General features: G+C 41.0%; 3 protein-coding genes and 2 long non-coding RNA genes across 5 annotated transcripts in view; 2 read left to right on the top strand and 3 right to left on the bottom strand.

Annotated features, from left to right (window-relative positions):
- Positions 1-19283: 19283 nt before the first annotated feature.
- On the top strand, positions 19284-34626 carry LOC132965985 (uncharacterized). Its single transcript, XR_009670160.1, has 2 exons — positions 19284-19655; positions 31574-34626. It is a non-coding gene; the product is annotated as an uncharacterized LOC132965985 (long non-coding RNA).
- A 16530-nt stretch (positions 34627-51156) lies between these two features.
- ankle1 (ankyrin repeat and LEM domain containing 1) lies at positions 51157-59608 on the bottom strand. Its single transcript, XM_061033811.1, has 9 exons — positions 59165-59608; positions 58210-58362; positions 57933-58038; positions 57597-57720; positions 54594-57065; positions 54017-54185; positions 53172-53334; positions 52944-53076; positions 51157-52718 (listed from the first exon to the last, which is right to left on the bottom strand). The coding sequence occupies exons 1-9, from the start codon at positions 59227-59229 to the stop codon at positions 52552-52554; spliced, it is 3552 nt and encodes a 1183-aa protein (XP_060889794.1). The 5' UTR covers positions 59230-59608; the 3' UTR covers positions 51157-52551.
- Positions 59609-60786: 1178 nt separating this feature from the next.
- alpi.2 (alkaline phosphatase, intestinal, tandem duplicate 2) lies at positions 60787-69245 on the bottom strand. The gene is made up of 11 exons (XM_061033812.1): positions 69080-69245; positions 68406-68522; positions 66048-66163; positions 65656-65830; positions 65356-65528; positions 64172-64297; positions 64001-64070; positions 62879-63013; positions 62373-62564; positions 62138-62254; positions 60787-61434 (listed from the first exon to the last, which is right to left on the bottom strand). Exons 1-11 carry the CDS (start codon positions 69207-69209, stop codon positions 61163-61165), a joined length of 1623 nt encoding a protein of 540 aa, XP_060889795.1. The 5' UTR covers positions 69210-69245; the 3' UTR covers positions 60787-61162.
- On the top strand, positions 66924-67194 carry LOC132965973 (uncharacterized). Its single transcript, XR_009670158.1, has 2 exons — positions 66924-66992; positions 67038-67194. It is a non-coding gene; the product is annotated as an uncharacterized LOC132965973 (long non-coding RNA).
- Positions 69246-71109: 1864 nt separating the features above from the next.
- Positions 71110-72089, bottom strand: part of alpi.1 (alkaline phosphatase, intestinal, tandem duplicate 1) — a 10056-nt gene continuing 9076 nt past the window's right edge. The window contains exon 11 of the mRNA XM_061033810.1: positions 71110-72089. This exon is cut by the window's right edge and continues 240 nt beyond it. Coding sequence (XP_060889793.1) covers positions 72055-72089 — 35 coding nt within the window. The 3' untranslated portion in view covers positions 71110-72054.

The raw sequence follows: 72089 nt of genomic DNA, 5'->3' as shown, positions 1-72089 counted from the left end.
ACAGAAGTTTTGTGTAAACTACACACGGGCTTACATCTTAGATGCCAAAAACTCTGACAGAAAGGAATTCAATTCCCTTTCAAAAAGTGAGGAAAATATCTCAAATTGAATCTTTGAATTAATGTACACAATGTAAGGAGAAATTCAGTTTTTACATTAACTTTAAACAAGAGTATACACATGCACGATGGCTGGTTCAGGAACAAAGCTCAGGAAAGTTCACCTCTACACTTGGAAGAATAAAACACATCATGTCTAATATAAGAATAACGTGGGATGTGACGTGCTTGAAAGATCAAAGACAAAAACTTTTTAACGAGTTTGGCTTACCAAGAGTGTATAGGGGCAGGTAGAAGTACAGTCATTGATGCAGAGCCCGCAGTGGAGACACTCAAATTGAACTGAGTCGGGTTACATTTGATTCATTCTGTTGCTAGGTGACGTTAGCTATCGCATCTATTGATGGATTACTGACAAGCCAATCCCGTGTCCTCGTCAGAAATCCATTGCGAGATTAGATGGGAAATTTGAATATGAACAAGGATATCTAGGCTAATTATAACCTCTTATCCCACCGCATCGTCAGCACTAAGCAATGTTCAATGGGACCAAAAAAGAAAAAACTCCAGGATGAGGAGAAGAAGAGGAGGGGGAGGAGGAAGAGGAAGAGGAAGAAATAAGTAAGGAGGGAGGAGTCAAAAGATCAATCCCTAGTTTGGGATTACGTGTGCTCAGATAACATCCTGCACCTCACCCACTGCTTTCTCTCAGGGGAAGTGTTTCAAGGCTGCTCCCAGTGATTTCCTAACACATCTTCACACACACACACACACACAACCCCACACACACACACCTACACTAAAGCACCTTCACTCATACCTCGCAACCCCCATCCACATAATGCCGTTGGCCAAGTTTACACCTACCTCTGCCTCCACGCTCTCCAAATGCGATTAGTGTTATCTGAAAGAAGACCAAACTACCTTCATCATCGTGGTTCATCATCATCACATCCATATTCATGCTGTTTAAATCCCCTCTGGAGTAAAACTAAAGGGATTGAAGCACCTGAGAACAGGAGCGCTAAGCAGTGGAGGGAGGATTGCAGATTTCTCTATTGAGGTCACTGCACCGTATAAAAGAGGCACTTGAAGAGTTTTGTACGACAAAGAGAAATCTAACACGGCAAGAAAGTGACAACTCTCATTTAAAAAGTGATTTATTGCACATAATGACAGCTAACTAAGGAACTTTAAAATGCAATGGAATGATGTAAGACTTTTCTTTAACAAAAAAAATAACAATTTGACAGAAAGCTGCGTCCATACTTTTGAAATACATGATACAAGTTGGGGAAGTTAAGTACTATCTGAAAGATAACGGTTGTTTTTTCTTCTCTTATAGCGATAGTGTTTATTATTCCTTTGCTGCAGTAGAAATGGAGATCAGCGCTGGTTGTTCAAGCTGCAGGTGAACCACAATGGCAAAAGCCTCACACGGAATCTGTAAAGATGTTCTGTTTAAATACTTTGGGATTATCTTCCAGCTAACATGTGCACTGAGGCACTGCTTGTCAACAGGCAAGCTTGGTAGGCAACTGCTTGGGGCTCCAGGCCAGTAGGGGGCCCCCCAGGGTCGAAAACTTTAAACCACAACTGTGGCTCAAAATTTGCTAAATTTGCAACGACAGTCGGAAAAGGGGGCCCCATCTGACGGCACTCAATCATGGAATAGTAAATGACTGAATGTTGCTTGTCCAACCCTTAATATGGGGGATGACACACGTGAGAAACATAACATCGGCCATCGTGCATTCAGCACCTTTATTTTCTTAATTCAATTTGATGAAACCCATTTCCTGTCGCATGAGCGGTAGGCCTGATTGATAAGATATGATAAAAAAAAACGTGATGTGATTACATTGTTCACTATTGTGTTGACAGTATGAAGTGGGATGAATAAACAGAATGTAAAGAGTGAATATTTGCGTCTACGTCCAGGTATCTTACTTTATCTGTATCTGTCTTACTGCTTTTCTTTTTTTTTACACAATACCTGTGATAGTCACATGTCCCTCCTGAATCCAAAATGAAACACACGCACTAAAGTGACACTTAAATAATCTGAGGGTAGCAAATAGTTAACTTCAGCTTCATCTGGCTGGAAGGAAAAGGTGTGAAAACATGGCCATTATACCCAGCTAAATGTACACATGCTGAGTGACAAAGCGTAGTTTATATACTTAAAATAGTTTTTCTTATTTATCGTAATAAATTTAGAATATAGTTATGTGTTTATTGCAGTTGCTCATATTGCAATAATGATGACACTAAATTCAAACAGTATTGACACTGTTTGTAGAGGCAGCTTGTAGGCCATGTTTTATACCAATATATTGTCAAACTTCTCTCGATATAAAAATATGTTTAACATATAGCTAGGGTGTTGATGGCTCAGGTTAATAAGTGTTAACATTTAGAATATGTTCAATTTAAACAATTAAAGGGGACGTATTATGAAAAATCCACCTTTACAGTGTTTTTGAACCTATATTTGGGTAATCTGAGTGTCTACTGACCCACAAAATGTGAAGTAAACCCACCCAGTCCTTCGTTTCTCATTCTTACAACACAGAGAAAAATGCTCCGTTTCAAATTTGAAAAAAGTGAACATTTATCTCTGTTGTTGTTGATCAAAAGGCCAAAGTAAAACACATGGTAAAAGTAAAGCATCTTATTTCTCTGTTTTACTCTTTCATGGTATATCTACAAGAAAGGCCTCCTTGAGTCTCAATTATTCTGTCTTCCTCTGCCTGGGCTGTAGTTAATCTCCCCTACTGTAACGAATGTTTCCCATCATCTGCCACATAGGCCTTCCTTCAAAACCACGGCCTCAACGGTTCCTCACCACTTCCACCTCCTTCTTCACTATGTGTGTTTGCGCAAATGTATGTGAGGGGGCTTTATGTATCACACAGCTGCCAAATCGTCAGTAGAAGCCCTGATAGCATCATGACACAGGAAAGAAGCTCATGAGGTAGACACTAGCTGGTGCTGCGAAACGTGGACTTGTGGAGGAAAAAGAAGAAGTGAAGTAAGGTGTTAATCTGTCTCTTTGTGGATAAAACAGATGTTCAGAGAGCATGGAAACACTTCAAACTTTGAATTCTTTAGGGAGGTCAGCATTTCTTCTTATCTATTTTGTTACCACTCATTCGGATGCACAGCCTGTGTAACCGAATGTTCACACAATGGCTGCCAACGTTTAAGACATTAACTCAAACCCATGACAAAGTTTAAAATAGCCTGTAGTTCTTAAGAACGGTTTTTGTTTGGAGGTGTATCATTTCATGTAGCTATATCATCACTGTATATTCTGTTAGTGGAGTACATACCCAGTGTAAATAAGAATTACGAGAGCAAGGGTTTATTTCTCGAGTCAGCATACTGCGTCAGTGTCAAAAGTCATACTGTGGACAGTGACACACAACTGCTGCATACTGAAAACGGTTTGTGAAGCCTCTCTTTTGGGAAATGTAGGCTACATATTCAGTTGGTGTAGCAGCAGATGAGTCAAGTTTGTCATAGCGGGCTGTTATGTTTTTAAATGTTGTGTAAGTGTAAAACACGAGTGAAAAGAAAGCAAGAAACTTGCTGATGGGATGCACAACATTCTCCTGATATAATGGTCCTGCGGTCCTGCAGAGGGGATTATGATGATGAGCTTTTTATGGCATCACTTAGGTCTTCTGCTTCAGAAAATGAAATACAAATGAGCAAGCAGGTGACAAATAACTTCACCTGTTTGTTGAAATGCAGAAAAGGTCAGGGCATTTTAACTGACACTATAATGAAAATACCTGATCTCATTTGCTTGCCGATTTGCTTAACTTGCTGTCAGTAATTGGGGTTAAATGTTACAACACCATGTACACAGCTCATACATGTAAGAACCAAACAATCCGTTGAAGTATTAAAACTTATTCATTTATCATTTATTTAAGAACATGATCAGTTAACTGACTTTTCAATCATTAAGGGCCTGTGTCTATAACGACTTTACTTGTGCTGGCAGCACTCATAACCTCAATTTCTAAGAGTTTACCATCAACGCTTACTGTTGCTAGGTTACCAAGTCCATTCAATGCACTTCCGCTTCCCTCGGTAGTAACCGTATGGTCTGCTTTAATTTGCTCCATGTGCCTAATGTTCGCTTTAATTGAAGGGATCTCCACCAAAAACAGATACAATCTAACGTGAAGGAATCGTGTCCTGATATAGGCAGCAGCTCTACACCTCAGTCAAGTCGTATTAGTTTAATCTCTGCAATTGTAGTTGATATCAGTCCCACCGCTTCTTGATTTTGATGTGTAGGTGAGGGAGAAGTGACATTGACGACCATGGTGGTGTTCAAAAAGTCAAGCAAGTACGCTGTTTGGGCAGCGACCAGCTGATGCCAAGAGTGTTTTTGCACGAAGGACGCTGAGCGCTAAAAACACTGAACTGCATAGGTTATGGTTAGAAAATGGGCATTTATATGTAAACTCTTCTGATGCTTGAAGGCAAGACGCATACACTGAAACTAATTGTTACATAGTATTTACATTATGCAAATGTATGCAAAGTTGTATACACACTATTCCTTTTATTTGTGCTGCTCCCTTAAATGACTCCATAATGAAAATCTCCCTTCTGAACCGAAGTCAGCCTGACTTCTAACAAGTTCTAATAATTGTTCCCAAGGCAATAGATTCATATCCAACCACAATCTAGTTTACCAATCAGCTTATCTAAAATGCTGCAAGTGAATGCAAGTGAACTTTGTTCACAGCCCCCATGTGCTCCCCCTGTCCCGAACACCACCACCATACGCCATACCCCCCCCCCCCTCCTTTTCCCTACTCCACTCCTTTCATCACTCCACATCCACAGGGGAGATGTAAAGCTTTTGGAGTAAATCAAGGCTTTCTCCTTCATAAACGCCTGTGCAATTAACTTAGCTCCTTCTCACACTGATTTACAGCGGCCATGTTGGAGACAGCAGTCAGCCGGGCCCTCTGGGTTTTCAAAAGAGAGGGCTAGTTGGCAAACTTCCCTCCCTCTCCCTCTCTTTGTCTCTCTCTCTCTCTCTCCATCTCAATCTCTCTCTCCATTGACACACACACACTAACACACTTTAAACCTTCACATGCAGACTCATTCACAGCTGCCTCTCTGAAAGGAAAATGATGGCTGAAAGGGAGGAGAGGAAAAGAGCGGTGAGCGAAACGATGAGGCGTAATGGCAGAATGATTGGACGCAGTAGTGCAAATGGATGTGACAGCCTTCTTACAAAGGTGCGTTCAGCGTCATAGCACATGCAGCAAAGACCTTAAGAGTTTATATTCATACCTTTATACCTTTAATTCAATGTTTCGAAATAATTTCATGCATCTCCTGGTGACAATTGCCCTTACTGGAGTGATGGAACATGCAATTTGGAAAAAACAACCACATCATTTCTCAGAGTGCTTGGTACAAGTTGGAAAATCAGGGTTTATTGGTTCGCTCAGAATTTTCCCACACACAGTCTCTCCCCCTCCCTTTGAGGAAACAACGGCCTTTAGCAGACCCTGTGTGTCTTTATTTCAGTCAAATATTTCCTCTTTTTTGCATTGAAATGTAAAAAACTGATGATGATTAAAGGAAGTAAAATGCAGTAAGTTCAAAATGAAAGAGAAAAAAAGAGGCAGCATAAAGAGACCGTGGCTGTTATACAGAGAACAGCTGCAGTTTGGTGGTTTTCTTACACAAATTGAAACCTGTGAACTTTGAAGCATTGCACAAAACCACGTCAAATAAAAGCCCCCACTTTAACCAGCCTGTATACTTTATATTCTTACGTTGAACATCAATTGTGAAGAAGTTATTAATCAATATACTGTATGTGATAAGAATGATGAGCTGTGGAGGATGCCTCGCTGCGTATGTTTTTATGGAGCTCGAAACAAAAGGCATCTGGATAGAAATAGGTCAGAAAACTGTGTAATCTGCTGTAAACATCATATTGTAGTCCTGTGAGATGAAGTGATGAGTGTCCTGCTGACATGCCCTCGAGCAAAAACACAGTACCACTCTACCTGCTCGCACAGTGTAAGCAGCTTCGGATGAGAGTGTCAGCTAAATGGCTTAAAAGTTAAAAGAAACACGCACATAGTGAAGTCAGATTTGGTTGTATAATCTTAATCACTGTTAAATGTTGAAGCAGAACTGTGACAGGTTAAGAAGCTGACTCTAAGGAACTTCTAAAAAAGCACAGCAAAAGAAAGATTTTAAAGGCATAGTTCACCCAAACTTAAATTGTATTAGATAAGTAAGTTTTAGGCTTTCAGAAAAGACAGTCTGTCAGTGTTCTCCTTTTTGATTGGCTTTTTTTTTTTTTTTAAATCTTCCAAAGAAGAAAACCCAGAATGAGTTTTGTCCAGGTAGTTTTCACAAAAAAAAGTATTACAGTAGATCTTTGCAGTATGTGTTTAAAAATCTAACTAGCATTTCCTATATTTTCCCCAAGGCTAAGAAGACGGTTAGATTGGTATTTATTTCCTGTGTTCGCTGTTTTTGTGAAGTCCAGTGGAGTTTCAGCTGACAAGAAGCTTTGCAGACAATGACAGACTTTTCATTTTATACTCAGCCTTTCTTTAAAAGCAGCTCTTTTTTTGTTGTAATCCTTTGAGTGCTGCTTTTAGACAAGCTGCTAAATTTAGCTCGGAAACATCCGTGATTTTAATAATTTATTCCCAAACTGGCTTGTAAGGATCAGCTCACTTCCTTCACCGGCTTTGTGCTGTAAGATGCGACAACAGATCTCCTAGTTTGTGATAACGAAGCTCCCATAACGTCTCTGATTTATTTGGGACTTATTTTTACTTGAATGCATATCAGACATATGGGAAAGGGCCCCTCCCAAAACCTACCCACATTTCCAGGCCCTCCTTACCCCCTACATACTCTCTCTCTCACACACGCACGCACACGCACACACACACACACACACAAGCATACCCCTGAAGAACGCTGTCCCTGCCCTTGTCTGCAGGCTGCCTGGCTGCACACTGCCTCCATTCTTCCAGGCCACAGATTCTGAGGGCCTGGTGTGTCTGTGTGTGCATTTGTGTGTGTGTGTTTAAGAGTGTATTGGTGCATACAATGCACAGAGTGTGATGTAATGCCAGTGTTTATGTGTGCATGTGTGTGGTGGTGCATCCGGGGCCTCAGTTGTGTGTGTTCCATCTTTTTTTTTTTTTTTTTTGGAGCGATTATGCCGTTAACGTGCAGAAGGGACGCTCTGCAGATGGGTTTAATGCATGCGGGAGGCTAAATGTGCACATAAGAGTTTGCATGTGACAGCGAGAGGGAGACAGGCAGCCAGGATGTGAGCAGGAGTATTCAGGCAGATGACCCCCAGCAACCCTCTTCTACACCCCCCCCTCCCCACCCCCCCCAAAACCCCTCCACCCATCCAACCGCTCATGCAAAGGCCTGTACACAATGTTCTCACCAAGGCTCTGTCATGTCGTGCCCTGGCTCAGGATGTCAGACTGGATGTAATTGGACATTTTCAAATTATGTTTTTAATTCCAGCTAAATGATTGCAGCATGTTTTTAATGGCAAAATAAAATGTGCATACATGTGCACATACAGTCTCTATCAGAGTCACAACCATCCTTCAGCCTGTCAGCTTAACCATCAAGGACATGGAATCACAATGATCTCAGTTTGTGTTACATTATGAGCTGCCTTTTGTGTCTCAAACTATCCCACATTGCCCCTTGTGACTTAGGCGACATCCTTTTGCCGTCTTACATCTTGTCACCGATGATGTCATCATGCCGATCCTTACCGCATCCTTCTTTGATGATTACAAAGAAGTGTAAAAAGCGGATTACAAACCCTTGATGAAGTCTAAGAAAATAATGCACAACATAAACCTCTAAGTTTTAGTATTTCTACAAACTTTCCTTTGAGCTGTAAACCACTTGAGCTGATTTACAACTGAATGGCATCATAGTGTTTACAATGTACAGTTTAAAAAATGTCACTCCAAAGTCGGAAGTTGGGCAGGGATGTGAAGAAGCTATTTATTTGCAAGAATTATTAAAAAAACAGTTAGGGACTTAAATGTTGTGTTGATTAAGCCTGCTGACAGAGCAGTTCATCTCTTTGCTGATGCTCTCCTTTATGTGTGAATTATATCATTCTGTAATAATAAATCCTCCTGCTGTCTTTTCACTGTCAACATATCACTCTATTTGACTCTTTTTCTTGAAATGTATAAATTCATTCACTTTTGATAAATTGATTTGTCTGTCATCAAGCGTGAACAGGCTTGAAAAGTAACTATCATGAAATAGTCAGTCTTGTAGCTGATGGTCTGCATGGTGTACTTTTATAGCTCATAGAGGAATTGATATCAAATTAACATGAATTCATTTTAAAAAATGCATATGAGGGCGCCGGTGGCCTAGTGGTTAGTTTGCGCGGCTCATGTATAGAGGCCCAGGCTCCAATCTGGCCTGTGGCTCCTTTCCTGCATGTAATTTCCCTCTCTCTCTCTCCCCCTGATTTCTGACTATATCCACTGTCATATCTCTCAAGTATAAAATCTCCAAATCTCCAAAATATATCTTTTATTTTTTTTTTTGCATATGGGATGTTTTAAGGACTGAATGACGTAACTAATAATATACTTTTTCATCAAATTTAAACAGTCTGATATCACTGAACCCCTGAAGCTACCTTCACTTTCCACTCCCTTCACCACATGGTCACTAAATCACAGAGACAGAAACATAACAGCAGCTTACCTTTGTGTCAGCCTGCGGCACAGAGCGCCTTCTCCCTCCCCTCATCTTCTCTTTGTAGCCCCTGCCAAACACCGTCACCCCAAATCTCAGACTAACCTGCCTCCTTATGGCAGCCCTCCTCAGACGGTGGCATGGCACAGCCACACGGCACCATCTGCTGCAGCCGAGAACGTGGCGGAGGAAAAAGAGGGGAGAGAGCAATGTCCTCCTCTACCTCCTTCATCCAAATCCTTCATAGATCACCCCCAACCTCCCCCCTTCATTTACCCCCCCCCCCCCCCCAAAAAAAAAGAGATAATTTGAAGGAATCAAGGTTCCCTCTGCGCTTGGATTTATGAACTCCTGCTGTAGTCATAGCAACCATGGGGGCAACTTTGTACTTGGAGAGGGGTGTGAGGGGTGTTTGGGTGCGGAGGGTGGTCGTAAGATGGTGTGTGTGTGTGTGTGTGTGTGTGTGTGTGTGTGTGTGTGTGAGAGAGAGAGAGAGAGAGAGAGGGAGAAGAGGCATTGTTGTGTTGGTATTCAGGGTGTCAGCAAACCAGAGTAATTGCTGGGTCTTTGTAAGGGGAAGAGGTAAAAGCTTGTCTAGGGGGGGATGCAACTCTCCAAATACTCCCAGCACACAGCTGCAGGGAATAAACACTCACTCTGTTTATATTGCCTGTAGACGGAAATTATTCTTATAATTTTCCTGGCACAATATTGATGGAAGGGTCAATTCAATTTGGCTGGGAGCAAAGTGAGACATGTTATGGCATCGTATTATTTTGCTCAAAAGCACCCTTGCGAATGATTCCCTTCCCTTAACTGTGCTTTTAGGGGCGCGAAGATAGAAGTTAGCTAGCGTTTACCCATCACTCTGCGCTTACACCTCTGTATCATATGCCACATGTAAATCAGGGAAACATAATGTTTGTGATCTGTTTACTGTCTCCCCGACTGTGTGTCTGTGGCTCACTCCAGGATGTATATATCTGCTTTCAGCCTCTTATCAGGCGCTCGCAGTGTTCCCTGTAAAGCACAGACTCAACCACTATAGAGACGTACTCGCTGTGAAAGGACTGCGAGAGAGAGAGAGAGAGAGAGAGAGAGAGAGAGAGAGGGAGGGAGAGGGAGAGAGAGAGGAAGGAAGGGAGGGGGGGGGGGCTGAAAAAAAAAAACTCCTGACACCTCAGACTCCACTTCACAGCCAGTGAAGGAAGAAAGTGAGCAAGCCGCTAAGCCTTCCCTCCCCACTGCCGCCTGCAAAGTGGAGATATTACCGTTCACATTTGGACAGATGCAAGGATCCCACTGTGGTGTGTGTCTGTGTGTGTGTGAGAGAGCTAGGTTAAGGCCTTGAACATCAACTGAGATTTTCTCATTTAATAAATGTCCATAACTGTTTGAACTTTTCCCCCTCACAGTCTTAGTTTGGCAATGTTTCTAAAATCTCTTAAAAACGTCCACTTCTGTATGTTGTACTGTTTGCATCGACCTCCAGGAGGGTTGGACGCACGCAGTGAACAAGGCACGGATGCTGACTTTTAAGCATCTCTTATGGTCAATTTTTAAAAGCCCACGAACTGTTTTGTTACGGTCATATTTCTAAATGCACCGCAGGATTATTTCTGAGTGTGAGCTTTCAAAGGCTTTACCATTGAGCTGCTAGGGGGAACAAAACAAACAAACTGCAAGAGACAGGGGCCCTATTGGCTGTAATACTGTGTACTTGGAGAAGAGCGGGACAATAATAGCATAGTCGAACAAGACTTGATCTTATTGCCCCCATAATGTCAACTACAGATCGCAAACATTCAAGACCACTGCCTAGGAAAGAAGCCAAGCAAAGGAGGGAAGAAATATGTACACAAAGCTAGAAAAAAAAAAGCTAAAATAAATACTCCACAAACAGCTGCAGTCAGCATATGAACCCTCAAAAAATGGATAACTAGACGGAAGTCTGAGTGACTTGTCCAAACCCCAGTCTCATGTCTTATGCACTTTCATGTTGCATTATATTTAATTATAGATCATACCGGGGCAGCCCTTAACAGGGCCGGCTGCCTCACAGGTACAAACAGCTGAATAATTCAGCAGCCGGCGTGTAGGATAGGATGTGATGTGAGTGCAGCGAGAGAATAAGCTTACTGTTATTCAACCCTGAGCTCCATCTTGCTTCGGGACAAAATGGAGATTCAGGGAGGTTAAATGGCAGATTTTTTACAAGCATGTGCAAGGCATAAACCAGTCAGATCACTTTTCCAAAGGAAAATAACAATGTTTGAGGTTTACAAGGCAAGCTGATGCTTTTTTTTATTGTGGGTACAATTCATCGGCGGGCCAATTATCCAGAAATCACCTGTAAAGTAGAGCAAGCCAAGGGGCAATATCTGTCCATGTTTTTACACTGACTGCCCTGTTTATTACAAGCTGACAGACGACGGCTATCATGTTCAACGAAACCCATTACTGTTATCTTTATTTTGTCGTGTCCTCCCCACATTTCCTATTATAAGAAAGCAAACAGCAGGTGGAGCTATAAATGAAAAGAGATCTAAGTGTGCTAACAAGGTGGGAGAGAAGACACTTTTTTTGTGATTCTGTTTAGAGCAGTAGTTAATGGACCTGAATGTATAATGGCAAATCCGGTGACATTCAGAAGTGATGTAATCCACATGCTGCCTCTAATACATCATGAAAGATTCAGCGGTATTTAAAGCTTATATTTTATGTGGAGGACATCAGGTAAATTATGCATTGGAAACAGTCTATTCAGAAGGAGAAGAGGGATTTTAAAAACATTTTAGTAGAATTTGCTCAGTGGCAAACGGACGGGTGTTGTAGCATGAGAACAACAGTCATGCCAGAACAAACGGAAACTTTAATAATGACAAATGAAAACGAGGCATATAGAACTGCAGTCCCTTGAGTTTCCACTTGAGGCTGGCTGCAAAGGCCAAAGAATCGCCCTTGGAGCCTATTTTGATACGTTTTTTCAGCAAAAGTAAACATTTTGTGGCTAATTTCTTTACTGGTTAAAAACTCTATGGGGTGTTTTTTTTATTTTATTTTTATAACTGAGCCAGTAGGTGACATCACTGAGACCATGCGTATGTTTTATACAGTCAACTTTTTTAAAACTATGACCAACTTTATTGTGCTTGTAAGGATATCCAGAGCCAAAGACAGATTCACCCTTTGTGGAGTAGGATCGTTTATTGCAGGACAATATAGGTATCATTTTCAGCTTTGATTTCAATGCCAAACGTATTCCTGTGAATTTAATTCTCAAGTAAAAGACCTGATAAACATTCAGCACTTTTTTTTAACCTGGAATTATTGACGCTCAGCAAAATGAGACACAAGGAAAAGTCTTGATCTTGCATTCAGCACTTCCATCAATACACAGCCTGTTTGTGGCTTCAGGTACAAATTGATAGCGGACTGTGAAAGGACATTAATGATCGCACAACAGCAGCATGTAACCCTTTCACATTTTTTTTTCTGTTGCTGCTGTTTAACATCTACACTTTAGAAAGGGGCTTTAACATGACAATGTTTCATGTGGATCTATAACTTTAATTTAAAAGTGCATACGGAGCCACTCTGTTTATGAGAGACGCTCCAGTTTGGCCAACAAAAGCAAACACTGTAGTGATACTGTAGTGGTGAGATTTTCCTGTACAGGCACTATTTGTAAAAGTAGGCTACAGGCACAATATCCGAATAAAGAGGATGCCTGTAGTAGCGTTTTAATGTTTCCAGCTGCAGTCTCTGCTGACTGTGTTGAAAGGCGGCTTTGGATGCACAGCAGGAGTCAGGAGAGGTGGGAATGTGTTCTGCAGTCCTCAGTGATTCCTGCTGAAACTTTGGAATGAAAAGAAAAACTTTGGATTATTCCCGCCATCGCCTTTCCCAACAAGGAAGGCTGCAATATTTAGGATATAACTCTATTCTGGGTGTGAAAATCCATGTCAGGTATTTGGAAAGACACTTTTATAGGACTTATACATTTAAAACATTTCAAAATCGGATCTCTTTTTCTTTACAGCCATTTGAATCATTTAAATCCAACATCCAATGTAAGGGGGCGTCATTTAGATAATACATTGTAAAAAAAAACCAAGAGGAAGCATGAGTGGTTTCAAGCATGTGCGTGAGAAAATAAAGATAGTTTATGGGCTAGTAGTTAAGAGGAAGACATGCAGATGGGGGTTTGTGTGGGTGGAGTGACAGAATGAGAAAGAAGGGGGAGAGAGGAGTGGACGCAATGAACAGGAAGCATCCAGAATGAATTCCCAGAGATGGCCACGCATGGCTGGGCTGAACTGGCCTGGATCCGGGAGGTGCAGGCTGGGTTGGGGGAGGTTGAGAGGCTCCTACACGTCCAGCTGGACCGAGAGAGAGAGAGAGAGAGAGAGAGAGAAACAGACAGAAAGACAGCAAAGAGAGAGGGGGAGAGAGAGAGGCCCCCGGGCGCCAACAGGTGTAGCCCTCCACTCCAGCTGAGACCTTGCAGCTGACCTGGATCTCTGGATATTTCCCTCAGTGTCTATGTCTCTCTCCCACTCTCTCTCTTTCTCTCTCTCTCTCTCTCACTCCCTCATCAAAACAACTCTGAGGGTAACACAGACGACATACTACGGTATGTTACAGCATGTTCACAGTGAATTCATTTAATAAGGCAAGGCTTCCAATTAGGCTGCATGCAGCACAGCCACAAAGTACACCTTACCTTACCCATTTCCTTTAAGTAAAAAAGCTGTCATCCTTTGTTGAACACTAGAAGTGTCTCTCTTTATGCACCCAGCATCGTATTCCAGATAATTATCATTACTTCACTGTCAAAGAAGATGCTCAGCAGAGAATAGTGACACTTTACGAAGCTGTTAGCTTTCCAGACGCAGGAGGAGAGAAACAATTTTGTCAAGTTTATCGAAGCAATTGCTCTAAGTATCGAACACAATGTAGCTACAAACATCCACAATACAAAGTAAGAAAGCAACTGGTTGGGAAAAAACAGAGATTCATACTGTTTCTTTATTTAAATGACCTTTACCTCCTAATTGAACACCAGAGAATCAGTCAGTGTGAAGGAACATAACCCGATTTTAAAGATTCTTCATAACATCATACAGATGATCCCTCTCTTCTTGCAAGACTGAATTGAGGAGACAAAACTCACTTAAACCATGTTGCTCCACATCCAAAGACAAATGATTGCCCAGTCAAGGTTTGATTCTTAAGAGATTAAAAAAAAAAAAAAGAATATAAATCTGCAGCTCTTCTTTTAACTGGTAAACTGAAACGTTAAACATCTTCTCTATTGAAGCATCCAGTCACTGACTGGGTTCCTGTTGATTTTATACATTTTCAAATGGGCTTGCACCAACTTATCTCTGATCTTTTTAAAGCACATATTTTTCTCTTGGACACTCAGACCTATAGACCAGTTGTTTCACGCTGTCCCAAGGTCTATGTTGAGACTCAGGGGTGACTGAAACATCTCAGTCGCAGCTCCAAAGCTCAGGAACGCTCTGCCTTTACATGCTCAACTGTCCACAACATTTCCTGCTTTTAAATCAAAACTCACTTCTATTCCTTGGCTTTTAGCTCGACATGAGAGTTACTTTTCTGAAGGTGTGAACGCTTTTTAGGATTGAATTTCCTGCTGTTTTAGGAAATTGTTCGTAGTCTTTTAATGTGTTGCTTTTATGTATGTTTGTACGCCACAATGTGGATTTGGATTGGATAAATCTGCTGTAATCAACTTTATTTATACTTGTTCGAAAACTTAAAGCTCCAGCTTTTTTGCAAAGTTACTGAAGTAACCTCCTTCACAATAAACTCAAAAACGTTCCTACAACATCTGACCCATACATTTTTTCATACACATATGATAAGGCTTAACTAATAAGTAAACATAACCCATAGAAGTAAAACTTCTCATTCAGTGAAATGGTTCAAAAGAAATACACCACACAGAGCATAAGGCTGCCACATTGTCCCCATTTAGTGCACTATTATAATATCATTATATTTTATTCAAGGAATTATCCCTCCAGTCTCAACAACATCTTTTTTACCAATTAGTGTTTCTATCATCCTCCTAACCTTTTTAGTCATGTTCTGTTATTTGAAACATCATCCCGATTAAAAGTAGCCCAGCATTAATTTAATTTGCTTCGCCGGCTCGTTACGTGAGGCGACTCTTAACATGATGAGTAAATGAGTATTCCAGTATGACAAGTTAAAATGATAAGGTCAGGGCTGCTGCACAGAGAGAGCCCCTTTTCTGTCATTCAACAAAGGCCTAGATTACACTCAAGTTAAATAAACAATGAATTAGAGCGAGTGAGCAGGAACAGATTTGATTTTTGGTTAGCAGCACGGCAATTATCTCAAACTGTAAACGAGGGTAAGGGGGAAAGATACAAAGAACTAAAAAAAAAAAGTACAATGGACATCATTGTGAAAGCAGAATTGTTTCATGTCATTGTCAAATGTAATGAATGTAATGTTCTGTTCTTATTACATGCCTTGTCTTCCCCTGCCTAACAAGGTTTTCATACTTTTTTTTTCTTAAATTGTATTTAAGAAGTACAAAAGGTACAAGTTGTATAACTGTATTTGTCTCCTGAACAGGCAGATCAGTCTTTTTGCATAATTTCACTTAATTTCACAGTTTCTTCAACAGGGCTTCTCACTTTGGACATTTTTTTTATGAAAATCAAAATGTCAGAGTTCTACTGTAGATTAAATGAGTTTTTAACGCGGACATTTTGAAAAGAATTGCAATTTATTTGTGTCATTGTAACTTTTCCTTTGGAGTGGCACCATGTATATTTCCATTTCTCAAGAGGAAACATATCTTTACATACTTCTGTGAACTTTTGGCACCAATGTGAACAACTTTTAAATGTCAGGGATGATAATTGTCAAAGCTGTAATGTGACTTTTTGGGCAAGCATGCATATTTTTGTGTCCCTGTTTGCTCCCAAGCCACCCACAAACACACTCACATCCCCAAAACCAAGCCCCGCCATCCAACCACACACACATGAACACACACACATACGTGTACACTCATGTGGATATTATCAGCCATGCTCAGCTGAGGCTCCAGGCCTGTCCGGTCCCCCAACGGCATAGCCGTGACCAGGGGAGGAAGAGCTTATCTCGGCCCCCGGCCCCTCCCTCGGCCCCTTGTGTTGGCTCTGTGAGCTGGGAGGCAGATGCCATGCGGGCCCCTGGTGTGGCCTGTTTCTGTGGCCAAAGCGTATAGTGTTTAATGCTTAAGGGATGGGTTTTTTGAACCAGAGAGTCCATCCTGTCTCAGTGTTTGTGTGTAAATGTACGTGCGTTTGCAGACCACAGCAGATGGAGGTAAAGGCTTTTAGTATGACCAACTCCCTCTGGCCCACCTGGACCAGATCAGAGCATTTGGTGCTCAAACACACACACACACACACACATGCTTTCACGCATGGACCTAAACTGGCTACTCCCTGGATGATAATAAATGGGAAGGAATTAAAACCAATTGTAGTGTTGTTCCAGGAACAGTCACTTCCTTTAAATTCATATGGACCTGATCAGTGGGTGTTTAATCATGTTCTGATGGAGGTGAGTGTAATGAAGAAGATGGCTGCAGAGATAAATCAAGTCACGCTGTACGAGACAGAGTGAAGGCATTTCATTTAACCTAAATTCCCACTGTTTTTTGAGCTGATTTCAGAAAACAGCAATGTGCTTGTGAGCAGCTGAGCGCATCAACCAAGCATGTCCTCACACCTTAATCTCCATTCATGACAAAATATCTCGTCATTGAAATGGAGACGGTTTCGTCGGAAGACAAAGAAGGGAACAGGTGTTTTTGGAATGCTCAAGCGTAAAAAAAAAAAAAAAAAAAAGAAACAACCTCCAAATGAATTTTAAAGAGATGAGGTTAACAGCTTCCAAAAGCTCCTTTCGTCTCAGCAAATTATGCTAAGTGTTCACAAAACATTGGTCTAAATATAGGGGCTGGAACACGCTGCAGATTAGCTCTCCCAGTGATGGGTCTATAAGACGATGGCACAGAGCTGCCTTCCCTCTCTGAGTGAGTGGCATAGCTTTGAACCCCACTGCTCAACGTATTCTCCACAGTGGATACAATCTGCAAGTGTGCATGTGTACCTATTAGCCTGTCTGTGTATCATCAAACTCTAACCAAGAGTGTTTTTTTTTCCCCCCGTGCGCCAAGTAAATCCTATGTGTTTGCCTGGAATCGCTGACGTATAAGGCAGGGCACTGCGGTAGAACGAAAATGACGCTAGTAGAGTTCATTTGAGAGCAAGAGCACCTTCCTCTCGGCTGTTTAAAGGTATCAAAGAAAGTCTGACACTTTTGCTCTCGGGGCTAACTATATCGTCGAGGTCACAACCCCTTAAAACACGGAATGGTTAGACTGGCTCGAGTCCTGTTTCGGAGAAGACACCCATGCTCTAATCCCGGAGTCGTTGCCTTTGATGTACCATCACAAATGCGCATGTCTACCACTCGCACAGGCACATAACATTTGCTGAGATAAAGTGACTGCAGTGTATGACCCATTTTGCAGAGGCAGGGTTTTACTTTCATAACGACGGGGATGTGAGCAAGCGCGCGTGTGTGTGTGTGTGCATGAATGCATAACCAGAATCTTACACTGGGATGATGTAGCACAACAGGCTTGTAAATCTTGAAAAGGAAGTGCTAGGTTGGTTTCTGGTAAAAGTGCGACTGCCACAAGTCCAGTCATAATGGCGTAAGCCGTAACCCCACGGCTGCGGGCGAGGGGCAAGAAAAGGAGGAAGCTTTGTCTCCACTGAAAGAAATTCAAAAATCTAGTTCAGGGCATGTGTTGTGAAATGTATTTCATGTTCTTTAAGTGTGGCAACAAGCTTCGAAAAAAAAACCCCGAACACGCTCCTCAAGCAGTTAATAATCATTGTTTCATGGTGTTGGAGGACCGAGGCGGAGATAATGTTTTGTGTCGAGATAACGCATCGCCATATTCCTGCCACCTCGCGTTAACGCATGAGACAAATGGAATGGGCGCATCGCCTTGGAGCTATCCAAAGAAGGGTGTCTGCTGTGAAGTGAGGGAGGAGGCGGAGGAGGAACAGGAAGGGGGGCAAGTGCCACAAAAATTCGGGGAGCGATTGCCCGGACCTCGCGGCGCATCACGGCAGCAGTCAAGTGAATGTGAAAACAAGAGAAAGCTTTGCGGAATATTGATTTAATGCCGCAGCCTGTGCAGGGGGAAGATGCGCGCTCCAGATTACATGTGCTCTATTTCCCACCCATACAGAACCTTGAGTTCATCTGCCTCCACACTCCAGAGGACCAGAGAGAGACGCAGAGGGGATGTTCTTTTATGTATTGCTGCCCTCTCAGAACTCCAACCGTGTAGGTATGGCCAATGTGGAGACACAAAAGACGGTAGAATGGCATAAATATGTTAAACACATCATGCTCTCTCTGTTTCAATACATGTTTAAGAGGATATCAGGGGATCTTTCCTCCCACCATGTCACCTTTAGCCTGTATCCTTTCCTTTCAATTAGCTTCCTGTCTCGTGAATAATGAATTCGTTTCGAGGACTTCTTAGCATCAAAGAATGATTGGTTGATTTAAGGACTGAAGGGTCGGTTTAGGTCTTAGCAACAATAACCGCATAGAAGTGTAGCATCAAAGGCTTCTTTCTGGATATATACCGTAAGTTGAATAGTAATATTTTATCCTAGGCTGTGATAATAAATAACATGAATTTGATTAAAGTTTCCCATTAAATCACTTTCCAATTGATTTACATCTGTTCATCTTATAGAGGAAAATTATGCAATAGGTGTAACATGAAAGTATATAAACCATTCATTGTGTTTATTCATGCAAATTTGTATATTACAGCTGCTGTAAGAGTTAAATCATAAAAGTAACATTATTTATGTGAAAGATTCAGAGTAAAAAAATGAAATAAAGATAAAGTTTTATTTCAAATGAGAAGAAGGTTGACTGACTTAAAATATATGTTCATAATGTAGCCTACTATAAATTATTCCTTGATGTCTTTTTAAATGTTAACTCCAACCTTCATCATTTTGTCAACAATTTTTAACATCTTCCTCCTTCAGATAAAGCTGTGTACATCTTTATGTAGACAGCTTTTCGAAAGTTGATGTACAGACTCACCAGACATTCTCATTTGTTTCTCTTTTTCTCACAGCAGAGGAAACACAGCGTGTGCGTTTCTCCTCGCTGCCTCCCGCGTAATTCTATGACAAAAAAAAAAAAAAAAAAGCAAAAGATCTTTGGAACAATTTGTTACTTACTGCCCCCCCTCCTAACGAAACCCCCCCGCCCCCCACCCTTGACTGCTGAAAATTATGAACAGTGCGCCGCACATTCTTGCGCACAGCCAAGTGAGGAGGCGCCTCCGCTTCAGTCCTGGGCCAATGGCGCAACAGAGCAGCATTATCATACTGATCCCCGGCTGACCAATGGCGCGCGCCTCCCCGGCTCACATGACGCCTTTCTGTGCGCTCCCTCTCCTCTCAGCGCTCAATCCCGGCGAGTGCAGGCATCACTGAAGACCTGACACCGGCGGAATCGGACGTTCGCTGTCTTCAGCAGAAATAACCAGGTGTTATCTTATGCAAACTTTTTTTATCGCTATCAAGACGATGCCGGCCGTCCTTTTGATGAGAATGCCTCTTCTTCGCTGGAGGAACAGACTTTTTCCGTCTCCAAACGAGCAGAGAGGCGCAGGGGCGAGACAATAACGCCCAGAAGTTATTGAAATGAATCGTAAGTAGGAATTCTTATACATTTTTCATGTCCTTATCTCTAATTTTGGTGATTATTTCTTTAAGAAGTAGTTATGTTGATCGTCTATTATCAGACGACTTTTTAATGTAGACTATACGGCTGCATGTGTCACTTTTTCGCCTTGTGCTTTCTGTCATTTTTGTTTACATTGAACGTATAATTAAACATTTAAAAACGCTGTCCAGGCTCTCATTGTTATATTTTTGGTGCTTGGATGATCTCTGAGTTCATTTCGCCCGGTCGACATTCTTTGTGCGTCCTTGTTGAATGTTCTCGTTGTGGATGTGTGGCTGTCTCAGCGCAGCGGCATAGCATGAAATATAGATAAAAAGCACACGGCAAACCCGCTGACCCCAGCCAGTCAGGCTGTGCAACCGGTCCACACGGCTCAATGAGGACAATTAGGGGGGGGGGGGGGGGGGCAAGGGGGAAAGAGAGAGAGAGAGAGAGAGGAGGGAAAAATGGAGTACTTGAAGCGCACTAAAGCAGGGCTGCACTTCACTTCAACCCGCCAGGCAGGATAAGGGTGGATCTTCAACAACCTTATGTGACATTTCCAACGCAGGATATGACCAAAAATGTATAAAAAAAAGAAAAGAAAAACGTCCCCAAACTTTAGACTGGGATCAGACTGAGGGGACAAAGTGGGTTGAAATGCTTCCTCCTCAGAAATGAGTAACTCCACCAAACAAGCTTTTGTGTCAAATCACAGAGAATTTGACAGACACTGTATGAGGTCATGTCAATCACTAAACCCTTTTATTGATTTGAAATTAGGGGGGACTGGGGTCAGGGGGGAAGGGGGAAGGGGTGCACATTGTATGTACATGTCAGAGTGGAAGCTAAAATGTGTGCCCTCTGATTTTCCGTGATTTCTGCACAATCAGAGGGAACGAAAGGAGGGGGGGGGGGGGGACCAGAGCCATTTGATGTTTTGAAAGGCTTCAGATGGCTTTAATTAGGACCTATAAAATCTGTCTGCCCTGTTCTCTGAGGCAGTGCTCTAGAAGGGAGGGGAGCTGATTTAAAAAAAAAAAAAAAAACACACACAAGGAAAAAAGCAAACCCCGATACAGAAAAGTCACTTCTGCAAAGGATTGTCTAATCAAATTTTTATAAGTCTCCTTTTTTCTCCCTCCCACCATTCCCTCCTTGATGCTGGTGGTATGTAGGCAACCCTCCTATTCCCTCTTTGTCTGGCTGCTGTGTTGTCTATACCTCCCCCCCCCCCCCCCCAATCCTCTCACCACACTCAACCTAACTACCGCCTACAGTCCCCTGGACCCAGACACCTGAACGCTAGACATAATGATCAAGAGAAGTTCCTGTCTGTCTAGGGCACAGCCAGTTGTTTAAGCTTTTCTTCTTTTCCTCTTTTTTTTTTTTTTGTCCCCATGCTGACCTGGCGGGCCCTCCCTTTAACTCTGATTCTTAGTATATTTTGTGTGTGTGTTGCGGGGTCACACTTACTTTTCTACTATAACTGTTTCTCTGCTGCTGCCGCTTCCTATATGGATCTTGGATGGAGTGTGGGTGACTCACACAGCTGCAATACACACACTCATGAGGAAACATCAAAGACTTCTTATGTGTGTGTGTGTGTGTGTGTGTGTGTGTGTGTGTGTGTGTGTGTGTGTGTCTCAGAGCGTGTGAGAGAGTGAGATTTCAGCTATGCTGTTCTGGCAAACGTCTTCAAAATTATAGGTATGGGGTTGTGAACTGTTATTATTTTATTTTTTTCAATTTTGTTCAAAAAGCTGGGGCTTTTTGTGCTGTGCTAGTTGGCTGTTTTGTTTTTATGTCCTTTGTTAATTGAACTTGATCTCTGTTAAGAATTATCCTTACCACATATGGGGAGACTCTAAAACAAAATGTTTGACTTGTTTTTAAGCGTTTTCAGCGTGATGATTCAAGATCTTTAGCTTTGATCTTCGAATTCAAGAGCTAAAAATTATTTTTTACCAAGTCTGATTCCTGCTTGAAAATTCCATTTCTATCCACACGAGAGCTTTTAAATGAGGCCCTATGATGCAGTCTGTCTTGCCTCAACTCTGATGGTGTTTTTTTTTTTTTTTTTACAAGGCTTAAAGCTGATGTGGCTTTTGAAGTGAAGCAAAAGGAAATACAAAAGACTAATTTGAGGCCAGAGTTGGTAAAAAACACATCTGTATGTGCATTCTTCGACGGGTAATTTCATCTCGAAGAGTGTCTACCTTTGAGGAGTACGTGTCTTTGTTTCTCGATGTGGGTTGGTGAGGGATTACATCATTTTGCTGCTGCTGGGTTAGCTAGATAATAAACTAGCTTGCTTGATGGAAAATGGCTGGTTGTCGTGAAGTCTTTGTTCTTATCTTTGCTTCACAACAAAGTGAAAATGAGTACGAGTACAGTCTCATATGTAATGTTTTTCTGTTTCTAGTCCAATTAGACGTATCATTTTTAGTGTATTACGGGTTGTTTTCCTCGATGATGTCCCATTTTTTGGATAAATTTGTTTGTTTGGAGATTATCTCCTAATAGCTGGAAAATGCTTCCTCTGAACCTTTAACCCTGTAATCTGCTCAGATACAATATTATGGAGAACAAGTGTTGGTAACATTTGCACAGGGCTTCCGCCCAAATCCTGCCTCTTGTTTGTGTGTGTTTTCTGAGAGCTGACTCTTGTGTATCATGGCATCAAGGAGATTGAGTATGTCTCTTCCTCTGCCACCACCCTTTGAAGGGGGAAGTAATAAAAAGCTCAATGGGTGCAACAAGCTGTTCTGAGGCTTTCTACCTGGAGATGAATAGGAGGCCCCTCCATAACGAAGGGGGAGAAGAGGACATTTTATTAGAGGCTAAGGATGTGGGGGGATGCGCCATAGCTTATAGACACTTGGTGTGAAATAGTCCAGTTGTACCAGTTTACAGGAAAGTGCTGTCTGCTGAGTTTGACTTGACAATAATTACTATTTGAGGTGCCAAAAGGCATAATTTTCTAAATCGTTAATCTGTCAATATATTTGAGTAAAAAACATTTTAAATCTGTTCAGGTTTAAGTAGGTCAAAAGGGTGTTTTGTAAACATAACAAATTGTCCTGTTAAATCCCGCTTGAAGTGAAATACTGTCTCTGTGGCGAGATAATACAACATCCATGATAATGGCATTGGACAATCACAAAGCCACAGATTAGGATTTTCAGTAACCAGATTTATGCGTGAAGGAGTGAAGTCATGGTCAGGAATGTAAATGGCGGAGTCATTCAATTACCACTGTGCCCTTTCCTTGGGAAAAGTCCCCAGCCGTGAAGAGGTTAATTGTTTTTGAATCTCCATCCGTGGGGAGAAAATGGGCGAACGGGAGGGATAATTGAGCCGCTGATAGTTGAGTGGATTATGGATTACTGCGCCTTTCCAAAGGGAAAAAGAGAAAAGGAGGTGAACGGGAAATGAAGTAGAGGAAGAAAAAAAAATGGGAAAGAAGGGGTGCGTGAAAGGCCATGTGTTGTGGATGCAGCCGCAGGGGTCGTCTGGTCGTCTTAGGGAAGAGAGGAGAACTTCACTCCTGTTTAGCCCTGCGAGGTGACCCTTGACCCCTTGCATGCTCCTCCCTGCTCCAGGTGCAAGCCCTCACTGCTAGCAGCTCACACACAGACACGCACACTACAGGCTAATTTCTCACACGCCTGGAAATCACTGGGGGGAAACGGCATACGAAAATGTGGATCCTTTTCACATTTGAACCCCCCTGCTTCTTTTCTTTTTTTTCTTTTATTCTATTGTGAAGGGTTAAAGATCCAAGCCTGCTTGTTGGGGTTGGGGGGGGGGGGGGGGGGGGGAGTGCTGTGATAATATGAGGCCTTTTTTTTTTCTTTTTTCCCTTCCTCCCTTGTGTTTCTCCCCAAGAAAATGGATGACAGTCTTTAAACCCGGTGGGGGAAAAAGGTGATCTGACATGGTGCAATAATCACAGGAGTGTTAATCAGAGGGATGTCATGTATAATTACTTCAGTGTTTGATAACGCAGAGATGAACCACCTCAGGCCATGAGTGAAAGTTTCCCCGATGCTATTAATGGGTGTTAATAAAATTCAAGAAACCCCGGATGGAACGAGCCCTTCTGCATGGCCTGCTGGTTAAAGCACTGTAAGGTTAATGAACCAATTTACATACTTTCTGCTGCCATCTGGGCGGAGTGACGAGGCAGATGCTCGCTACTTTGTACTGTTGCGTTGTGCGGTATCAGATGGAGGAATGTGACCGGTCCACAGAGGTCTATGAGCACATTTTTACATTGAGCCTGTAGTCCGAAACGATCACGGAACAAACTGAAAGGTCTACATCAGCATCGACCAGAACCCTTTTGTTTAATGTGTAATCAAATATAACCCGGTTACAAATGGGTGAATTATAAGTTCTTCTCTTTAAATTGGACCACCAGCCTTAGCTATTGTTCTTCATAAGAAGTGACGCTTAAGAGTGGATTAGACCCTGAGCCCTCCCCATTAGGAGAAGAAATATCCAGGAGAAGGGACAAATGTATCCCTAAGGTGATGAGAAACTGTACAGGGGTGATCCAGGAGAATCTTGATCCTGGGGACTGGGGGGGATTAGCGCGTGTCCACCAATCTGCCATCCTCATCTGGGTGATCACTTTACAAATAGAGCATCCTTGTAGTGCTCTTTTTGCAGAGGAACACAATGAGGTCTGTTGGCGATCAATAAAGCAGTGTGAAAGCAGGGGGATATGCTTAAAAAAAAAAAAAGAAAAATCAAAGGCTCTGGCTGGCATGGCCGTCATCTGCTGGAATCAGATAGGGAAGCTGCGCCTTGGAGGAAAGGTTGCTCAGGGCCCCAGGGCTGCTCGTTCTTGACAGATATCCCTCCTACTGGCACACATGCAGACTGATTTCATCTGAAAGACCAAAACATTTCTACATCTATCTGGTCCCTCTAAATGTGGAAAGAACAGCTGAAACGATGGATGGGTAAAATGGAGAAAAGAATATAATCCCCACAACGTGTATGGGGAGAAAATACCAAGCTATTTCTCTAACCCCTCTGTTGTCCTCCATGGGTGATGGCTTTTACCCCATGCTTCACTTACATGATTTAAAGAAAATAAAATCACCCCGGTTTTGGTTTGACAGTGTGTCAGAGCCCGTGCAAGTGTTTGTCTCAGATTAGCTCTTTGTGCCGCTAGGAACAACGGAAAAATGGGGTGGAGGGGGGTCAGGGATGGGAGAACAATACCGCTGCGATCCAAGTTGAAAGAAATCATTTGCACAATTTTAGGAAAGCTGTATTTGTCCGGTCGGATGGTTCTATCAAAGCCTAACAGCCACGGTGGAGCGTGATTTAAATGACGGGCGAGCTACAAAGCCGGCAGGATGTCGGGTTAGAGTCATTTCTCAGCTGAGCGCTCTCCAGGTAAAGGCACAGATAATGCGCTCTTGAGTTTCCCTTTTCATTTTTCTTAAAGAAGTCTAATTTCTACAGATGGCTTTGAGCTGACACCAGTGCTGCCAAAGCTGCTGTTCTCGGAGCTAAGCTTGTACAACATTTATGTGGTGAAGATGAAAAGACATCATTGCTCTAGCGCAAATTCATCCCTAAAAAAAACCTTGCTCAGAAAAGCACTATTTCTCTCTAAAGTATTATCTGTTTTCATCCTGTCGTCTTGTGTTTTCTAAGACCCTCCATATTGCTGACTTTTCAAACTTTAAATACCAGGATGATACTTGCAAAGGTTGAAAGTTCAGGTAAGTTGGAAAGCAGAAGTATAAAGAGTTGAGTGCGATTTCTTAGCCTGGAACCTGCTGTTAACTGGCAGTGCAGATAAAAAGAAGGAGATTTGCCTCTACCCATTTCTCTTGTTGTCTTCACTCTCAGAACCCCCTCCGGTCCTTCCTGGTGACTCACTTCTTTCCGAGCCATTTATGCTTGAAAACTTCCTAAGGATGAACCAAACATATTCTGGGTTTTTATCGTCGACGAGGGACCATTGGGCATAATGAAGTTCTGTTTCCCAGCATGAGTTTGGGAGGCTCATGATTACAAATGCTCTTCTCATTGTCTCCCATCATCTCCTGCCTAATTGAAGACAATATAATGAGACAATGGGGTCTCGCTCATCACTCTACATCGATGGCATGCTCTATGGAACATGCCAGTCTGTTAAAAGTGGGAGGGGGTGTGTGTGTGTTTGTATGGACACTTGAATGCACTCGAGCTTGTTTAATTTGGACCAAGAAGATGGACAATTAAACTACAGCTCCCGGGGGGGCTGTTCATTTTTGGTCAGCTTCCCCACTTCTAGGACGCCCTCCCATCTAAATGCTCCTGGATGTGTCTGGGTCATGCACAAGGGGGTTGGGGCGAGGCGGGAAGGAGAATTGGGGTGGGGGTTCGCCCGATGTCGGGGTTGTCTCAGATGATTAGGACAGCCAAGTGGGGAGAGTCCCCCAGTGCCTGGCCCCCTTCACCTCCCTAATATGCTCTGAATAAGTCCCCCTCCGCTGTGAGTTTTTTGTGGGCTTCGGCGGGAGGTGGTGGGGATTATGTCTGGCCATGGTTTAGGAGTGTTTGTCATCTGCCCCCTCGAGGCCTGCACCGGCTCCTTTGTCTGAGCGCGAGGCGTCGGTACAATGTCAAATCACACAATGTGCCCCTGCAATCAGGGCATCTCGGGTGAGAAACCGACACAGGATTTAATGTATGGATTTCTGTTTTTCCACAAACTTAACTCAAGGGTTAAGAATTTAATAGGTAAATACAATGGTTTTATTTAGTTACAATCGTGGATTGCTGCTTGTTCAACCCCTCACATCAGAAGGTCTCACAATATTATCGGATAAAATCTGTTTTTATATGCGAATAAACAATAAAAATTAAGTGCTGAAATCCATCATTCATGGGGAGGAAAAATGCGTTGTAGGAGAAGAAGCAATGCTCATTTCTCTTCACAGAAAATAATTAACCAGAATGCTTTGCAGCCACAGCTTGCATCGCAGCTAATCTACGATTGCAAGTGTGGGAAATCCATCAAACTCTTAACAGCTTTTTTACTCTAATTTGAACAATGAGTCATGATGGCAGTGTTTGCCCCCAGTTTGTAGACGCATTCACTAATGGTCTCCTCTGAAGGATGTTAAGAAGCATCTCGTAACATAAGGACGCCATTAAAAATAAGTATAGAACATTATTTGAACACGTGATGATAAATAATGCCTGGAAATCATCAGAAAAGATGTAAATAGAAGTTTGACTGTAGAATAGTTCATGAGTGAAAACTTGCTTTGAATCAGTTTATATACAGTGGCCTGTTTGATGCTGTAATTCAGCATCAAACAGACACAGTCTGTAAGTCAGTTTGATGATCTCAGAGGTGTTTCTATGCTTCCACACAGTGCATCTCTGTATGAAATTTGGAAGAAAGATTCATTCATCTCCACACAATGGCTATCAAAGAGGGCACTGAGTCCCAGCCAGATATCACAAGTTACATTGACACTAACCAAAACCTCCTCTCTGCATACTGAGGAGGCTAAACCTCTGAATAACTGATAACGGCTCTGGAGGATTTAGATGCTGTGGGAGGAACGGCTTCTGGGGCTTTGCATTCAAGTCACTTAGACATCTGGAGCACCAGGAAATGACACACATTCCTCCATCGCAGTAACAAAATAAATAAACCCCAAATCTGGCTTTCTACTTTTCGTGAACAATTAGGACTTCAACATGAATGTATATCGCAGTAAATCCTAATAATTCAATTATATGATCAAGATTTCTCTGCACTATCGGGAACATTTAATCAAATCTTCAGATACATTTGATCTTGTGAGCAAAAGCATGCCTTTATTTCTCCATAAAGACGTACATGTTCAAGTTGGAAACCATGTTTCTGTTTTAAAATCTGATATTCTTGGTAATTAATTTATGAGAAAATTAAGCAGAGACAACAGCGTTACATCCACACCGGGACAAGCCTTTCCAGCTCTACCATATTTCTTAAAAGGTTTTGCGAACATTTTTAGACAGCCTAAGTTTTTTATCTGGTTAAGAAACCGACTGAAATGAATCCTGTAGCCTCTTTATGAGCCACGAACGAACAAAACATTTATGAGAATTGACTTTCTATATTATCTTTTAATGGCTGAAATGGGGGGGAAACAGACTTTTTTCACATTTTGCACAGCAGTTATCTAGAATAAGTTATAAATAAACTTTATAGAAAAGAAGAAATGATGTGAAAAGTCAGCAGGATGTGCCCAACAAAACATCTTTCACATGTACAGGACAGGACTGTGAATCATGTACAGTGAACACACTTATTCATTTTCAGCTTTTCTCAAGTCAAACCGGCTGCTAATTCTGACTCGTACTCGTACACCTAAATGACTAATCACTCCGCAATTACTTGTCATAACATCCAACTGTTTATAATGCACACCCTCCAATTAGCCTCTGTACTTTGCAGATGAGCAAATACACCGGAAGAGTTGTGATGACACCCATGCAGCTAATTGAGATAATAAAAGCCTTCGCGCACTTTCTTTGAAATGTGACGATTCTAACCGTGTCTCTCACAGCTGTGATCAGAGTGTGAAGAAAATATTTTTAAACCATGTAAGTAACTGAGTCCACTTGAATTGCATCTTCTGCTTTTTTTTTTGTAGTTTCCACTTAGTTTGAATGAGCCTAGAAGTATAATAAAACCATTTTCATAAAGTTTCTTGAACTATCCTTTGAGATTTTTTTACAGCTGTGGTTTTAAGGAGTATGGATGTTAATGTTTGCAGGGGTTTGTGTGTGTGTGTGTGTGTGTGTGTGTGTGTGTGTGTGTGTGTGTGTGTGTGTGTGTGTGTGTGTGTGTGTGTGTGTGTGTGTGTGTGTGTGTGTGTGTGTGTGTGTGTGTGTGTGTGTGTGTGTGTGTGTAATTGAGTTTTCCAGGGTTCTGGGTGAGAGTATCATCTGACCAGCGGAAATGTGTTGTGTGTTGCTATTTTTAGACTTCATTGTGGAAGAGGTCGAGAAGTTGGTTTATCAAAGCAGTTTGAGCGTCAGTGTGATTATGGCGGATATTAAACCTTTCCAAATTTAGTAGCGCCACTTCACACAACCCAGAGTAAAGTTGAGAAAACGATGGGATTTGATTGAATTTCGGTTGCAGGGAGAAAAACATCAGTTCAAAAAAAAAGAAAAATGCCTTTGTTTTTCTTTTGTTGGATCTTTCAGACACACAAAAGAGGTCGTAGAGGGTTGAGGTTAATACTCAAGCAAACATATCAGTCTATGCAAATCATCCATCAAATGCAGTCTGACTTTTCTGTTTCAAGGCAGCGAATCATGTGCGGATGATCTCTGTGTGGGCAGGACGCCTTGAAGGTTTGCATCATGTCTGCCACACTCTCCCAGAGGGCATTCTTCTAGCCTCCTTACATGCAAACGCACTCAAAAACAGACACGCACGCTACCATTTTATTCCTCATCGCACGGCAGGAGTCTGTCTTCATCTGTCCTATTGATTGATGAAGCAGGCACAGCAGGGAGTCGAAGAGAGGCAGAAGTCTAAAGCGAGCATCACTAGCAGGCACACACAGTCACGCACACACACACACACACACACTCACTGTCTCTGTCATGTTCTCCCTGTGTCTGTCACAGCAGACTCTGCAATGACACATGAGTGTACACACATGCATACTGAGAGACATGACACACACAGCAGTGGTGATGTTACACACATCACATCATGGCTCACAATTACACCACATTACACAAACACACACACAAATAATGAATTAGCACGGCCTGGCTGTGCAGGCGCCTGAGCAGGACAGGCGTTTTCTATAAACATAATGTTTGTAGTCAGGGTTAATGATCCTATTCCCTCTGAGCTGCCACCGTGTGTGTGTGTGTGTGTGTGTGTGTGTGTGTGTGTGTGTGCACATGTGTGTTTTTGGCTAAGGGGAAAAAGGCACTGCTCTACTGTGCTGTCTCCCTTAACTTCCAAATGCCCCAGGCACCATTACAAGAGCAGCATTTATACTATTAGAGAACTGGCTTTGGCACGTTAGCTGTGCTACCAGAACGAAAAAAAAAGCTAAAATTATGTTTTGTCTAACCTCAATGGGCAGGTCTGGTGTTTTCTTTGCATAAATGAGAAATTATAACTTGTTGACATAAAGGCTATTACTGCAAGATGCCTGGAATATCAGGCGCGTAAATGTAAAAGCAAAAATAAATAGAGTTTCTTTGTGTGCGTGTGTGTGTTTGTATTCTTTGAAATCAGAAAAAAAAATCCAGACTCAAGAGTTTTTTTTTCTATCTACTCAATCTTTACTTTGGTGTTTAAAATTAGCTTCCAGACCTGAACCAGAAATAGCCATCTGCAAACTACTTTTCCTTGGACTCTCAGTCAACTGGAGTCTGTGGGTTCAGAGAGGGTGTAGCCCCTCCAAAACCCCACCCACCCCTCCCCATAAAACACACTTTGAGTCTGAGAAAGCCTTCTCACAAAGTGCTGAATGGACAGAAAAGTACAGGAATGGAGGAAGACTGAGAAGTAACTGTAACCCCTACTCTTTTCTCCAAAGTACCCTACCCTTGTTCCCTTTCTCCCCGTTCATGTTTTCCTCCCTCCCTCCCTCCATCCTCTGTCCCCTCCCTTCCTCCTCGTCTCCGCCGGCGTTCCTGTCGAGGCATGCCTCCAACCCCGCCAACCAGCATCGTCCGGAGCAGGGCGACGGGGGCAAAAAAAGAGATTGAGGGTGGGGGGAGTTGGGACAAACAAAGGAGCTCTGTTGCTGGCTCGCTGGGGTTTTTGAGGGAGGGTTGGGGTGCAGACGTAGCGAGAGTGTGACTGAGGAGGTTTTATCATTAAGAATAGAGATTAAAATGAATGGGAGGGGAGCGGGGGTGTCTGCTCTGTTCACAGTAATAAAGAGAACAAGCAGTGCCAGTCTTTTTTTTTTTTTTCCACACACACAAACACACACAGTTTGCACTCTAAGCAATGCTGCAGTTGGTGTTAGTGTGAATAATAGAGGGATGGGGGGGGGGTGTTTCATTGTTTTGCAGCCATTGTACAATATTTGCTTAGCCCTCGTGCTTTATCAGTGCGGCTGTACAATACAAATGAGATGGGTGAAAAGTGTGTGTGTGTGTGTGTGTGCAATGGCGGCTGTCACAGCTGTTTGCAATTTCATCAGTGTACTGTAAGACACCTCCCACACACACATACACTCACACTCATATTCACAAACACTGTCAATTTACGAAACCAAGGCCACAATAGAATCATTTTCCAAACAGCATAATTACAAGTCAACTCATATGCAAACAAAAGTTGATCAAATTGATGCAATTACAAGCGAGTGCAGATATTTTAAACCATTAATAGCTTCTTAGAGCTATATAGGAGGGTAATGATCATCCTGTGGCATTTATCTGCACCTGGTTCCCTATCCCTCACTTTCTTAATTTAAGCAATCCTTGCATGAATGTTTTGCACTTTGAAATATTTCTTTTTTTCTCAGGTTTTTTTCGGCTCTGCATTCCTAAAATAGTTGCTCAACACTTTTAGAGAAACTAAAACAACACAATGTCTTAACTTCATACTTTCATGGATGCACAAGCTTCTTTTTTTTTTTTTAAGTTATAAACTCTATAAAGGTGTAATCTCTGCACCCATCTTGTTCACACATTCCTTCCACAGGCTGAGCAAGAACCTGTTTTGAAAGATAACTGAATTTCAGAGGCAATAACTGGAATCCCTCAAGCCCCCAAACTGAATGGAGTATTTTATTTCTTTATTTTCCTTGATGCGTGTGGTGCCTGTGGAGATAACTCCATTCCTCTAAAACAGTTTGGTAATGGTTCATTCCCCCTTCTCTGTCCCTTTTCCATCTCAGGTCATGAAAGGAGCTGGCATGAGAAAAAGCAGAAGAAACAGATCAAGCATTAGCAGCATTAGCCGTCGCTGCAGAAAGAAAGGGAAGCAATGAAGGAAAGACAAAGTGATTGAAAAAAGAGGTAAGAGCGTTCTGTTCGCCCCTGGGTGTTACATTGTCTCGTGTGTGTCTTTCCTCTGTTGCCCTTCAACATGTTTGCCTGAGTCAGTTGTGTACCTGCGTGGGTTTGGTGTTTGCATGTGAGTGTCTTTTTGTAATATGATTGAATGCAGCTTTGTTTGATTGTGTCTGTGTGTGTGTCTTTGTGTGCGTGTGTGTCTTTGTGTGCGTGTGTGTGTGTTCCTGGCATCGAGCCACAGCTGCCAGGTGAGGAACGACCATCCTGCCTGAGTCACCTGCTACATCCTTAACTTCTTTGTTGTCTTTCTTCCACCCACACTCATGTCTCTGTTCTGAAGAAACCAACTGCCACTTTCATTGATAAATATCTTCATTTTTACTCTGAGGAAGTTACATACAGTTCTTCTTAACAGGCATTGTCTACTCTTTTTTTTTTTAATGGCTTAACAACAGATTCCTAATTTTGATAAACAAATGAATTTATTCTCAAAATGTATGTACCAATCGATGTTCAGGAACCAATTTACACTCAAACCCCTTAAATTCACCTGAGAAGTGTCAGAAATTATACCTACAATACCACTTTTTGTTGTATTTCACTGATACTTTTTTAATTTGTGCTTTATATCAGTCCAAAGTTAAGCAAAATGTGTTAATACGGAAATAGCTTCATCTGTATTGATCCTATTGAACCTAAATCCTCATCGTGACAGCATATCACTGCTTAAAACTCCACCTGTGTTATTTAATGATGTTAATCCCATGTTCCTGTTTCATGTCAAAACTAGAAAACCCATCTCCTGTTTAAGGTTGGGATCTTTTCTCTCCAGCATCCATTAGAATATGAAAAAAAAAATCCAACAATTTTTGGCAATGCAGGGAGTTAAAAATATAACCATTACCTCTGAGGAGAGCAACGCCAAAAGGCAAAACACAGGAGTTAAAACTGGGAACAGAGCCACCTTATTGTCTCGGCTGAGTTTGAGCGGGTTCCCAAAGTGAGCGGTCTCTTAGAGAGTCTCTCTCTCTCTCTGTGTGAGCCTGAGAGCAGCGCTTAATCATTTTCCACCACACAGGCACGGCCAGAATGGCTGCCACAGTACACAGATAGGAGGGACGGTTTAAGAAGAGAAGCAGTGAGAGGAGAAGAAATTGTTTTTTTCCTCAGTTCTCATCAGACTCCATTCTTACGAGACTCTCTTTAACCTCTTCATCCCACCCAGAGGTTAATTAGTAATGATTTGAATTTTTCCAGGATTTCTCACATTTAGACATAGAGTATTCTTTGCAGTTCGTACAAATCTTTTACCGTCTGATTCTGTTTTTTTTTACTTTTTTAGTTTTATCATAAAATGGGAATATCTAAGTCAGTTTTTTTATTTTCTTTGGTGAATGAATCTGTAACTCTTCTCCTTTTCCATCTCTCTCCAACTCCCCGAGCAAAACTCACAAAGCGACCTCCACCTCACATTAACTTGGCAGAAGACAGCACAAATTCAATTCAGCTCATTTCAGTTCGCCTCAACTCACTTCATAACAACCCAGTCGAACTCAATTCTCTCTCCAAGCTCTCCCTCTTGTCTCGTACTCTCACTCATTTATTTTCAGTCCAACTGAGTCGTGCAATCTTCTGTCTTTTCTCACATTTTCAAATCCCTTCAGTTCTTTCTCTCTTGTGCAGCCTCTAAGAATACTCACATTTCAGTTACAAGGCCCAATCTTTACAGCGTACATCCATCCAAAAAATAAAGGGCACGCCACCTTTTTATTTAAAAAAAAACCAGGAAGAGATGATAATGAAGAAGATTATGATGGTTGTTTGAGTGTAGAGTAATGGTTTTGGAGAATGTGAAACTATCCTCCAAGGAGCAGTCAAGTGCAAATGATAATCTATTTTTAGAATTCCTCACATTTCAACTCCATGCTCAAATCATCCCAATTGGACAAGGAGATGTTGTTTTATAAAGGAAATGGTTTTGAACTCCTTTGAAGAAGAATTTTGTTTTGTTTTTTTATTTCATCACTCTGATGATGGATGTGCCATACATCAACCAACTGGGACTGCTGGAGTCACACGTTGTACAACTACACACAACTCCGTTGTTTTGGCCCTGGTGAAATGATGCAAGTGAAGTCTGGGGTAGAAAGAAAAGGGAAAAAGGTGGAGGATGTTGTAAGCACGTATCCAGACATGCCACTTCTCTTTCTTCTCTCCTCCCTTTTTTTTTTTTTCTTCCTCCCAAGTGTGTCTGTCCTCGGCTGTGGAGGAAGACTCTCTTTCAGGAGCAGCCAAGTCTGTCTAAGCTGGACTTAAAAAGCGACCAGGCTCAAGGGGTGGTTCTCTTTTTGGTGTCCATTTGTGTATATGGAGGCGGGGAGTTGCAAGGCTGAAGCCACAGTGTCACATGGTTTCATATTTCAAGAAGCGTGTTTAAGAAAATGACAGGCAAATGAGTCACTCCGTCAAGTCGTATTGATTCACTGCAGGACTCTGGGACAAGGCGAGTAATTGTCAGTTTCACGCTCACGCTAAATAACAGGCAGCTGATGGACGATGGATTCCAATGATGGGGTATAATCAGCCGGGGAACGGGCATAAAAGCCTGATGGACAAGTGCCGAAAATGGTAACATTGGTGTCCCCACAAAGGAAGGCCTAGACAACGAGTGCCCCCCCCCCCTCCTCCTCCTCCTTCAGCAAAGACACCCATCAACCAGCAGAGGATTAAAGATCAGGACGAGAGCTTTTATTGAGTTTAAAGCCACAATGAGAGTGTGATAAGGATGAGGGGCAGAGGTAGGACATTAAAACAGACAGGACAGAATATCAAAGAGTGCGGGAATCAACAAGAAAGAAAAAATGGATGCTGGTTGGTGAGGATTTCAAAGTGAGTATTATCTGTGAGAGAGGGAACCAAAAAGGGGAGCGAGAGAGAGAGAAAAAGAAGGGGGTAAGGGGCAATAGAGCGATGCATCTAATGTCTTTATAAGGTCATAAAATTCTGCACTTCCTGGCCCCTCTCTAATTGCTGAGAGGGGTAGAGAGGGGATGAAGTAGGGGAGGGGGGCTCGACTCTACCTGACTACAAAATGAGGCCTCTAAATCCTGGCTGCTTGGCCTTAGGGGGCTTTTTTTTTTCCTCGACATGCTTTGCCAGCAACATGGATGCGAAGGAGGGGAGCGACTCGAGAAAAGTCTACATTTGAGTGTGCTTTATTGTTCTTCCGCTTGAGATTACATTTGAGAAAGAGATAAATGCAAAAAAAAAAAAAAAGATAAGTGTAGGTAGGGGGAAGGTTCTGTACTTTAATGATCCCCTTAGAGTTCCCTTTCACCGGAAAATAAGACCAATGGAGAATGACAGAGTAAAGGGAAAAGAGGACTTAAGGCTATTCCTCACAATAACTACTTGAAAATAAAGCTGAGAAAGAACACAGAAATAAATGAAAAAAAGGCACAGGGAGCGAGGGTTTTATTGACTCAGCGGGAATCGAGCGTAGAAATGGCTACGCTCCCCCAAGGAGCCGTATGCTGAACTCTTGGAAATGTGAAAAGTAACGCTTGCCTTCATTGGAAAAGAAAACATTTTCATTTCATAAACTGCTCGTCTAAGAGACCCCTCTCCCACCTCTAACCCTGAAATCAGCACAGTAGAGCCTTCATAAGCAGAGCTTCATTTCATGACTAAGTGAAAAGTAGGAAAAAGGCACAAACTCATTCTTAACCGTGTCCCACATACCTGCACATGTACCTGAATGGAAGACCCCATTTATATCAGTATTTGTTTTCAAATGAGACCACAGCAGTTTCCGAACAGAGGCTGGAGCATTTTGCTTGCCAAAAAGAAAGCTTTTAACTCTATCCAGGTTATTTGGTTTTTAGGTTGTCGAGGTGTCTTGAGACATACCTGTGGGCAGAAAGAAAGAATTAAAAGTCCCACTGGCCAAAAACGGAAATATCTCCTTCGTCTCTAATTGGATGATTTTAAAACGAAAGAACAAAATGAAAGTAGACGCCTTAAAGTTTCAAAGGCACTAAAAATCCAAAAGTTTAAATCATTTTTAGTCAAATAATTTCAGTACGATAAACGTTTATACTCTTGTTATTGCAATGGTGCTACTGAACCATATTGAAAATATTTTAAACATTGTTTTACACAATGAAGCCCACACAGCTGGTTCTCCATGTATTTAGTAAAAATGGTACTTTCAGGCGTTGTGGTTTTTGTTTCACGCGTTCACTCTTACGCTGAGTTCATGAGCTGTGCGTCTAACTTTTAGTTTATTTTGATGGCGGAGGATACGGAGGAGCGTTGTTACTCAACTTGCCGCGCTGCAGGAGCTGTATAACAGTAGCTGTATAACAGTAGCTGGGCTTTATCAGAGATGGAGAGAATGAAAAGGAGTCAAAGGCAGCCCCCGAAGCTTTCCATAATTTGTCCCGCGAGGAGACAAAGGCCTGCATTCACTGCTGGGTGTCGATAAGACCTATCATTAGTCTGCCATTGGAGGTATTACGAACACGAACACACACACACACACACACACACACACACACACACACACACACACACAGAGTGTGGTGGGGTACTTATTCCTGCACCCAATCTCGCTCTCTTTTTCTTTTTTTTTCCACATACACGCGTAAATATTCGCATGCGTGCCAGAGGAGGGAGAGAGGCAGCCAGGCTCGACTGAATGGAATAAAGGCAGAGGAGTGGACCCCTGCTGTTTTCCCATCACAGCAGAATTCACTCAGTTTCACATGTTACACACTTCGCCATACCCCGTCTCCATGTGTGTTTCTACAAATATAGATAGAACTTTTAAGTATCTCGATAAAGAATACACAGAACCCTGAAACTGTCGTTTACATGCTCCTCTTCTGCTCATAGGATGATGAAGAACCTCAAGGTTAAGACTCAAATGTTTTACCTTTGTCCTGGCTTTCATGCCTGTGTTAATGTTACACTGTAGATATTGATCCTCTTTGCCAGAAAAATTATAAAAGCTGCTTTTTTTTGTGCTAGACAAATGTAATAGTTTAATTTTGCACTATCAAATATTTGCAGCATTTAAGCATGCAAGACAAAAATACATGCATGGTTATTTGCAGCGAAGGGGTCTGAGGAGGCTGCCATCTGCCTCGATGATAAAACTCCTTGTTTACAGGAATAATCTCAGAGTTAATGTAGTATTGACTTATCGATGATAAAACACTACATGTAGCACATTCACTCACCAAGACAGGAGTACAATTAGGTACAAGAAGAGGAGGTGTTTTATTAGGGTGTTCCTGTGTGAGTGTGTCTGTGAGCGTGTGTGCACACTGCTGTCTGTGCGCTAAGTAGATGATGGACAGTAGCTTGTATTCCCATTCCCTCTCATTAGCTCCCCGCCCGAGAATTTATGAGGTTACTTACCTTCCCGTGCGCTGAGTTCCCGGACAAACGCCAAGCGTTAGCTCAGGGTCATTAGCCACGCTGCTTGGAACAAATGGCCTTCGATAGCATCTAGGCTAAAACACAACAAGAGCAGATTAACCCCTTGATCCTTGGAGGATAGCACATTGACAACATTAGGAGAAGAAGAAGACAGGCGTGATGGCCCTGTTTAGCATTTTCTTACTTAAATTAACGGCTTCATGCTTCGTGTTGCAGATTTTAAGAATCCTCCTTTATTTAGGCCTTGGAATCTCATTGCAGCTGAGCGTCACAGTTGCTTGCCTGAAAACAAAAAAATTGCAGAGAGAAAAGTGGGCAGAGGATCAAAGCCCAAGGAGGATTTGTTTGGCAGATAGTCGCTGGGGTCCAGCCTGTGTAGCCCCCCCCCCCCCCCCCCCCCACACACACACACACACACCATGTCTTTCCATCAGCACACCACTAGGTTGCCCCCTCACAACAATGCCAGCTGGAAAATGATAGATCATGAAAACAGCAGTGTGCAGTCACAACAACCTCCTCCCTGAAACAGACGCCTTCTTATTACAACGTGCAGGTGTGTGTGTGTTTCACCATCGACGTCTTGTACAGGTTTTCTGCTCTCTCTTATCCCTTTTTTAAAGCAGGTTGTTGATATTATTGGTATTTAATCCCACCTCTTTTGATATGGTTAACAATTCCCCAGATGATTTTGAAATCCTGCCCATGTTATCAAAAGAGGAACCTTTAAAGTCAGGGACCATTTAGGGCTCCAGGAGGAGAAAATCCAACAATAAACGATATAAAGTCAGATTGCCTTTGCAACCTCAACCTCAAATAACTCTTGAATGGGTTTATTTCCATCTAGGGTCAATGTGTTCACCAAAAAGTTCTTTCCATAAGGCCTGGGTGAGGTTTGTGGCCTGTTGGTGAATGGGGGGTTGCTCGGATGTCTGTTTTGGGCAAAAAGACACGCCCAGAGGATGGATATAATTAAAACTAGTGACTTTTTTTTTTTCTTGAATAAGGAGGGTGTTTGGGTAACTGCTCTGGGTGGTCTAGCTCTACATGTCTGTGCTAGTTTTATTACAAACAGGCACAATATGGACGTATCCTGACAAAGCACAAAGATGAGTGTGTATAGTGTTCAGACATAAAAGGTAAAGGGATGAAAACAGCGGTACCGCTCGTTTTCTTGATTTTCTTTGGGTTTGTTTTGACACGGCACTGCAGATTTCCATTTTTTTTTAAAAGCATGAATGATCAAAGAAGGTTGGCAGACGTACCTGACATTCACATATACTTGCAAATTATTCCTTTTCTTTACAAAGAAAAACTTGTGAGTCACACAACCAACTTAAGCAGTTTTGAACATGTAGCCATTTTTCTGTGCGCACTCATCATACAATTAAACACTTGTATTTATTTACTCATAAGAGTGACTCCATCTGATGCAACAAATGTGATACTGTATTTGTGCAAGATGGTCATGAAGATCAAAAATGTCTTATTCTCTTGTAACAATTTGTGTGCACTTCTTTTTAAGCCCAAAACTTGCAGAACAAACAAAAATGACGCCGAAGTAAGCTCTTCATCTATCGAGAGTCTTATATTCTAACACTGGGTTGCCGGGTGGGAGTTGAACTTTTGACCTCTTTCAATATTTGTTTTCTGTTTCTTTTGTCCACTGAGCCACATAAATGTCACCAACTACAGAATTTGACTTAAACTGCATTCATAACTTCTTTCTGGGTTTATTTGTATGACCCCTCAGCCTCTGTAGCAGTCAGTATAGAGAAAAATGTCACCTGTCCTGGGTCGCTAGAAATAAGATGTTAGCACGTTGTGACTTAGTCGTATGGCTGCTCTGTCATTCTTCTGACACACAGATGCAGTTTTTGTGCTCTAACACTAAGCTATAGGGCTACACTATATTCTATAATGTATAAATCACAGTTTGCAGACACACAGTCTGTCTTAAATTAAACAAAACATAAACCATTTAAAGTATCCTATACACACACTCTCTTTTCATACATATAAGCTGCCATTACACAGGACTTCCTTTACTATGTGGAAAAAGAACAAAAACAGCAAGTCAGTCCCACAGCCGGGCCTTTTCAAGCACTCAGTCCTGATTAACAGCATCTTCTCGTTAACACATAAACACCCTGTACCATCAAACACTCAAATGTTCGTTCATTTGCAACCTTTTTTTTTTTTCAGTTCGCATGAATCGGCTCATTTAGCCGGCAGAGAGAACACAGATTTTATTGTTGCGTTCAGTTTTGAAGGGGGGGGGGGGGGGGGGCAAAATATGTGGGTGGTCCTGGAATCCCATTTTTTATTCTTTTTGATGTACCAAGCAGCACATGGATCTGTTAATGAGAGTGTAAATTGGTGACTTTGTGCCGGGTCCATAATAATGGAGTCGCCCTCCCTGGTCTCGGCAAGTCTGCTTACTGGGGCAGAGAAAGAGAGAGGGATGGGAGTGTGTGTGTGTGGGGGGGGGGGGGGATATTGCAGGAGTAGTTGGTTAGAAAAACAGTGATTGTACTATAGAAAAGAGCCGTAACTGTGGGATGCATTAGCTCTAAAGGACGGAAATAGTAAATTGCATGTATATTCTGGCAGATGTAGGCAATTGAACCAAGTGGGGGTGAAACAAAGGGAGCAGTTCCTAGGCGGCATGAAGGGTTTAATTTCTCCTTCGGCTGTGGCAAGCAGCTTTCCTGTGCTGCCCCGTTTCACTGTATTTAACATCAAAGTGGAGAATGAACAATCAAGGCAATTTTTCATCGGGCCAAGGTCAATCATTGTTCCTTCTCTATGAATGAAGATCCGGCCGAGCGGAGTTCAGAGGAACCATAATTCACTCAAGACTATTTTAGCAAGCCACCTTTCTGCAACATTCCAGACATAATTTTTCTTCATTTTTTCTGTGGGAGTTTTCTTTTGCGGCAAGGTTTTTTAGATTGTACAGACATTTACTAGGAATTTCTAGGAATATTCCAGAGATTGTGTTGTTTTTTTTTTTGCATGGGATCTTTGTTTGAGCTGTGTGTCTAGACAGCTTTTAATAATGCATGAGATTCACTTCATGTAATATGAAAGGAAAAAAAATGGCTTATTTGAGCTGAAAAGACTTCTACTGCTGAATAAATGTTAAAAATGTTTCAGTTTGCTTCAGGCCCTGCATTCAAGTTTGTAGTGACAGACCCAACACTCCTTATAATCACAATATATATAATAATTAAAATATATACAGTATATATGGACCTGAAGATTACAACATAGCATGCTTCAACACAGCACTTTTAGATTTTTGTACGTCTTTGGTAAGAAGATTTTGAACCTGCATCATCTTAGAGCAAGAGTTCTTTTTGTTGAAGACTAAATTGTTCTTGAACTAAAGATGCTGAAAAGGACTCTTAGGGACTACAACCAGCAGGGTGCTCAAAGACATCATTAATACGGCCAAAGCAGTTTAAAACCCCATTGATGAATATGTCTTCCAAAGGAACTTTAATGTGCTTATTGACCACAAATGAACCCGCAGCTTTCAGGGTACACAGTGTGACTCATTATTAGTCACAATGGGAGACCAAATGGCTCACGAATCAAAGAAAACATCAGGGCATGCAGAGAACAACCATGACTGACTAATGGGGTACTGTGATGGGATTCCAAAGTGCTACTACAAGTACTACCGACTTAATCTGTGCTTAGATTTTTTAGAGGTTTGAAAAGTGATCTTATTCAACTCTTAATAGAGTCATTATATGAGACAATGAACAGGTAATGCCAACTCCCTTTAGAATCTGAACAATAAAGGGAATAAGAAAAAAACTTTCAATTTTAATACATTTAAATGTACAATTTCATTGATTTGCTGACTTTTATTAACATTAGGATTAAGTGATTAACCTAGTTAAAAATTAAAAAAACATCATTTTTTTTATCATTGCAATTTATCATAGCCAATAAAAAACACTATTGGACTTCATACACATTTACAACATTGCATCTTATTCAGCATACGTCAAAGCGTAGTTTTACAGTTATGTTTGTAGACTCTAAATCGTTTATTTTTCAAGTTAATTAGGTTCAAAGGGGAAAATTTCCCCTACTGAAAAAATAAGACTGTAATTGGTTGAATTTCATAGTTTGAATTTAAAAAGACATACATTTTATGTCCTGTAAAAAATATTTATTTTTTTCTGTGTTTTTTTTAAACCAGTGAGGCCCCCCCCCCCTCCCCTCCCCTCCCTCCGGTCATCATAAGATGTTTTACTCAGGAATTCTTTGTGATAATTCATTCTGTCTCGGTTCACATTACTCCCAGTCTCATCATGCCGTGTGTACATCAGACACACAGCTCTATATAATACATTACAGTCTGCGCTGTCATTATCCTCCAGCTCTTTATTGCGTTTAGGGCACCACATAAAAGCACATCAATGACATTTGGGTTTATTAGAAGAGACATAACATCCATCCAAACGCACAATCACTGTGTATCTGATTGAACCAACTGCAAAGAGGCTTCAAAGGCCCGTTCCATATGTTTGTGTTAGTGTGGCTCTTGTTCTTCAGGCATTCCTTTTTTTCCCCCCATAATCCACCTAGCCTGTGTCTAAACTTTTTTTTTTCCCCCCTCAAGATGAATCATGTGTTAATGTACAACTGCGGCTCCTTGTCATTGTTTCTCAAGACCACCCAGTGTTTGTGTGTGTAGGAATCTGGTTGTGAGTGGGCTTGTTGTACGTCTAAAATCATGTGTGCAGTATTATCACAGCTAATGCTGCTACACACATCATCAGTCAGTGCTGATGAATAATTTAGTTGTACATCACCGTGTGTGTGTGTGTTTGACATTTTAATAACACGGTTTACCAAACAACACCTGAATTTATCCTGTGCTTTCTTCTTCTCTGTTTGTTTTCTACCCAGGTCCAGACACGAAGGAAGGACACACACACACACACACACACACACACACACACACTGGCACCTAGAGTCTGTCTGCGGTCTACCACCATCTTGACTAACGCACACAACGGGGCCTGTTACGGTAAGAATCAGAGACCTCCAAGTGAGGGGGGTAATAATGGTGTTAATGTGAGAAAACAAACTCATTACGTTTAGATGTTTAGCTGTCTTTTTACCCCCCTTGTCTATTTTATCCTAAAATTCTCGAAATTAACGTAATCATTGAATTAATACAAATATTAATCTATTGAAGTGCTTTAAAAAAGGGAACAGGATAAATGTTTTGCTATCATATTCCTGATTTTTAACATTTTATATTGAGAGTAATTGTATGTATCATGCATGCTATTTGTAGTTCGTCTGTCGGTCTGTGTGTGCACAAAGCTCACTTTACTTTTTTTCCTATTTCCACCCGTCAAAACCAATCCCCACGATTCAAGTTTAACAGCCGTACCACATATCCCACAAACCCCCATATCCCCCCCCCCCCCCCCCTCCCCTTTACCCACCCTGTGCCCCTCCCAGGCTTCCCAGCATCCTGCTTCACCCGCCATCCGAAAAAAAAAACCAAAAAAAAAACCCACACATGCTGAAATTATAGCATGTGAGGCGGCATTGTGGGAAGCCCTTCCCTCCCTCTCCCTCCCTCGCTGCATTCGCCCTCCTCGTCCCTGCTTATCTTTTTCTCATTCAGCTCCTGTTTTGGACGCGTCCCATTTTATTTTGATTTTCATTAAAATATTAATCACCAGCCAATGTTAATTTTTATCTGCGGTTACGGACAGTGAAGTTCACACTGAGGCTAACAAGGTGTTAATGATGTTCTAAATAAGATTGCCCTCTGTGTATTGATTAGTGTTTCATATTTGGCCTGTGCAAATTACATAAAGATGAGTATTGTGTCCTTTAATGTACCGCTGTCAACTGTTAGAACGCAGTACTTAATAAATATTCATTGACTTGTCAAGTAGGTTTCCAGGTTATCACAATAAGGACAAACAACTGAATAAACAGCAGCTAACATTAACGTGTTTAAAGACGATGTGATGGCTTACATTTTACATGTTTACGATGTAATGGCGCACAAATACGTGAGAAAGAGTTATGTTTCTGAACTACTAATGGATATGACTCAATAGAATGTCATTACATATTCACACTCCAGGTTAAAACCCCTCAAATCTGAGCGATCTTTTCTCCTCAAAGGAGCTGTCAAAGTGACAGTGACTCTGGTAGTTATTATGAGCAGTGTTCTGCAGAAGTCAAAAAATCTAAAGAGTGCCACTTACAAAAGCGTCACCATGAAAAACAGTGGCAAACATTTTGTGATGAAATATTAATCTTTCAGAAGTACAGAGCAAAAATATTACATCCTAGCAGTGCAGACGTGAGCGAAATAAATGAACACCAAATGGAAAGCAGAAATTCAAGGACTGCTGCTCGTATGAGAGCGACTTAAAACCAGGCAGCGGCCCCACCCTCTCGGTTTCCAGCTCGGGGTTTAACTGACGGCAACTCCCTCAAACAGCCTCCATGTTACTAACCAGCTGTAATGATACACTCCATCAGTTTGGCTTTGCCTGTGCGGGGCAAGCTTGGTTAACAGCCGGCCTAGATGCCGCACGCGAGTTTGTGTGTGTGTGAGTGTGTGTGTGTGTGTGTGTGTGTGTGTGTGTGTGTGTGTATGCCGGCTATTAAAGCACTTGAGAATCAGAGAGGAAAGGACTTGCGCTGCTAATGGATGTGTCTATTGATGTTCCCATTTAGCAGCACACTGTAAACGATGGGGCAATGATTGTGTTGGAGACGGAAGGAGGTGGAGGAGGAGTGGAGAGGAGAGTGGGTTTGGCTGGGCGATGATAATGACAAGGAAGGTTATTATTTGGCACCCTGCAGAGCTCTCTCTCTCTGTTTTCTGTGAGTGTGTGTGTGTGTGTGTGTGTGTATAAGAGGGCGAGAGGCACTCTTCCTCCATCTCTCTGGCTCTTGTCGCTCTCTCTGCCTATTGGCTATTATTCTCTCCTCGCTTTTCCTCCCCAGTGCGCTCCTCTCTCATGACATTACTCACTGCTGCTAGTTTACATCCAACAGTACATCCACCTTTATTTCTCTTTTCTCAATGGCTGCCTGTTTTTATTTTTATTTTTTTATTTACAGTGCAGGGTTGGTTGATAAAATGTCTGGGAGAAAAAAAGACAGAATAATGCATAAGAGGTGGTAAAATAGTTTCTTGTTATAAAATTTTCAGTATGGCAGGCTGCCCTTGAAATATTGATTCACCCACCAGTAGACTTCTTTCCCCCCAGCTGCGTGTGTGTGTGTGTGTGTGTGTGTGTGTGTGTGTGGTGCTGTCAGGTTCAATCAGCGCGTGTGTGATGAATATGAAAACAGTCAGCCTGCCTGCAGGTTTGGCAAGAGACCACCTCCAGCTGGACGTCAGACCCCTACTCAAGTGTGTCTGCGTGCATTGTGTGAGCGTGGTCGTACATGTCAGACTGCATCTGTCAACACCGTGACAACCTGCAGATGAAATAAAGAAAAATATACATCATAATACGACTGCTCGCAGCGCAACGCATCCCAAAGCATCTCTTATTAATGTCTCAAGAACCTCTAAAGATCATTAAATTATTTGTTTGGAACGGGTTTGCCAGTTTTTGTAATTCTTGCAAATGATGTGGGGGGGGGGGGTTTGTCGTTTTCTCACCCATTTTCTTTTTCGAGTCGTTGTGTTGTGTGCGTGTGTGTTTTTGTTGTTTATGACTGTTAACTATTTGTTAGAATATGAAGTGTACAAATGTCTTTTTTTCAGTGTAGTTAAAACTCCTCCACTCATTCTGCGTGTGTCTGTGTATGTCTTTAATCACAGGCCAACAGATGAAGACAGTGACGCCATTCCAGCTGTGAGTGGACAGAAGAAGTCAACACAGTCACATACACACACATACATACACACACACACACACACACACACACACACACACAAGAGCCGGAGGCGCGTGAGCAGGTGAGCATTAAGTCAGGCAGCTTAACAGATCACGGCGCGGTATGATATCTGCAGACAGGCAGACAGAGGAGGCCGGTCCGTACCTGCAGGCAGAGAGCAACAACTCCAGGCACCCTCGCTAGGAATTTCACCCCCCCCCCCCCCCCCCCCCCCCCCCTCCTTGCAGAGAAAGAGAGAAAGACAGAGGAAGAGGGCGAGCAGTGGTGTGTGCAGTAAACACGATATTGATTAGAAACCGGCCACTAAATTTTGTATTTAACCTCAGTGGCAGAAATCTTTTAACCATGACATGAAGCATTTAATTTTTTAAGAAAAGCAGTAGACTCAGATTAAAGAAATGATAAAAGACCTTCTCATGCAGATTTCAAAAGATGCTACAAATGCTCGATATTTTTTTGGTTAGTTCAATTTTGTGCTTTGAAGCTTCACAGAACTCTCATCTTTATTAAACCGATATACATCTTTTTTTAAATAACTTAAATATACAAAGATTTTTTAAAATTAGCAGACAATGATGGTAAAGTAAACTTAAGAACTTCATTATTTGCGCGGATTAAGTTTCTTGTATTAATTGAAGCTGTTGTTAAATTGTATTTTAGATTCAATTTTACAGCTCATTTGTTTGAAGCCGTGTAATAATAATGCAGCTTTTGAAATGTTTCTGTTTTATACTTTTTCAGACGTTTTACATCTACTTTAATGTAACTTTTTTATTATTATTTGAACCCAAAGGTTGCGTCTTTATTTCATCGGGAGACAGTAATGTACGGCTACACTTACTGTAAGTGAACAGCGAGATGAAGAAGGCGGTGGGGATTCTACAATATCACACATTTAGTCCCACCATGCCCACAATTGTGGTTGGCCACATTTTTAAGCCCAACATTCTCCGATAACCTCGGCAAATGAAAGGAGACACTTCAACATAAAAGAACGGCACATTCACACGCTACTGTGATATCAAGTGCATATGCTTCTTTTGTCATGTGGGAGTAATTGGATCACCTCCTGTATGATTTGTCTTTCTGGAATTACGAGGGCTTCACTCAGCGTCTGCAGTGCTAATTGTGAAACTCTTGACAGGATCCGTTACGCAAACTTGCTCTTGCTAGTTTGCTTTTGTCAGCAACTTTGACTTATATTTTTAAAAACTTTTTATAGCTTCCTTTCATTCACAATCTGCTCGGCATATGTGGCCTTTATCTGTGGTGTCCTGTGTCACATAAAGAGTGATCCCCCCCCCCGACCCCCTTTGGGAGCCACATACAGTTGTGGTTTTCTGCTGAGCAGTTTCACTGGGCCAACTGCCGGTTAAATTGTTGCTCAAGATGAACAACAGTAGTAAGTAAATGAGGAAGAGATGTCAGATTTTCCATCATTTTATCACCCCTGAATCTGACAAAACTTGCTTCTCTTCGAATTGAAGTTGTGTCACTCATTCGGCGGATCTTTATTTTCACCATTTTTTCCTGTTTCCTAAAGTTTCTTCCTCGTGTTTTATTTTATTTAGTCAGAAAACCGCCTCCTGAAATTTTTACAAGTCACATCTACTCCCCCATCCACTTATCTAAAAATGATTCAGTGGTTAAATGTCAGAGCTGTCCGTGCCATTAAGGCCAGCATGTTTGAAGTAAGGACACCCTTGCTCGCCCTCTCCCTCCCTCCCTCCTTCTCCCTCTCTTGTCTCTTCTTATTCCTCTCCCTTCTCCTTCCTGCCCTCCCCCTCCTCTCTCGCCAACCAACACAACCAAAGGGTGGATTGAGGGGCTGATGTGCAGACCTTGTCATTCAGATTAGGGCCACATTGTCAGCTCAGGGCCCTTCTCTCTCTCTCTCTCTCTCTCTCTTTCTCTCTCCCTCTGCTTGCGTGTCCCAGATCGTTCTTCCCACTGTCACCCTCGTCCTGCGGCCAGAGAAGACCTTATAAAGCAACATTCCTTCTCAACCACTTCTGTCAATTCTAACGCTGTCACTCAAATCAGTGTTCGGGAGAGCAGAGAGAGAGAGAGAGAGAGAGAGGTGCCGAGTTAGCGGTGTTGCTCCCAGCAAGGACTGTGCTTTTTGGTCCGAGCTTGGGTGACGTGTCCATGGATAGTAAACTGTTTTTTTTTAAATTTTTTTTAGAGGTATTTCCAGTTGAGGTTATTTATTTATTTATTGTTTTGCTTGCAAGATGACAAGCCTTTCAGAGACACTTAGACAGAAAGGAAATGACAAAAGTAGAAGCATCTCTTGCGATCCAAAGGAGACAAGAGACGCTACAGTCTTTGTTGTCAGGCATCTAGAAGGGCTTCAAATCTTCAACTAGCAATTTGGAGTCATTTGACTCAATGGAAAAAGGCTATCAGAGTCAATGTGTTATTTTTAAAACTCTTTCTGCATAGAATGAGAGATTTCCACCACATTACCTTAGTCACTCTTTGTCCTGCACTATAAAACAGTTCCAGCCACGTTTCTCATCCGACCGCATCTTGACTCACTGCCACAGTTTTATTGTCAAGTCTGATCTAATTGCTACCGGAGCTTTGTGCTTTTTTTTTTCTTCTTCATGATGAGCAGCAATGATTCAGCAGTGGAACCAAACCCTTCTTTTCAAGATGGCGTACAGTTTCTTTATTAAGGGGGGGGGGGAGGTTGAAGAAAACGCCCTAGTCTTTAGCCACATCATAGCGAAAACAACAGCTCTATTGATCTGAGTGAGTCGACACAGTTTCATACCGGGTGTCCTCCTCATCCTTTTTCCTTGCATGAAGCCCTCGAGGCACACTGGCGTGTCTCTAGAGGACGCTCAGCTTTGCTTCAATGCAGCATGATGTATGAATACTAGCTGCAGCCTGCTCACAGGTGCTGTGCGAGTACTGAAACCGGTTATGAGTCAGGGAGTTTCAAGATGACTTCCCTCTTCCAACTGCTACTTCAAGTGAAGAAAACTGTGCTCCCATGCGCTGACACTGCCTTTGGTGTCATGATGACCATGTGTCATCCAAATTAAAAGTGAACACAACTCCTGACGCCCTGCAAGTAAAGCCAGTTGAGTTTGTGTTCGGATGCTTTTTTCTGTGTTACCTTCAGGTAAGGTTAGACTCAAAAGAGTGTAGAAAAAAAGTAGAATTTGCATGTCATGATGTATGCCTATGTACGGTAAATATATGTATCAGTAGGTGGTATGTATTTGAAATATCTAAATTGTAGTGAATTTATTGAATTTAGACGTGTTTTCTGCTCAATGACTTTCCAAATGTCCTTACGGGCTCAAAGAACAAAAGAGGTGTTTAGTAAGAAAGTGTGAGAGTTGAATCCACCGTGAGACTCGCTCCCTCTGCATGTCTGTCGTCCCTGGTCACCATCAGGTCCGTGCTCGCCCCAGTGAACATTCAACGCTGTCGGTGAGTTTGTGCTAATTTGGACCAAAACCATCGACCGTTGATTGTACCCTGTGGCCAGTCTTTGTCTTCCCGTGTCTCCAAAAAAAGTCAGAAGGACAAAAAAGGTAAAACATGCAGAAACCTGCACACAATGACTCTCTTAGCAGTCACATACAGAGCGCTGCATCCATCCCTCTAAAAACAAGCAAACAAAAACAACCTCCATCTTTCAAAACCACAGCAAAGGTCACAATCAACATTCATTGCTGTCGGTGGGTTTAACTGTGTGGAAGAGCTCGCTGAACGATGAATGCAACTGTGTCCCAGATTTCATCCCGACGTCAGGAGGAATAGTGTCACGAAATGCTGATGATGGCCTTATTTATTTCTCAGCCTGCCCCATGCATTCACCCCCCCACCCCCCCCCTGCCAACAACAGGCGCACACAGGCAGTGTGAATTGACAGGCAGTTCAGATTGCATCTTGATCATGCACGCGGGGGCGGAGGGGTCCCAGCAGCAGAAGATGAAAAAAAAAAAGATGTACGAGATGTTTGAAAGAAAATGACCTTTTAGGGAATATAAACAGAATATATGGCGTGCATTGCATCAAGGCTTTGATAAATGATATATTTGTTAATATGACATTCAAATAAACAGCAAAAATATGTTTAATATATATGGTAGATTCCAAATGACCTTTTAGATAAGAAGAGGCTTAGTCATCAAACTTCATGATTTAATCAGGCTGATTTTAAAGATTTGACTACACTAGGGAAATGTGAGTATGAATATGTAGGCAGACCATCGTTTTTACACGCCGAGCAATAGTTGAAATAGTAGACGTATGTTCTATAGAAATAAAATGTTTATGTTTTGTGAAATAAAAAAATGAACCTGGGTTTTAGTCAATTTTTTAAAGAATGTTTTGGTTTTATTACATGACATTGATTTGTAATATTTCATTAAATAAATTGTCTCCAGTCCAGCCCTCAGAGTGATGTGTTCAGTCTCTTTTTTTTTAAATCTACTGTTTCTTCCATTTAGTTGCAGGAGATGTGTAAGTGATGAGTGTGGGTGTAAGTATTCAGGGCTGTTAAATCATCTGCTGTAGATTATGCCAGCTGATTGACAGCAGCACGCCGCTCATCATGTCAGTCTTATTCGCCTCAAACATTTTCTCTTCAGTTTCAGTATCTCCCCACATCATTCAAAAATAATTTTATATGCACATATTTTTTTAGTGCAAGTAATATACATATGATCTAAAATAACAATGGCAACCTTTTAAAGAAACGTTTTTTGAAATAAAGATTTTGGACTAAATACAACACTAGTTCAGCTGTGACACAAAGGCGCAAACAATCCCTTCATCAATCTGTACAATATAAAAAATATACAGATGACACTGACATCTATTCTTTTTTTTTCATTTTCTATATTTTTTAAATGTTAATCACACCTCTGAATTTGCCTCTTTCGTTTTTGAAAATCATTTTAGGTTCAATTATTTTTATTTATATTAAATTACAACATGAGGGATGTGATGTAGTTTAAATGTAAATTAAATAAATAAAGAACTTTTTATCACGCTTACCTCTTTTGAAAACATTTTGCCCCAAAAAAACATAGACTAAAGAAAAACGTTTTTGATAAAAGCAGTCAATCATTGACTTCTTATTAAATTAAATGTGATTATTTTCACAATGCGACATGTCCGTAGTGTTTCAGTTACACTTTACACGTTACAGTTACACGTTTGTTTTTACAGCCTGGTGTAGTTTGATTTTGTCTTTGGATAATAATAAAAAAAATCTGATGAAACTCCCGAACACGATTAGCTCCTGACTAAGTTTCATAGTCTGTTTGTACCTGCACTTTATTTTGAAGTCAATCTGAAATGTGTTGTTTCCCGATCATAACTACTGCTTGACCGGTGGAAATTAAAACAGTTCTGGTGCAACTGGAAAGCCCCGCTTATAGTTTCATTTATGCAACACAGGGGTCACTGATTTTCAGCTGTCAATGTAGCCCTGAAATATACATTAGAAGATATACTGTATGACAAATAACATTCTGATATATTCTCATTTTATGACTTTGCCTACTCATTTAAGGTCATTGTCAAAGGAGTCAAAACTGTGAAATGATGATGTGCGCAAAGATGAGATATGTAGCCCTGCTCTGTTAATTAATGACATGTTCAGGAGGACATTCATTGTGTAAATGTTCTAAACCACAATGCTTCTTAGAAAAACAACATCTAACCACTAGCATAGATCTATGAAACCAAGTGAGTCATAACACTCAGTAAAGAGCATTGTTCCTGAATTAGGCGTGCATCATTTAGCAAGAAAAAGAGTCAACTCATTTCTGCAAAGCTCGCTTCATGGTCCACTAATGCAAAAAGTGTTTGCAGGCAGCGGATGCATTCGTTAGCAAAATAGTAGAATGAGTAGATGAATTCTCAGGGTTATACAGATGTTCAAATTAATTCAAAAATTGTGAAATTAAACTGAGTTTTTTTTATTATCTATAAAATAGAGTTAAAACTCTATTACTTCTAACCCTAGTGGAAACCAACCAGATACTGTTCATAGAGACAAAAAGTATGACATCCTTTGTCCACTAGAGGGACACCAGTACAAGACAAGGAAAGGACTGAAGAGTTGTCCAACTCAGCTTTGTCATTTTGTATTTTACTACATTTACATGAAAGCAAAGTAAAGAGGCAAAACAACACAGCAGTCACAACGAAGGTTTATGACCACAATGGAAAAATAAATGTAAACTTGTATGTATAAAAAGATAAGAAGTATCATACACAGACATGGGACTGATGGATTTTAAGACAATCAAGAAAAAAAATCACAATGGCAGGGTTTTATTTCAAAAACAATCATACCTGAAAAAATCAAAGGCCTTATCATCACGCCAATGATGGAGTGCACTCATTTTAGAAACTTAACACATCCAGTGTTGTACTCCCTGTATGATGAACTCATTTATAGTAAGTTAGTTTTTGATCAACCTGAGAATCTGGACGTATAAAAATACATTTTTAAAATACAAAACTTTGATTCAGATTGTTTGTTAATGCTTCTTGTGTGAAATAAAGAATATATGCAGCTTCCATGTGATGGATCATGTGTTTCACCTCCGAGGACATAATGAATGGTTTTCAAGCTCACTGCCCTAAATAATTACATTTACACCATGAGACATGAGAGAGAGGTTATTTTTTTTAAGAAGCAGGTGACAGGTTTTGTTTCTCCATGAAGGTCAGGTTAGACCGACTTTGCTGATTAATAAAACAATGATGATTATTTATTTACGAGTATTAGCTTAAAACACAAACTGGTCCGGAGACTGAAATGTTTCCTGGTCTAACATTGTTAATGGTTAATCTACCAACACTCACAGGCATCCTTCATTTATAAATCCCTAACCCTGACCCATCAGACTATGGAAACAAATAAAATCACACACTAACACATTTCAGTTTCTTAAACTACAGACTTAATCGATGATTTATCTGTACCAATAATCATGCTATGTACTAGTAATACCATTTTTTAACACTAGAAAAAAGACTAACAGGTTTTCTTTGTTATTACCACCCTTCAAGCTCCTTTTAGAAAATGATGACTCATTTGAACTGGGTTGTAGATTATTTTACATGTACTATTTTTGGTTTGACTTACGGAAGAGCTGTTGTCTCACAGTTATGATTTAAAAATTTTAATCATGTTGACCCTTCTTTTTGTACTTAAAAATTATATTGTTGCACATTCTTAAAAGGCTGAATCTAAAAAAAGGAAGCAAGTAAATGATGGTAAAGGCCATTGGAAAGATTCATTAACTGATTCAGCGTGTATCTATGAAGGACAGAGAGGTTCCGGTTCAATGGCAGAGAGAGAAATCAAAGCTGTGTGTAAGCTCGCCGGATCTTGATGTTTCTAAAGGTCATAGGAGCACAAATACGTTCAAAGAAGGATTACCTTGCATACTCAAATAGTGGTATTCCCTTTAAGTGCTAGGTTGCTGTTCATAAACCCCTCCACTAGGGGTCTCTACTGTCTGATGTCAGCTGGTCTGAGCTGTCTCTCACCCTCAGCCAGGAAGATCTGCATGGCTCTGTACAGCAGGTGGACGCCAAGCTCCCGTTTCCTCTTCACCTGCCAGTTGGACACCACGCCGTAAAAGTCCCCCCGCTTCTTATTGGTCAGCATCTTCAACCCTGAGACAGGTGGAGAATAAATCAGTTTATTGACATTAAATAATAGACTGGCATGGTATACCATAAGTCTTATAAAGTAAGAACTATAACAATATTTATTTGATGTGTGACACTGATTTTTTTCATATGAGAGGCAGTGACAAGGTGGTTTAATGAGGAATGAGTATTCAAACGAGTGGATAACAAAGCTGTTTGCTACTTCCCAGAGGTAACTCTTGTACTCACCAATGGCCTCCACCATGCAGGCCTCTCTTGTGTACGCCTCCACAGGGATGACGTTCTGGAAACAGTGCAGAGAGATGACGCCCTGCTCGGCGCCCCACACTTGGAGGATGTGCTGCACCTTGGTGCACAATTTCTGTCACGCAGAGATGAAAGGTTAAGGTATAGCAGTGGTTTACATGTCGACTATTTCAGGTTATTCATAAGACCGCTCTGTGTGCACTGCTTTACCTTGGAGGTCTTGTCTCCTTTGTAATACTCTAAAGCCTCGTACAGGTGGCTGTAGGGGCGGGAGCGTTTTCCTTTCCCCACATAAAATATAGCATTGATAAATGTCTGGAAACACTCGTGCGGGGTCGTCGTGTGACTGCGGAATGGGAGGTTTTTTGTCACTCTGGAAAAGAAGAAAAAAGGTTGTAAAATTTTGAAACTGGGGTGTTTATACAACAGAAGTGTTATATATAAAAGTAGTTCACAAGTCAACTTGACTGAGTAAATACAGTAAATGCTGTTCTTTATTCCTCAGCTGTAAGAATCATTCAAATGATATTTGTTAAAATAAGACATGTTACAAGACCAGCTACTTTCAGTCATTTTGGATCATAAACATAATGAAGAAAATCCCCAAATAAGCCAAAAATAAACATGATAAATCTTTATGTGTCTTAGTTAAAAAAGTCTAAATATGACCTATTTCCATATTAATCGTAGCCAGCTGTCCTTATAACGACAGCTGGTTTATTTTAGGACTTTCAATGCCATTATTTAGAGATCGAACAGTGACTAGAGTCAGAAATCGGAGAGAGGGGAATGACCCGTGGTAAAGGAGCCAAAAGTTGGATTCAAACCCCGGCCGCCCGCTTGGAGGACTACAACCTCCGTACATGAGGCATGCAAACTAACACCTGGGCTACCTGCACTCCATAACGAGCTAAATATTGTAGAAATTAATTTAAATGCCAAATATGTATACGGCCTTCTTTACACATTAGGAGTTTTCCATATCTTGTTCCTCAGATTCTGCAACAACATCACACAGAAGAAAGCAAATAACATCAATCCAATATACAGCAGACCTTGGGTCTAGCAGCAGGTAGTTAAAACTTGACTTGATGATGCCTTCTCTCCACTTCCTGTTCTGATCTGGTTGGTCAAACTGCTGGCACAGAGCCTGCTCGTCCGCGTGGCAACAAGGCAGCTCGAAGGTCCTCAGCGCCCGGCACAGCTCTGGACTGTAACCCAAATCTAGAGAGAGGAAAGGAAAACAAGCAAATGTCTGTTTGAGTGTAAATGACGATAAGCTAAATTATAATAAGAATATTAATATGCCTCATTCATTCAGTAGTTCTAATAACTTCCACCCACAAAGTAATAGCAGAGCTACAACGCAAATAATGAGTTTCATTTTGCATTTCATGCTTCATTATAGAAGAGATTTAACAGTCAACTGAAAGCTTCAAGTATTTTTGTACTTCACAATAAAGTCAATTAATAAATAATTTGGTTAACTGCTGATGTAGTAAAAATAATTCTTTCTTCAATTTATGTCTTCACACACTCCCCGTCTCACCAGAAAACTGTTCACAATACAAACCAAAGATACAATCATACCCTACCGTGGCTAAGTTAAGTTAAGTACTGAGCCCTCGTTACCTGTTTGTGGCTGATCTATCTGCTTCTGCTGATGTCGTGATTTGGAGTTTGACTCCTGCAGCAGGCGGCACAGTCTTTTCATGTAACCGGGCCTGGTCCGGCTGCTGATAGGGCCCGGGCTCTCCCCGAGCTCCAACAGTCGTGACCTCAGCTCCTTGTCAGTCATCCCTCTGGTGTCTGGCATCACTCTCTCCTCTTCCTTCCCCTCTTCCTGTGTCTCCCTAGGAGGCTTCTCGTTCTCCTTCCCTCTGTCCTCCATCATGTCGGAGTGCATAGATCGCCAATCGTAAATGATGGTCTCCTCGCTGCTGCTGCTGCTGCTGGTGGCCGCCGTGCTCATGCTGGAGCTGAGGGAGGTGTCTGCTGTAGGTGGGACGTGGGTCTCGATCAGCTTGTGGCCCTCTTCTGTATCAGTGTAGAGATACTCCACTGGTTCCTCAATGTCCTGAATAAGAGGTCGCCCCCCGGGAGTGTAAGAGAGTTTTGCCAGGTGCTGTGGCCTGCGGCAGCTTGACAGCCGGCTCATGCTGTACCTCGGGGTGCATCCAGTGCCTGGAGTGCAGGGAAGGTCGGAGTCTTCTCTGGACCTCCTTGGGGAAAAATAGCTGGAGCTGGATGAAGATGACACAGAGTCGGGTTGAGAGCTACACTCCTCTGTGATCCAGGCATCGTCATATTTTGGGTTACCTTCTTTGTCCCCAAGAGAAGCTTTATTTGTGTTTACCTTTGTTATTGCTTCATCCGTACTTGTCAGATCATCTGTCAGGAATTCCCCGCCCTCTGCAAGATCCTGGCCTTGCATGGCCAGAATAATCTCTGCAAGGTTTCTTTCATAAGCGTCCATCGAAGAGTTCTGGTCTTTCTCCAGAACGACAGTGTCCGACAAAGTCTGCGACTGAGACGTAGAGTTAGTGACGCTCTTGGGGAGGATGAGGGTGTCAGCTTGGCTATGACTAACACTTGAACCAGCTCTGAGGGTGCTGGACTGTGTATCCTGGGAATCAGTAGGAAAGGAGTTGCCTCCCATGCTGCTCCCTGAGTAGGACGGTGTATAACAAGGTGCATGTGGTGAATGGTAAAATTCTTCTCTGCTCGGAGACCTAGGCGTCTGGCGGCGTGTACGAACCGGTGTAGGAAGGGTCTCTTCAAACAGAGATGAAGTGGAGAGGAGGCTCGCTGGAGTTCTGCTTGTTCTCAGCGAGCAGCGACTCAACCTCGAGCGAGTCCGGCCTGTCACAAAAGGACTCGGTGTGAACGGAAGATTGAAGTCTTCACGTAACGCGTCAGCTGCATTCTCTGCCACTGGCTGGTCATCACCAACTTCACTTAAGGGGTTCCTGACAAAATCACTACACGCCTCATATACATCATCATTTTGGTGTTTCGATCCCGACAGAAGCAGATTTCCCTCCATACCTGTAGTTTCTGGTATTATATCCATCTTAGGATCTGTATGAACATGTGGATGATTCCCACCTCCACTTTCTGAAAACTGTGTAGGATTCTGAAGTCTTTCGTTAGATGCAACACCAACAGAAACGTCCTCTACCCTGGGATATACAAGATGTTTGGGGTGAAGAGAAGCTTCCAGGGCACTGGTGTAATGGTCACTCTCACAGCTGCTATAATGACTGCTACCACTGCTGCCGCTGCCATTACCATCAGAAGCTGGCTGTTCTGGTATATTCGCCTGAGCCTCTTTCAAACGGTCACACTCCTCCTCATCACCACTTTCCTCCAAAACACAGTGACTGATGACCGTTTTCTCCATGTTTTCCTCCGTGCTTTCGCTGCTTTCCCTGCAGAAAACATAAACGTGATCCGGGGATGTCACGTCGATGCCCTGCTTCTGTAGAACAGTGGCCATGCGCTCTGAATCCAGGAAGTCAGAGTATTCAGACAGGTCAAAAGGCAAGTTCCCGCCGCACTGGCCGTCGTCAACAGCAGGCTTCTGTTTGGGGAATTCAGGACTGAAAACAGGGAAATACTCGTCCACATCTCTGAAGCTAACACTCTTACGGCTCACTCGCCTGGAGGGAAACGCTGGGAGAGTGTCTCTTCTGGAGGGAGAGATTGTGCTATCAGTTGTTGCAGCATGTTCTTTTGCTTTTGATGTGAACCCATCGTCGTAACTCAATACGTCATCCTCTTTAAGGACTTGCAATGCAGCTGCAGGCCCCACTGCAGACATGCGGGTGCTTGAAAGAATAGAGGGACATTCAGATGCCCATTGTGAGGAGGAATTGTTCCAGTCCTGGCCGTGATTCCTCTTAAAGTCTGTTTCAGAAAGTCTGTTGTATGATGGTCCTCTGTAACTCGGCCTCCCATTAATGTGAGACATGTTGAAAAATGATGAGCGCCTGGTGCTGCTCAATGGGGCTTCACCAAAGTCACTTATCATAGAAGAGTGGGAACTGAAGCTGTAGTCTGATTCAGGGTAGCTGGACGTGTCTTTCTGGTCTGAGTACACGGCTGTGAAGAAAACAGGAGACATAGAAATTATTTCTGGCCATAAGTCAAAAAATGTCTGAGAAAATGCTGCAACTCGTGATCTAGTCTTTTTATAATGTCTTAAGTTCACCTGATGACAAACATATTCTATATTTAGTTGGCAGAAATACATACAGCAAGTGTTGGTCACACATTTTTTTTGTCATTACTCGCTACATTTTTAAGGCATACCATAAAAGATCAATGCAGGAATTACTCTCCATCTTAACATTCTAAGATTATTTTACGATTATTGCCGTTGTTGTTTTTTTATTTTAGATATTAGAGGGTTAAGGAACTACACGACTGGCATGAGATCAAAATACTATATCCGATATTATCTAGGTACTATGATTTGCTAAACAATATGTCAGACACTTGACTGGCTTAATAAATAAAAAATGGTATAAACTGTACTTTTAACCTACTATTGATACAGTACATTAGATAAAGTTTATTGGACAAATTAAAGTGGTAGGTTAACCCAAACAAAACAAATTCAGAGAGACTTACAGTACTGGAACTGAGGCAGGTCGTCGTCCTCCGTGTCCACTGAGCTGACCTGATGCTCCTGAAGAAGCTGGGCACATCTTCTATTCTCCTGCTGCTCTGCAAGCTGCCCTGGTGTATTACCGTCCTGCAATGATTTAAGGAGATAGCAAGGTAAGTATTAAATTAGTAGATATCTTGTTATAGAAACAGTGTTGTATTAAACTTAATTTAAAATTGCAGGATCTTAATGTGTACATATCAATGTATTTTTGATAATGCATTGATTTCCACGATCCAGTTTAGCTGTGTTTGATCTGATCCATGCACTTGATTTATGATTGATAATACAAGTCGTACATTATCTTTGCTGTTTGGGTTCCCTCCATTTATCAAGAGCAGCTTGAGGTTTTGATAACACCCCCACAGCGCAGCAATGTGTAGAGGAGTCAGTCCCTCTGATGACCTGGGAGAAAGAAAGACAAACACACACCTTTCAATCTATCAACATGTTTTTTTATGTTGTCTTTTCATAAAGGATGCTTGAAGTCTTCAAAGCGTTACGATCTGCAGTTCAAAGGTCACCACTGCAAAGAAGAGATTTCTATCAAATATAACAAGGTGTTTTAAACTTTACCTGACGTTGGGGTCTCCTCCATACTGCAGCAGCATTTTCAAGCAGCGTATGTTCTTCTCAGTCTCTTTTCCAACAGCCAGGTGTATTGCAGCCACACCTTTACTTCCCACCAGGTGAGGACACGCACCCTCTGACAGAAGCAGCTGCACACATCTGCCGAAGAATAGAGATCTATTACAATCTGACATGTATTGTTTGACTCTACCACATATTGTTGTTTTACTGTATTGAAGCAAAAAGAAGGACTAATGACTGTAACGTTAGCTCTGCAATTGTCTAGGAGGTAAAATACATTTTAAGCATTGTGCGATATTCCAGCCAACATTTCAGAGTCAAATATGTGTTATTATTTGCACAAAATTCAATTAATGAAGATAAATGTTCTGTTTGTCATAATACACACTATTTATGGACTGATCAATAAACATAAAAATAATAATAATAGTCTTGTTTTTTTTTTTTTCAAACTAACACTCTGTAAAGTAGTTCTCCAAAAAAAAAATTAAAAACTGATTTGAAAATTATGTTAGGTGCTTTTGTTATTGTAACATAACATGTAATAAAAGCAGAATTTAGTAAAAAAACAAACACTTCACAACCATGTTATAACACAAGTAAAAGGGTTTTAAATACGTCATGTGCTCAATGTCTATCCCACTTACAACATAAGGAGTCACGATAAACTTTAGAGATATTTCTAAAAACACAAGGATCATATAAACGCTACATACAAATGGGTCAAAGCTTTTGTGGATTTTACAACAACAAAAGCATGCACTGTTGAAAGTAACAACTTTAGCAAAGACATCGAGCACACTTAATTTACTTCCACGAGTGCTTTTGGGAAACTCATTTTAGATATTTTACAGATGGTAAAGAATTCACTGAAATGCAATGTGTCGCATCTTATCAACATGTCTGACCATAACAAAGAGAAAGGGGGGCTGAGCATCACCTTGGTTCTTCATCCTTCACTGCTTTACAAAGTTGACCTTCGAGCCTCCTTGCCCTCCGATCCATGTCCAGAGTTATTTTATTAATCCACTTTTGTCATTCAGACAGATTTTTGGAATCAACCCATAGTCGAGACCTGTGCATGAATCCTTGTAACATGAAACAGTAAACAGATACCAGCTAGCTAAGCTAATAGCGACTAAGACGCTGCCTTTCAGAGACCAACACGTCTACCTCGTTTATACAAACCACACAACAGTCAATGTGTATTACTCTTAGTTTCCAACGAGCAGTTTTTTAATCTTCACTACCTTCGTTGTTAAGGACCAGCAGACGCATATTATTGAATTTCCCTCCAAACAGACAAACCATCCCCCTCACTTGCTGGCAGGCGGAAGTCCCGCCCACACATGTTTCTGATTAGACAAAGCTTTCATTCCAACCAATCAGCTGAGAACTTGGTAAAAAAAAGGGTGCAGGATACAGCAAATGGCCTGTAGGCGACAGACTCATCGATACTTCAGCTTCAGCTTTACCCTTGTTTCACCCCTCACTGTTTTTGTGTAAGTTAAATCAAGGTGCTAAAAGATAAGAAGAATGATTCTGACAATTAATTACAAAGACTGACCTCTCTCACATGTTTCAATGCACCTATTTGTCACTTCTTTTTAGACCTGGCATCATGATGTGAAGTCAAGTTCCATTTGTTTTGATCAATCACTCTTACTGTTACAGCTTAAGATCCATAGTTAGGTTATGTATAATATATGGGCTATGTTATATTTATATTATAATATAAATAAATGATAAAATAAAGTAAATAGAAAATGTTGGGGTGATTCAAAGTAATACTTGGCATGTAGGCCTATGCAATGATTGGTGTAAATAGGCCTAATTGTGCTCATAGTTATTGTCAAATAATATTATTATTAACCCTCAATAAATGTATCTTGCATTTCATCCCATATTCTTTAGTAAAAATAAAAGAAAACAAAAATTATTATTTTGTCAGAATACATTTTATTCATACCAAAACACAATACAACAAATCATAGACACAAAGTGAACATTAAAACCATTTTCACACATAAACCCTTTTCACACATACGGAAATCGCCTGAAAAACTCCAGAGATTTGGCTACCTGGAGGGACTTCAGGCTATGTAGTGGCAGCATATACTCTGGAGATTTCAATTCGAGCCAATAGAAAGAGAATGACGTTTATATACAGTGACCGGCTAAAGTGTTTGCACGCGACCACTACGATCTCCGTACACGTAATTAAACGTCTGCATTGTGTTTTCTGTTTGTCAGTATGTTGTTCTCCACTCTTTAGTGGATGTTGTCATTCCATTGGACTACACATAGCATTGATATAAAGGCAAATATTCCCATTACGTTGTGTAGCGGACACTGTTGCTTCGGCCGCTACTTCCGCATTGTTAATTTACCTCAGGAAACGGCTAGGTCGGGAGAATCTCTGGATTGTAATGTAATTATCTAGGACTAGATATTATCCGGAGTGCATATGTGAAAACGACTGAAGAGAAAGTGGGGCCCTTAGTTAGATGGAGGAGATGACTTGTAATAATTTTGTAGAAAGAAGAAATGTAAAAAAAAGTGTAAATGTTAGTTATCATTAATTTACAGTTTTTCCATAAATAAATGAAAGATGAAAAGTAGTGTTATACAAATAATCTATTGTTGTCTAATATTACAAAATCAGTCCTTAATCACAAATATTAAAGAAAAAACACATTTTCATATAAATAAATTTAACAGAGTGATAAAAGTCTTGGCTCCAAAACACTGCTGCTTTTTATAAAGAAGAAAGGTCATCTGAACAGGAGAAAATTGATGGCAGTGATTTCAAAGCTGTGCGACTATACAGCTCTTAATTCTTTACTTGAAGTTCAGCATGAAGAATAATTTTTTAACCAAAATTGTATATATCACAAGTTATCCCAAGGTCAGGACATTTTCCCCAGAGGCTGTTTTCTCAGACGGAGCAGAGGGAGAGGAGGAGGAGGCCCAGCAGGAGGAGCAGCAGGCTGGGGTGGATGGATGCAGCGTGGTTTGGTGGGGGTAGTTTGCAGTCCTCATAGGGCTCCAGGCAGGCGGCATAAGCCATGACGTGGGCTATGTAGCTCTGCTCCTGGACTCCGTGGAAGAGGTGGGACATAGGACCTTTGGCAAAGATGGCTACGTCCTCTATGCCATGAGTCTCTGAGTCAAGTGGGACAGGAGCCTGCTGAAGATAATCATTACCCGCTGAGGAGGAATGAACGAGGGAGAATTAAATCAGTTATTTTAACGATAAATAAATCATATACATATACTTTGCATAGAGGGCCTGTATATGATAGAGTCCAAAACAACTGCACAACAAAAAACTCTGTACTGCATCATATTAATGTATTAATCATAAAAGAGCTTCTGTATACCTGCATTATGTTTTAAACAATTATTAATAACACACAGTTGGTAACTTATAGTTGATTAAAGTGATAGACAGGCTTATCAGTGAATAATTTCAACAGTTCCGAAAGATTTTGGAACTGTTTTGTTTTGTATTGATGCTTATAATACAATAAAAGTTCATTATTTTTGTCTCTGCAGGATTATATGTCTTACATGTCTTTTAAAACATTGGTATTTAATCAAATTAAATGTACCTTATAGGTATAATATCCCCATATATGGGGGTGCAAAATGCAATAAATGTAGAAAAACAACATTTGGTAATTACATGCTTAAGGGATCATCTTTAAATCTGTTTAATAAAGAAACAATATAATATGTTAAGCTATTACCTTTTTTTGTATGGGTGACTGGTTGGAGACTCATCCTATTAAACACTCTCTTCATACAGACTCAGCTGATCTTTGTGTCTCTACAGCAGGTATCCTGTTTCACCACAAGATGGAGCTATACTACTGCAAGGTCTTTTTAAAAGTTCTCTGTGTTCACTTACATGAAATTGTTTCGTTTACATCAGGGCGAGTTCCATTGACAATCTGGTATCCTGGTCCGTTTCCATACACAGCCATGGTGAAGTGTTTGTTGTCCTCCGCTATAGAGCGAGACACACCTGGAAATCATAGGATAAATAAGTGTCTAATGGTGTTTTTAAACTACACCTGATGGTTTTCAGTTTTTATCATAAAACATTCCTTATCCAACATGTACATTCTGTGTGTGAAATTTACCCAAAACTGAGTTTCCACGTGCAGAACCTCCTCCAAAGGCGAAGACATGGGAGTGGTCTGCGGTGACCACAGACATGGTGTCCAGCTCACTGGTCAGTTCAGCCGCTCGCCCAATGGACCGGTCAAATTCTACTGTCTCATACAGAGATTTTTTGGCATTCCCTGCATGGTGAGCGTGGTCAATTCTCCCACTTAAAGTCGAAAAAGAACATAACTTTCTAATAAGGATCAATAGCATAGCTTTTCTATAGAATTCAGTGTGTTTTAAGTCTTATTTATTAATTTTTAAATGCTACATAGAGGGTTAAGTATTCAAATCTCATTTCAATGTGGACAAAGGCCAAATTGTGTGTAATTCTAGCCCAAAATCAAAACTTTGAAAAAATAACTTGACATTTCTAAGTAGTAATTTTTATTGTAAAACAGACAGTTAAACCGACAATTTCACTTAGATTAAAGAGTGTTGTTCCGTCTGGGAGCTAACTGTAACAAACAATCACACTTATCTTCTACAAAGAGGAAAAAGCCCTTTGGGTTTTTGCTGAGAATTTTAATTGCTTTCTCCACCATCTCTGTCAGGGAGGGGTCCATGGACTGATCACGTTCTAACTCGTAGCGACAGTCTTTGGGCTCAAAGAGACCTAAATGCAGAGAAAAACAGACACATGGCAATTTTAAGATACTCCAAAGGGACTTTGAGTGGAGCTTGCTGTGTAGGTGCCATGATGTGATTAGATGTATGCAACTCAAGTTGCAAAATAAAAATTTAAAAATAATTCCGTTATCACTCTCAATAGCAAACTAGGCCAATAAAAGAGGAGAATGTGTTTATTAGAACTCTGCTAAGCTTAATCTTTTACCCTGTCCTGTTTTCAGAAGGACACTTCTGTGAATCATTTATATGCATATCACTATTCAATCTGGCAATATCTTGAATGTCTTCAATAAATCTATTATCAAAATATAATATAATAATATAATATAACATCTCAGCAACATTAAGGTAGTCCAAAATGTGGAAGAACACTAAAGACAATGTCTGTGTAAAGACGGTCAGAATGTCTTATTTGTTTGCTTTGCCTTATATGGGAGATCCTGTTCATTTACAACATTGTTAGGTGGGGGTTGTTTCTGTTATATAAATCCAATGAAGAAATCGTGAAACAGACTGGAGATTATAACACCATTTAATCGGTCGAGGTCAGACAACTTCATCAAACAAGCATGCTTACAAATCACTTGACTGACAAAGTGCTGACAAAGTAACAGTGTTCACAGTGCTGCTTATATTCTGTTAAAAAGGTGCAACCCACAAATTCCTTTCTATTTGGGTGCATCACCATAAACAATGAAGATGACATAACACTGATTTGTATACGTATCATATGTAGACTCTCTGTCTAGTAAACAGTTGCTGACAACATATAGTTGGCTCCTATCCATATATAGATCTGCTACTACTTAGGTGCTTCACCCACATAAGGTTACAGCTTCAGACACCCAAAGGTAGGAGTGTTAACAGGTGGTAGACCGACTTGAATAATACATTTCACAAAGTTACCAAGATGAATGAATTTCATAAAAATTCGTACTAACAAACATGTTCAGTAAACTAAAGTTCATCTTACCCATCAGGAAGTCTGTAGTTGCAGGGTTTACAGCATCAAAGTCAGCTTTGTTCCAAACATATTTAACATTCTGTAGGAATCAATATAAAAAACACACAAAAAAATCAATTCATTAATTAATTCACACTCAGCTCAAAGCAGATGTTGAAAATGGTCAGATCTACCACTTGCCTTTTTGTTCTTCATCCACTCTGTTATAAGATTTGTTCCGTCATTCCTGACTCCTGTACGAGATGGATACTCTGGGTCCTGAGTGTTGTTGGGGAACATGTACTGGCGACCTCCACCAAGTATGACCTGGAACCAGACATTAGGGGCTATTGATACATACTTTATACTCTTTACTTTTTACATATACACTATCTATACTTCACACAGCTTTAAGTGGCAGTAGAAATAGTGATGTCACAGGGTGCTGGTTTAGCTCAGTTGGTTGAGCAGGCGCTCCATGTCCAGAGGCTCGTCCTCACTGCACTCATTGCAGGTTCAACTTCTGATCCTGACTCTATTTGTGTATGCCAAATCCCACTTTCTCTTCCTGCAATTCCTGTATCTCTAAAGCTGGCCTATTAAGTAAAAGCATAAAGCTCAAAAGATAATCTTAAAAAAACACTTGGTTTTAACTGTGGTAGGTAATGTTACTTATCAGTAGAGCAAAAACATTGGGATAAGGTCGCATTGGATGAGCGATTCAATCGAAGACAGGGGCATGGATCTATCCTCCAGAACCAGAGTTATGCAGAACGGAGCACTATGAACTAATTAAAATGGAGGACAGGGATGGAAGCTCCAGATTTCTTTCATCATGGCTGGCAGAAAGTGACGTCATCCAAAGGCCTGGGAGGAGGAGGAACAGTGGGCAAACAGGGACTTGATAATGCTGTTAGACAGGCTTGAATGGCGATAAATAAATTGGAGGTTGAATGTTATGCCTTTTCCCGTGGACCACGCTTTTGAAAGGTCAGCCCTGCAAGTTGGAATATTAGTTTGGTGGTTAGCACTGATACCTCTGAATCAAGAACGCACACCGTCTTCACCCTCAACAACCAAGAGGAAAGACGGCCTCTGTCACAAGTTGCTCTGATCTTGCAGGATAGTGGCAGATAATGAGGCTAGTTTCCTCACTGAGTGCTTATCCATTTCATTAGGGCACGAGTATCTTGAGTTCATTTTGACATACATGTGTGTTAAACTCTTGTTTGGGATTTTAATTTTTGCACATTGCATCTCAGTTCAACCATCATGTTGGCTAGTAACGATCAAATCATTTAGACTTACTAGGTTTTTTTTTTTTCAATATCTCATTAGGGATTCTCTGTCATCCCAGCTTTAAAAAAAACAAAGGACAGACTTACATTTATCTCTGTGTTATGAACCAGCTGGTAAGCAATGTCCCGGCAGCCATTTTTGACAGCCTCTGTGGTGAGGTCAGAGTCAGCGTACCAGTTGCGGTTTGCAGTGTGAGCGTAGGCCGCACCAGGAGACGCATGCTGCACTCGAGTTGTGGTGACAATTCCCACAGATTTCCCTAAAAAACAGACAGAGACATAACATTGCATTATTTGTTACTGTCCATATTGTAAAGAATAAATGTAATCTATACGTCTATAACTAACTTATTTAAACTTTTTTGGAGCACATATGCATAGACTTGCCTGCTAGTTTGGCGCGGTGCAGAATGGATGTGACTTCGTTCCCTTTGGTAGCACTACAGTTGTACCTTGGGGTGGAGGCACTGACACCCAGGGTGCCATAGTTGGCTTTAACACCACATAGGTATGCGGTTGCTGTGCCAGCACTGTCTGGCATCTGCTGGTCCACATTGTACGTCTGCAGGGGGATATAATCATAATACATAATCACACACTCATCGTTTCATGCATTTTTCAGATTTTCATTCTCAGTTATTCATGCTAAGACTTTGAGTAGAATAGATAACATTCTTTTTTTTTAGCTCAACATGGGATGGTATTAGAGATGATCACCTCTTTTTTATAAACAAATACATGTGTGGTATCTCCATTCACTCAGTGTAAGTGTCTGTCACCTTGGAAAGGGCTACATTAGGGAAAGTATCCATAACCAGACTGCTCTCCTCCCCTGACTTTCCTGCCAACTGTCCTTTGAGGATCCGCGCAGCAGTCACAGTCGGTATCCCCATACCTGTGAGCAGGTGGAAACACACCTGAGTGTTAGGTCATGTCAGTCAGCCTAGCACAAAGCCATCATTGTGCTCCTCATAAGGATCAGCTGCTGTGAGAGTTTAAAGGGTGGTGAATGACATCAAAGTTATTTACGGCCACAGGTGGTGGACAGTTTGCATCGAACATTCATAAATACTGTATATCACATTTTTTGGTTCAAACTTGATATTTAAAAATATATATATTTCATTGAAAGTCCATCGCACCATGGCACAAAACCCTCATCAGCTTTGTTATGTCATTGGGAATATCTGATCCTAAACTGCAAATGATGTATTCCTTCTGATATGTTTAGTGCTATAAATCTTTAAAAAAAATGATCAGATTGATAACAGGCTTTGTAATTAATAAATAACAAAAACTATTGCATTGCAGGTAGATATACTGCATAACCCTGTTTCTAGTGGGTTACATCTAGCTTCAACATTAACATTTTTTCTCTGGGGGGCGCTGATAGCCTAGTGGATAGTTTGTGAACCCCATGTACGGTTGCAATAGTCCTCCAATACGCAATAGGTTCGTATCCCACCTGTTGCTCCTTTCCCGCATGTCATCCCCCACTCTCCCCCCTATTTCTGACTCTATCCACTGTCCTGTCTCTAAAATAAAGGAATACCCCCCCCCCCCCTCTGTTCTTCATCTCTTCACATTAAGAGTGGTGGAAAGAACTGCACTTAAAGCTTTACAAGCTTTTGAAACAATGAAGGGAAGGGCAGCTTATCAATGTATTAATTGTTTGGACATGCCTCAGTGGACACAACTGTGTGTGTGTGTGTGTGTGTGTGTGTGTGTGTGTGTGTGTGTGTGTGTGTGTGTGTGTTTCTTTGTAGAAGACCTGTGTATGACACAGAGTGATAAATTGTTAGTAATTAATTAATATAATATCTTGAATGTGCTGCTATCAGCATGAAGGTCTGTTTGAGTAAAGGCTATAGCCCACTTTACCCATACATTTATTTGATCAAGTGGAGGTGCCAAATGCGGATCTTGGAACAAAGTAAACACAAGTTATGGAGGATTAGTGACAACTTTATCTTTGAGAGGGGTGAGGGGTCAAGGTGCGGTGAGGGGTCAAGGCAAAAAAACTGATGACGAAAAAAAATGTGCCTACCTTTGCTCCTATTTATGGGAAACAAGTGGCAACCTCCAGTGCTGACAAATGAAGCCAATGAGGAAGAGCAAAAAAATGCATTTCCCCGAGTGTCCACTTAAGGCTGGCTCCAAAAGCCAAAAGACATCCCATTAGGTCCCATAATGATATTTTACAGCAGTAATAATCATCTTTACAGCCTACTACAGATGATGATGGTGATGGTTTTTACAACTCATCCTTACGGACTGTACAAAGGCTAATACTTATTTAAAGGGGAAGCATTTCACTGACAGGCAGGCATGTTGTAGCTTTTTGCCTGGAGGTTAGGCTTAGGCTACTTGCTAACTCTTGTTAATGACCTTAAAGTGTCGCCTCTGTTTGAGATTTTATTATTTAAAATACACTAGATAATAATTGGGGGTCTCCGTAACCAAGATATTAATTTGGTCCAACTCAAGTCCACCTTTTTGACTGCTTTTCCATTGGCCTGAAGTTAGTTTGTGTCAGCTTTTTAAACATGGCTGCTGCAATCATTGGCCTTTGTAAAGCCTTCTCAGAAATCAATGGGTGACGTCACTGAAACTCTAGTCTATGAGTTCAATTTACTACCACACAGCATTATAACAAAAAAAAGCCTTGACCTGAGTACAATAGTCAGCCTACCATCTTTACAGATTTTAAAGTTTTGGGGAGTTGAAACTTGAAACTAGTTTGATTGTCCAAAAGTGTCTAACACTTTATCAAAGAGCTCAATAAGTTCTCGATGAGTTTCTGTGTTTCACCTTCTTTGGTATTCCTTTAAAGAAGCATGTGGAAATAGCTGCATGCAGAGTGAACTGCGGTTTAGCCCTAGTTCGGTTTGTTGTGCTTGGCTTTCCAAGCAGTAGTAACTGCTGGTGATCACATGTGAACATTCATCTCCCACTACCCACAACCCGCAGCTTTTTGGGGTCACATCTTCCTTCTCTGTTGGTGAACTACTCCCCAAGAAACTGTTAGGATCCCATAGTGCTTCTTTTCACCTGATCAAACAAGCTGAAATAAATGAGACAAATGCTCCATATTTAAAAGACTTTGATCTGTGGGAAAGCTTCCCTCTCAGACTCACCGTCCCCCAGGAATAGGATGAGATTCTTGGCTTGGTGCAAATTACGCTGAGCGCTCAGGGCACTGTGAAGAGCCTCTCTCCCTTGGTGGTTCCAGTAGCTGGCATGGAGCTCTTCATCTACCAGTAATACAAATATAGTGTCATATATTAACAGAAGTGGCATAACACACTTCATCAGGTGATGCTTTTATTTTCTTTGATTCGCAAGAAAGCTGTTTAAAAATGTCTTCTTACATAAGTTCCTTTTTCAAAATTAGCCATAAAATAAGCTGATGATGCAATTTCCCCATTAGTGGAAAGTCACAAGATACCATCATTATTCATATATAAGAACAACCAAGAGGTTGATAATGTGAACTTGTAGTGTTAGTTTTATGGTTATATATAAATGAAGCAAATGACTATCTTTTATAAACCAATTGGAATTCAGATATATAAGTATATTTCGTACAATTTGAAGATTAACCGACAATTTCAAGGAAGCAACCCTGGCCTGTAACAAAGGTTTTTTGTTACTTGCAACTTTCTTTCTGTCTTTAATTAAATGTGATTTGATTGGGTTGCTAAAGTATGGCATGCCTTTTTCTTGTCCTTGAAATCCAGTTGTGTAAGTGTAGTGTGACAGCAGATACAAAACTTTTGTCCAACAGCAACAACATGTAATATAGTCTTACCTGAGAAAGAAAGAGTCAAATGCACTGACATGAAAATAAGTAATCCAGTAGAAATAATCTTATGTCTGCTTGCCATGGTGCTGAATATGGAAATTAAAAATATGAAATGAAACCCCCTGAGTACAGGCATGTGTATCCACACAGTGAGGTCTCTTTTTATAACTACAGCGAAGGAGCAAAGGGCACTTGAAATAACCGTTCAACATGAGTCACCTGTTACAATACATGCACCCAGTTTAAAGTCAGATTGTAGATAGTTTCAAGCAAAAGGTGCAGGAAACCAAACAGCTTTCTTGCATTCTCAGTTTAAATTCCAGTTGACTCTAGAGTATGAAGTACAATGGCAAGTAAGAAATCCACAGTTTGTGGAATGTCTTAGTGCCCCATGCACACTGGCCAGCATATTAAGACTGAGCAGCTTGTTCATGTTAGATACATCACAATAATCCAGAACAGATAAAATGGTGGATTTATTTTTATTTTTACATAAAAGGAGGAACAGGACTTGCTTCTATAGAAAAACCTTGAAAAACATTTGGCTTTTTTTAGCAAAATACTGAATGTGCTCCCTGAAGAGTAAGTTGTCATCAGGTAAAAACCCAGAGATTTCTTAACCTTCTTCCCTGGCAAATCTGATATTGTACTAAATCACAACAACAAAACAGTAAATGATAGCTTCATTAGCATAGAACAGTAAAAGCAGATTTTGTCATATTCTGTTCAAGGCAATTCTTATCCTGTAGATAGTCACTAAAAGTGGGCCCAGAACAAAACCTTGAGGTACCCCCATGTGGATTTGTAGAACACCTGAGGCAGCACCTTCTAACTTTAAACCCTGGGTTCTATCAGTAAGATAATTGACAAAGCACCCAACTGAATGCTCTGAAAACTCAGTAGCTTTAAGCTAATCTAGTAAGATGTTGTATTATTATCACACTTTCTTACTCTAAAAAAGAAAAAAAAACATAAATAAATCACCCAATAAACTTTGATTTAATTCATCCTTAGTCTGTATTTGTTAATGTAGTGTTTATTTCTTCAGCTGAGGTGCAAAGACAGCTGAAATATATCTGCTGAATGCTGACCAGGAACAGCTGCAGTCAGTATTGTTTTAGCCACCATAAAGCATTTAATGGTGGTTATGATTACTGTGTTTTATGATGTCATGTACACATCATTATGTTGTTAAAAATATCTAACTTTGTGAAACAGTTTTCTAACAGAGCAGCCGTTTATTTGATTTAATGTGGTATTTATTGATGACATGTGTGTCTGTGTGTGTACAGGTGTACATCCGTGTGGATCAAGCTGTACATCCGTGTGGATTTTTCAGCAGTGAAGTTTTAAACTCACTGACACAGACCAACACAAGGTCATGGTGTAATGTCAGAATCAGCATCTGGACTGTTTACAGAGAAAGATTTTGAAAAAGTCAGCAAGGCCTCTGAAAAAGACTTGGTGCAGACCAATAAAAGGATTACACAAATCCAAAACAAAATATCTCAGGATATGACAGAGCAGGGATCTAGATTTTCACAGATTCTGATGCAATGATAAACGGAGGGGATTTAAAGGTCATGTAATAGGTCAATGTCTTTGAATTCCCATTAACTTAAGGTGTTATTTCAGATGTTACTCCTCCAGGAGATTGTAACAAATGTCAGTCCTTTATGAAACTGTGTTATTGAAATCTTATAAAGTGAATGAGTAGAAGTAAACATGCTTTTTTATCAATCTTGTTTTGTTTCTGACTTATTCTGTTGATGCCCTGATCACCTGATTGTTATTACTATTAAATGTTTGTAGCAATATTCCACATTTTCAAGCTATGTATTTGGATTTTGGAAATATCTAATAATTTGGAACATCTTTCATGTGGGCTTGCATGAAATAAACTAAAGTTTAACTAAAACCAATCCATTAAAATTGTGTGATTCCTTTGAATCAAAGCTTTTATTCTTTAAAAATCCCCCGGCTTTTTCAGACATTTGCCCTCCTCTAAGGTTCCCCCAAAAAGAATGGACTGAAAAGAAAAGGTGTAATTTTTATCCTTATCATTTGCAAAAACACAATATAAAAATACATTTATAAAATGTGCTTCTAAAATACATTCATGTACAATCCATATAGATTATATAGATTACAGAGAATATATTTAGTATTCAAGACCAAAAGAAGGTTAACATACAAACTTAATAGTAGCAATGACAAGAACATTTTTGCACTCCTGAAACAGGCACAGTACATTTTACAATTCCCTGTATGGTCTGTTGGTGTCCCAGCTTATGGCATGCTCCCGTTGCTTTTTCCATCATACAGTCATTTATTAAGTTGCCACTATGTACGTTAACAGCTGAATGTCCTGTCTGAGCTCACACAAGCTAAACAGGGAGCCCACAACCAACCTGCTTGTTTTCAAGTTATTCTGGATAAAGCCTCAGACTAATGTTTGATGAGTAAATAACAGCCCTTTGCAAAGATGGCTCTGAGTGAACCAAGCACGCGCACAACTTTAACTTAGAATGAAAAGATGAAAATTAATCTAACTAACTAATAAAATAAGTTAGTGCAAGTTTCTTGTCATGTTGCATGTTTGTAAAAATCATTCCAAATGCCGCTGGCTCCATAATGATGCATTTGCACGCAATTTATTTTTAAAGGCCTGTGTGTGTGTGTGTGTTCATGTTTGCATATTTGCATGTGTTCCAGCTTGCAGTACTGGCCTGTTTGTTAATTTGCATTTGGGAGCTTCTGCAAGCAACTTTTAGCCTTAATCTCACATGCTTTCTAGGTTTAAAGCTCATGAAAAAGTACACTGTGTGATCAGGATGAATGTATGTATCTGCTAGACAAAGTGTTGTAAATGTTATTCCCTGCATTAGGTGTGTCTTCACCTTCAAATGGTTGTGTTGCTGCGTGCATAAAATGTATTTATGTAAGGTGTGTTTTATATGCTTTGTTTTGGGGGGTGGGGGTCATCTGAGGAACCAGAGGAGTCCGAGCAGGCCAA

This window comes from Labrus mixtus, chromosome 3 (genome assembly GCF_963584025.1).
Source record: "Labrus mixtus chromosome 3, fLabMix1.1, whole genome shotgun sequence".
NCBI classification, from domain to species: Eukaryota; Metazoa; Chordata; class Actinopteri; order Labriformes; family Labridae; genus Labrus; species Labrus mixtus.
This window is presented reverse-complemented; position numbering and strand designations above follow the sequence as displayed.

Bases quoted from the DNA above. Each gene is read 5' to 3' on its own strand.
- ankle1 (XM_061033811.1), bottom strand. From the start codon at position 59,229: ATGGATCGGAGGGCAAGGAGGCTCGAAGGTCAACTTTGTAAAGCAGTG. The intron at 58,363-59,164 runs GTGATGCTCAGC...ATTCTTCGGCAG, and splicing joins GTGAAGGATGAAGAACCAAG to ATGTGTGCAGCTGCTTCTGT. The intron at 57,721-57,932 runs GTACGACTTGTA...AAATCATTGCAG, and splicing joins ACCCAAACAGCAAAGATAAT to GACGGTAATACACCAGGGCA.
- alpi.2 (XM_061033812.1), bottom strand. From the start codon at position 69,209: ATGCCTGTACTCAGGGGGTTTCATTTCATATTTTTAATTTCCATATTC. The intron at 68,523-69,079 runs GTAAGACTATAT...TATTACTGGTAG, and splicing joins TTTGACTCTTTCTTTCTCAG to ATGAAGAGCTCCATGCCAGC. The intron at 65,529-65,655 runs GCAAGTCTATGC...TCTGTTTTTTAG, and splicing joins GCACCGCGCCAAACTAGCAG to GGAAATCTGTGGGAATTGTC.